Below are 72,089 nucleotides of genomic sequence, written 5' to 3' on the forward strand. Positions count from 1 at the left end.
TCAAATCCTGCCTCTCATACTTACTAGTTATGTGACTATGGCCTACCACTTAACCTCTCTAAGTCTCAGTTTCCCCATCTGTAAATTGGGGGTAAGAATATCGTTAATACTTGCCTCAGCATTAGGATGAGGCTCAAACGAGGTAAAGCAAGTAAAGTGTTTTATAAATGTTAAAGTACTATATAAATATGAATTATTATGGTTCCTAAGAGGGTATGGAGTAAAGCTAGTTACTGCCCTCCAATTTTCAACAGGCTTCCTTTCCTTTCTTTTTCCCTTCTCTAAGAATCTGCCCAAAGTCCTGAGACCTGGCATTGCCTCCAGCCACTTTACCTTGCTCCTTCCCCACCTCACCCCCACTGTCTTCACCCTTGAAAAGGAACATGGCTAGTAGTTTTAATTTTTTAATTTGAAATAAATTTTAAAGCAATTTTCAGGGTCTGGTCTCCCCTGACTTCATACCATGGACATTTAACATAAATTCTTCCAAGAGAAAGTCTTACATCCAGAAACATGGGACAGGGGAGGGAGAAAGTGAGCCTTTCCTGGGCCAGGCTCTAGGGAGCCTTGGCTTCCACCTGACAGTCAAGCCCAGCCCTTTCTGTCTTTTCAGCCAGCATTGCTGCCCGCACACTTCAGGCTGGCTGACAGGTCACTGCTGGGAAAGTTCTCCCCAAAAAAATTGCTTTCGAGGAACCTTCTCAAATGAATTGTTCTCAGCACAGCTTCTGCCTGGAGCCGAGGGGCTTCCCTCTGCGCCCTCCTCACCTCTGCATGTAGCCAAGTCCAATGAACTGCAGTGGCTCTGAAAGCTTTCCCTTCTCCTGCTTTTAGAAGCATGTGCTCCAAAGTCTGGTAGGATGTATGTGGGCACACATGTATGTCTGAGGCATGTGGATACATGTACATGTCTATGTGTCTCTGAATGTCTGTTCATATGTGTGACCAACACATATGGAGGGGTATATGGATACATGTCTGTCCAGTGTAGACACCTGGATGCCAGCTTGTCTTTTATAGGCAAATGCACCCATGTGTATAAGTCTGTATATGCAGATGTGTGCATAGATGGATGCATGCCTTCCTTTTTGAGTGTATGTGTGTATACATATGCATGTCTGTAAGTTATGTCTGCACACGCATGGTTTGTCTGAATGAGAATGGGTTTGTGAGTGAATGTCTGCCTTTTCTAGGTGGGTGATTGTTGTACATGTGTGCATATCTATGAGTTACGTCTGTATGGTATGCCTGTATGAGCATGGGTATGGCCCATGTCTGCCTTTTCTAGGTGGGTGGTGATATGTACATGTCTATGAGTTATGCCTATATGTACAAGGTATGTTTGTAGAAGTATGTGAGTACATGTCTGCCTTTTTATAGGTGTGTTTTATGAGTCCATCTCTGCATACATGTACATGCCTCATGTGCATGGATGTGTACATGTGTGTGAATATTAATTGCAGCAGTACTCCAGTTCAGTAAAACTCTCATATACATAGCAGCGTTGGCTTCTTGTTTCCAGGGCCTAAGGCCTGGAGTCATCCCTAGGCAGCAGGTGTTATGGGACCTTCAGTCCCTAGTGGAGGCTGCTGCTGCTGCTGCTGCTGCTGCTGCTGTCCCTTCCGCCTTCGAGGAGAGCCCAGGCGGGCTTCCTTGCTTTCTTTCCTGCTTAGGTTCCCATTGGCATTCTCCCGTCGGCCCTGCCCATCCTTCCGTCTCTTCTGTCCTAGAATCGGAACATCAAGAAACGTTACCCAAGAGGCCTTGCCCAGGTCTCTGGCAGGTGATGAGGCTCAGGGGCTGGGGAAGGCAGGCAGGCAGCAGGTAGGCATAGCCCTGGGCCAAGACAAGAAGAGGAGGAAGGGGGGGAGGGAGGGAAGAAAGAAAGGAGGAAGGATGGCAAGGTAGCTCAGAGAGGTAGGCAAGCAGCTGGAATGGCCCTGGACACAGACAAGAAATGGAGGAGAGAAGGAGGGAGCCATCGTGGAAGCTCAGGACAGCCCGCCAGAAAGGGCCCTGATGTGGACAGCTCTCCAAGGGTACCAAGGAGCAGCTGAGGACTGTTTAGCCAAGAAACAGAGAAAAGCGGAGGGGAAGGTGGAGAAATGGGCATTATCTCTAAGTGTCTGAAGGGCCCTTGTCCAGAATAGTCTGTAATCTAAGAGGGAGCAGAGGCAGGGCTAGAGTGGTACAAGGAATCATCTTTTAGGCTGGACTGAAAAGCTTCCACCATTAGAGAGCAGGTACTCTCATTCCTGTGAGGAGTGGCAAGTAGCTATCTGAAAATAAATGTATGTAGGACACTCTTCAAAGTGGAATCTGCATTGTTAACACTTTCCCCATGACTTTCTTAAGTCAAGACAGCCAACAAAGCAACAGATTAATCCTTGGATGTTACAGTTAGCTCCTTTCCAAGACCTAATGCTTAAGCTGAAAATTTAGCAACCAGCTGGCTAGAGCTGGGTCTAGCACCTCCAGCATGTCACTTTCAACTTCTATTTATTCAACAATCATTTATCAAGCATCTACTACATTCCAGACACTGAGATAAGTGCTCAGAAGACAAACAAAAAAGTCCTTCCCTTCAAGGAGCTTAGTATAATTCCTGGCGCATAGTGAGCACTTACTTAGACATAACCCTTACATACTAAGCATGGTGACTGACTTATGGATACATACAAGCATACACATACAAAATTATTTCAGCAGCTGCAGTAGGGAGGGAGGAGAGGGTGCTAGCACCTAGAAAGACCAAAATGGACCTTGTATAAGAAGAAAATTTGAAAGGGAACTAGTGAATCTGAAAGGTGGCGGTAAAAGAGAGAGAGCGTTCCAGGCATGGGTTCTCTCTAACTTCATTGTACATTACTCTTCTTCCTGACTCTTCAGTCCAGCCAAACTGGACTTCTTCTCTTCCTCACCCATGGCATTCCATACTGTCTCTGTGACTACATTAGTTATTCCCCATATCTAGAATGTCCTCTTCTCTTACCTGCCCCTTATATAATCTCTTTCTCTGTCTCTCTGCTTGTCTGTCTCTCTCTCTGTATAATTCATGAACTACTTTCTGCATGAAGTTTTTTGTTTGTTTGTTTTTGGTGAGGCAATTGGGGTTAAGCAACTTGCCCAGGGTCACACAGCTAGTAAGTGTCAAGTGTCTGGTCTGAGACTGAATTTGAACTCAGGTCCTCCCGACTCCAGGGCCGGTACTCTACCCACTGTGCCACCCAGCTGCCCCTTACATGAAGTTTTTACTGATTTCTCTCACTCCTGGTATCTCCTGCCTCTTCCTCGTCCCTGAGAGGGAATTAGGTGACCCAGTGGATAAAGTGCTGGACCTGGAGTTACAAAGACCCAAGTTCATAGTTGGCTTTAGATACTTACTAGCTGTGTGACCTTGGGCAATTTCTCTTAGCCTCAATTTACTCAGCTGTAAAATGGGGATAATAGTACCACCTCTCTCCCATGGCTGTTGTGAGGTTTTTTTTAGGCAATTGGGGTTAAGTGACTTGCCCAGGGTCACACAGCTAAATGTCAAGTGTTTGGTCTGAGGCTGGATTTGAACTCAGGTCCTCCTGACTTCAGGGCTGGTGCTTTATCCACTGCGCCACCTAGCTGCCCCATGTTGTGAGCTTTAAATGAGGTATTACCTGTAAAGTATTTAGCACAATGCCTGGCATATAGTAGGTGCTTAATAAATGCTTGTTTCCTTCCTGCCAAACTACATTTTTAGGCAAATTTATTCTCTTTATTTAGTGTGTACTTATATACTTCCTTGTTGTTTTCCCTGTTTAGTCAGTGTCTAAGGCCAGATTTCAACTCAGGTCTTCCTGACTCTAGGCCCAACATTGTGGTAGAAATTGTCTAGGAACACTTTGTGGGTCAGGCTGGTTTCATTCTCTGGATTTACATCTCCCTTGTGGTCAGCATAGGAGATGCAGGGCTGTGCGTAGGGAGCAGCAAGAAAGGCCAGTCTGCCTGGAATGTAGAACATGTGGAGCACAGTCATGTGCAGCCAGCCTTCTGTTCTTGGGTCCTCCAGAATAGCTCTACCATGTTGTTCAGTCATTTCAGTAGTCCAGCTTTTTGTGACCCCACTTGGAATTTCCTTGGCAGAGACACTGGAGCGGTTTGCCATTTCCTTTACAGATGAGGCAACTCAGGCAAACATGGTTAAGTGACTTGCCTGGGGTCACACAGCTAGTAAGTACTAAGGTCAGATTTGAACTTAGGTCTTCCTGACACCGGGCCCAGTGCTCTATCCACTGCCCATCTGTAACACAGGGACTCTCAAATGACTTTAGAGACTCCTTGTTCTCCCCTCTTTTCCTGTACATCCACAAACACCACCTTCTTCCTTGTTCCTTTAGCATAACATGGATTTAAACATCTTAGCAATGCTCCCTGATGGGGCAATCCGCAGTGTCCACATGCAGCGTTAGGACCTGGCAGGGAGAGTCTGCCTTGACTTGGCCAGGTGCTCCCTCTGGGCTCAGAGAATGAGAAGCAGAGGGCTCAGAGGCCAAGTGGCCCATCTGGGCTCCATAGTCACAGCCCAGGGGAAGCTGGCTTTCCAGCCAGGCAGGAGGTGGCCTACGAAGAAACATGAAGACACAAAGCATGTCTCTTCCAGGAATTATTTGGCCTCTGGCTAAGCCAGGGTCACAGAATCACAAAATCTCGGAGCTGGAAGGGACCTCAGAGGACTTCTATTCCAACTCATACTGGACGAAGAATTCTTCCTACGGCCTCTCGACAAGTGGTCATCTAGTCTCAGGCTAAAGATCTACCGAGGCAGACCACTGCACTCTGGAAAAGCTACAACTGTCAGGAATGTCGCCTTGAATTAAGCCCAAATCTGCCTCCTTGCTACTCCCACCCATGGCTCCTATTTCTGGGGCTAAGTACAAAGTCCAATCTCTCTTCTCCACCACGGCCCTTCAGATGTTTACAGGCAGTCGCCATGTTTCCCCCCTAAGTCTTCATTTCCCAATTCCTTTGATCCTCCTTAATCTTTCATTGTGTGACACAATTGTCCCATAGCTGCAGGAAAACCCAAAGAATTAACAAAATGTTTTACTTGAAGGGGACCCAGTGGTGGCCATCTAGTCCAGCCCATCCCCATAAAAGAATTCTCTGTACAACCTCCTCAATAAATAGTTGTCCAACTTTTGCTTGAATTCTTCCAGTGATGGGGAACTCGTTACCTACTGAGGCAGCTCATTCTATTTTTTGTACAATTCCAGTTGTTGGGAAGTTTTCTTACAGTGAATCAAAATCCATCTGTCTGCAGTTTCTACCACAATGTTGGGCCTAGAGTCAGGAAGACCTGAGTTCAAATCTGGCCTCAGACACTGACTAGCAATGTGATCCTGGGCAAGTCACTTAATCTGTTTGCCTCAGTTTCTTCAACTATATAACGGGGATAATAATAACACCCACCTTCCAGGGTTGTTGTGAGGCTCAAATGAGATACTATTTGTAAGGCACTTAGAACAGGCATTTAAATCCTTCCTTCCTTTCTTAAGTTTTCTAGAGCTAAAGAAAACAAGTCTAATCTCTCTTTCGATTGACAGACCTTCAGATACTTTAAGATAGCCACCATGTCTCCCCTAAGTCCTCTCTTCCCCAGGCTAAACATCTCTAGTTCCTTCAAATGATTAAACTCTTCCTCCCCACCGTCCATTCTCACCCCATCTTTCTAACCACATATTCGAACATATTCTTTTTTTAATTGTTTTTTTTTGGTGTGGCAATCAGGGTTAAGTAACTTGCCCAGAGTCACACAGCTAGTGAGCGTCAAGTGTCTGAGGCCAGATTTGAACTCCTGAGTCCAGGGCCAGTGTTCTATCCACTCTGCCATCTAACTGCTCCTTCGAACATATTCTTCTCAGGACAATGGCTTAAACTTCTAGGTGAAAGCTTCCCTTTCCCAGAAGCCTGGGTGCCTGGGTTGGGGTCACCCTTCCTCAATAATGTTGCCTTTTGAGCCCTGAATCCAACCCACACCCCCATGGACCCTCATACACAAGCCTGGGGGACCTGTTTAAAGGATTAGGGATTCTGAGAGGGGACTAGAAATAGCACTGCCCTGCTCTCATGGAGATTATGTAGGTTATGTAGGATTCTCACGCTACTTTCCTCCTCCTTAACCCTAGAGGAGATAACGTTTGTACACTATTACATGTGTAAAGCATTCTGAAAAGTATAAAGATCTATGTAAATAATAGTAATAACATGTATATAGTTCTTTAAGGCCTACAAAGCACTTTACCTATGATCCTCATTTGCTCCTTAAAACAGTACGTGCTTTTATTATCTGAATTTTACAGGTGAAGAAACTGAGGCTGAGAGTGGTTAAGTTATTTGCTCAGGGTCATACAGCTAGTAAGTGTCTTATTTGGCAGGATTTGAACTCATCTTCTTAACTCCAAGTCCAGCACTCTATGCACTGTGCCCCGTAGCTATAAATAGATACAAGTGTGGCTATTATTTTTTCACAGCCAGGTTGATATCATGGCACTCTTTTTTTGGTTTCCAGGCATTTGTACTGGCTGTCCCCATGCCTGGAATGCAATCCTTCCTCACCTTGCCTCTTAGAACTTACCTTCAAGAGACTTAGCTCAAGCACCACCTTTTCCATGATCACCTTGTATCTTTTGCATATACCTGTATGTACACGGGGCAGCTAGGTGGTACAGTGGATAGAGCACTGTGCCTGTAATCAGGAGAACCTGAGTTCAAATCCAACCTCGGACATTTACTAGCAGTGTGATCCTGGGCAAGGCACTTCACCCTGTTTGCCTCAGTTCCCTCATCTGTCAAATGAGCCGGAGAAGGAAATGGCAAACCACTCCAGTATCTTTGCCAAGAAAACCCCAGATGGGGTCAGGTCATAGAGAGTCAGACATGATTGAAATGACTGAGCCGCAACAATATATGTTCATGTTCTTTCTTCCAACGGAATACAAGCTCCTTGAAAACAAGAGCCATTTTATTTTCGTCACTGTATCCCTAGCACCTGACACATAGTAGGAGCTTAATAAATACCTGTTGATTCATTGGTTTGTTTGCACTTTTGTGGTGTATTTATTGTGTAACATTGTGTATCATTGTTATCTGTATAGGTGTCTTCTTCCCTACCGAACGGTAGGTTTCATGAGGACAGGGATCATGTCTTATCTAAACTTTATCTTTTTCCCTGTGCCTAGTATGGAGGAGGCAAAGAAGAACCAAACAGGCAGAAGGCAGACATGGGGAGGGACTATGTATCCCTTAAAGGGGGATTGTCTATAGAAATGCAGAGGTGTGAAAAGGAAGGATGAGATTGAGGCTGAGTTTATAGAGCAGGCTTGCATATGGCAGCTGGCCAGTGGCGGAACTTGGCTGCTGTCTTAAGGTGTTTGAAAAGCGCTCTGCATACAAGTAATGTGCAAACTTTAACACATAGTTAATGGATGAATGACGCACAAGGAGATTGAAGCAGTGGAGGAAGCACAGGCAATGTCTCCAGGAGTAGCTGTGATGATCGGGAGCGCACAGGAGGAATTGGCTCCCTCTGAAGAGAGGCTGAGAAGCCAAAATGGAGAACTGGGATGCACAGGGGCCAAGGATGAGAGGGGGATCTTGGGGGAGTAGCTGGAGATCTTGGGGAAATAGAGAGGGATCTTAGGAAACAGAGGGGAATTTGGGGGAATAGAAGAGATCTTGGGGAAATACAGAGGGGTCTTAAAGAACAGAGGGGGGATCTTAGGGAAATGGAGGGGGATCTTGGGGACATAGAGGGGGATCTTGGGGAGTAGAGGGGGATTGAGGCAGCTGAGTGGCACAGTAGATAGGGCAGCGGCCCTGGAATCAGGGGTCCTGAGTTCAAATCCAGCCTCAGACACCTGACACTTACTAGCTGTGTGACCCTGAGCAAGTCACTTAAGCCTGATTGCCTAGCCCTCCCCCCCAAAAAAAACCCAGGAAATAGAGGGGGATCTTGGGAAACAGAATGTGATCTTGAGGAAACAGAGGGAGATCTTCGGGAATAGAGGATCTTGGGAAATAGAAGGGGATCTTGGGGGGCAGAGGCTCACCATCAGGACATGGAATCTTCTGCACTGTACACCTCCTGGTCTCCTTAGTGCTGGGACAGACTGAACGGTCCCCAGACGGAGCCTGCAGCACAAGACGGGTCCGTTCTTCTGAACCCCTCCGGAAACCACAGAGCTTCTTCTTCTTGGAGCACGGCCCCCATGGGGACCACTCACTCATTTCACATTGTGCTAGGAACAAGGGCAGGGGCAAAATTGAGAAGAGCATTGCTCCTGGCTCCTGGTACCCTGTGACATATGGCTCTTCCTCCTTTCCCATATCCTTCCTTCCCATCTTCAGGGACCATGGGGCCAGACCTATGGTCTCTGGATCCAGGCTTCCAGATTCTGCCCCTCCCCCCCACACTTAGTACTGGAGCTCCCCAGTACCCTCACCAGGACTGCTGCATTCCATGGTACTGTTGGCTGCTGAGGAGCCCCCCGGACAGGCTGGGTAACAGCGACCCTTGTGAAGGTACAAGCCCTCCTTACATTTTGTGCAAAAATTGTGACTGAAGCAGGCCTCACAGTTCTCAATCTTGCATTCTGTGGGGAGAAACAGAGCAGAGAGCCCATCAGTCCAAGTCTCCCCATACCTTATAAATGCACACTCACCCATCATGCCTTTTAACCTCATCTGGCTCCAAACATTGCTCCAGTCAGTCAACAAGCATTTATTAAGCACTGACTATGTGCCAGGCACAGCGCCAAGTGCTGGAGATACAAAAAGGGCAAAAGGCAGTTCTTGTTCTCAAAGAGACTAATGAGGGAGAGGAAGCTCCTTCTGCCAGTGGAGATCAGGGCCTTTTCTTCATCTTACAGTCTTAGAGACTTGACTTGGCATTGAGAAGTTAAATCACTTTCTCAGGGTCCTACAGCCACTATGTGTCAGAGATGGAACCTGAACCCAGCTCCTCCTGACTCTGAGACTGGCTCTCTACTTCACCACATTGCCTTTAATTACACTAATGACTTTGTGCCTTATAATCTAATACTGCCCCCTTTCCGATCCAGAAATTGGGCATTACCATGGTCAGTGCTTAATAGATGCTTCTTGACTGAGGGGAGGAATGTCTGGAGCCAGATAAGGTAATAAAGGATGGGTGTGAGAGGGAGGGGGGCAGTTTGGATGGGGATTTCAGTCTTTAGGAAAGAGAGACTCTGGAAGGGCTTAAAGGGTCAAGGGCCCCCACTCCCATGCCCTTAAGGGGGCAGAGGGGGTGGGGACAGGCAAGCCCTCTGGATATTCCAGCTGTGCAAATTCACTTTACTTCCATGAGGAAAGGGAAGTCCTGCACCACTCACTGTTTCCCACCCCCAATCCTCACTCTGTCTCCTGGGACAGTGGACCAGAGGAGGAAAAGCGCTGTATTTGGACATTAGGAGAACTGTATAAAGTGCTGGGCCTGGAGTTAGGAAGACTCATCTTTGTGAGCTCAAATCTGGCCTCAGATACTTATTAGCTGTGTGACCCTGGGCAAGCCACTTAACCCTGTTTGTCTCAGTTTCCTCATCTGTAAAATGAGCTGGAGAAGGAGATGGCAAACCACTCCAGGATCTTTGCCAAGAAGACCCTAAATGGGGCCACGAAGAGTCGTTCACAGCTGAAATAACTGAACAACAAAGTTCAAGCAAGTCCTCATTCTGCCACTTATCAGCTGGGTAAGTCCTTTCCCCTCTGAGCCCATTTCCTCACCTGTAAAATTCAGGGGAAGGGGTCAGATGTAATGGACTCCAGGCTCCCTTCCCATGAGTCCTTTAGTAAATTGCCTTCTTTTGGCAGGGCCTAACTCTGGGGACCAGCATTAATAAGGCCCTGGTGACAAGTCTCCTCTGGGCCAGCTCTCCCTCCCTAGATTCCTAGAAACTTCAGAGTATTGTGCAGGGAGCAAGGCAGGGTTCGGCTGAGAACACAGGCAGTGACTCTTACAACCTTCTTCTTCCCAACGTGGCTAGGGGGGTGGGTCCCTCCAGTCCTGCCCTGGACTGTCAGGTTGTTTGGAATAGTCAAGGTCAAAGATCTCTAGTCCCTCCCCAATCCAATTCATGGCAGGCAGAAAGCCTAGGGTTCTACTCTCCAATGAACTGGTGGGACATCACTCAGTCTCATAGCCTTCCTACTTTGCAGCAGGTGATTCTCAATCTCAACCACTCTAACATTTGGGTTCCTTGGTAGGAGGCTAAAGGTATGGTGGGGGCAGGGGGAAGGTCAGGGATGGAGAGAAGGGAACAGGCTCATAAAGCCTTTTGGATATCTTCCTCATTCATCCCTTTTGTCTTGCCGTCACACTATCTCTACCTCTCAGCCTCTGCCCCTATCTGGATGAGTCCTGTTTCCTCACTTCCTTCCTCCCTGGCCTTGATAGCTACACACAGAAATGGTCCCTCCCATCTGGATCCCAACTTGGGCCCTGTTCTCTCCACCTCGCCATCTGGTTACAATTGCATGAGATGTTGCAGGTCTGTTCTGGTTATAGGTTAGGAAGGGATGGTGCAGGGGCATTGCCCAAGAAGCCTAACCCCATGGCTCTACACACATGCACATGCCTATACCCCCCTTCCTCCACTCACCAGTAAAGTGTGAGCTTCTTGAGGGCAGGGCTGGCTTTCATTCTGTGTTTATATCCCCAGGGCCTAGCACATAGTAGGCACTTAATAAATGTTTGGTGGATTAGATTTTATTTGTGTTTTTTTAATTTTTATTCAGAATTTAAGAAATAAAACAAGCCTTTCCATAACAACGTAGAATAGAAAAAGAGGATTGCACCTGAAAGTGCAGAACTATTATGTACAACTTGGTATTCTTTTTAAATATACAACAAAGGTATCCACGTTTTCGTGAAATGGAAATTTATTGTTTTATATTGAATTCTTGCTTATGATCTGCTGTGTCCATGGAAATATTCTTTTTTTTTAATCTTTTCTTTTGTATTTAAGTTCAAAATTGATAAAAAAAAATTTTAAATAAATAAATGCTTGTCGACTGAATGAATGATTAGCTTGGAGCCATGATGACCATAATCATAAATGGCTCTCAGTTATCCCTATGGAAGTAAAGATGAGCTATGGCCTAGAGCAGGAGTTCTTAACCTGGGGTCTACAAACTACCCAAAGGGCCTCTGGGTAGATTTCAGGGGGTCCATGAATATTTTAAAATATTTTGATAATTGTATTTCAATACAATTGGTTCCCTTAGTGACCTTATGTATTTCATTTTATGTGTTTTAAAACATTATTCTGAGAAGGGCTTCACAGGCTTGCTATACTACCAGAGAAGTCCATGACAAAAAACAAGTTAAGAACCCCAGGGTTAGAGAATTCCAAAATCACTCCTTATAATCATTCCTCTTGGAAAGCCTGAGGGCAGCAGTTACCTTCCTAATACTAAGCCTACATTTTTGGTGTTTGGAGGACTGCCTTTGCTCAGAGGCCCAGTAGAGTGCTCACACAGAGGAGGACGGAGTTAGCAAGAGATTAAATATCTGCTGCAGAGAATTCACAAGATGTGTAAGACTAAAAGTTATCTTTTCTTTTTTCTTGCACACTTAGTCCTCAGCATCTACCTCTAATGGTATAGCCACAGAAACTCTTCCAGAGAGGAAGTGAGCCTCATATTCACAGACTGTAGAGTTGAGAGGACCATGAACGTGAATGCTGGAAGAAACCTTAGAAAGCATGTCAGAACTGGGAGGAACCTTAGAACATAGAATGTCATGACTGGAAGGAACCTTAGAATAGGATGTCAGAGTTGGGAGGGGCCTTAGAACATAGAATGTCATCTGTGCTAACCCTTCATCAAATTATGACCAGCCCTAGTAAGTGGTTCTCTAGCTTTCACCTTAGAACTCGGAATGTTAGAGCTGAGAGGGACTAGAACACAGAACATAGAATACCAGAGCTGGAAGAGACCTTAGAATCTAGAATGTCAGATCTGGAAGAAGACATCTTAGAACACAGAATACAAAATGTTACAGGTGAAAGGAACCTTAGAACAAAGCATGTCTGGAAAGGACCTTAGGAATCATCTAGTTCAAACCCTAGACAGCTAGGTAGCCCAGTGGATAGAGCACTGGGTCTGAAGTCAGGAAGACTCAAGTTCAAATCTAGCCTCAGACATTTACTAGCTGTGTAACCCTGGGCAAGTCACTTAACCTCCATTTGCCTTAATCTACTAGAGAAAGAAATGGCAAATCACTCCAGTATCTTTGCCAGGAAAATTCCACAGACAGTATAATCCATAGGGTCACGAAGAGTTGGACCCAACTGAATGACTGAACAAGTTCAAATCCTGAACTTTGCAGATGGAGAAACTGAGGCCCAGAGAGTCAAGTGGCCCTAGGTAATAAGCGTAGTAAGTAGCAGAACCAGGATTCACAGCCAAGGTCCCTAACTCCAAATCCAAGGTTTCTTCTATGGTGCCATGTTGCCTTTAATCACTCACCTCAGCAAGGATGGGACTGGCCCTGTTGACTTAGCCATGGGACAGCAGGCCATGAAGCCAAGTGTCCAGGGACTGAAGCCACCCAGATCTAGCTCAGAGCCATTCCCAACCCCCCGCCTGACCTCCCCACTCACTGATACACTTGTTCATATCAGGGTTGCGGGCATCATAGTATCCAGGCGGGCAGGATGGCAGGCAGATTCCAACCTGCCGAATGTCATTCCTCTCCAGCAGGATGAAGAGCTTAGGGGAACACTTAAGGCAACCGTTGACCTCCGAGCACAGCTCACAGCCCTTGGCACAGGCCTGACTTCCCTCTGTGCTGACTGTAGGGGAAGGGGAAGAGAAGAGATAAGGGCAAAGATGGTAAACAGCACTGGAATAACCCCCTTCTCCCTGGCTAGAGAAGCACCCCCAGCTTTCCAGCCCCATACCTAAAAGGGAAACAGGTAAATCCAATCAACATTCTGCCTCCCCCGGAATGTCAGGAGTTCTCTCTGGGCCAGCAGCTATCTGCAAGCCTGCATTACAACTCAGCCCCAGTCTTATCCCTTCTCTCATCTCTGCACCTTCCTTTTCATCTCTGCTTATTGAAATCCCCTCTTCTGTTAAGGCCCAGGTCAGTTGCTACCTCCATATAGCTTTCCCTTATAAATTCCCTCCCCTCAACTAAAAATATTCTCCTCAAAGTTTTCTAGAACACTTTACCAAGATATTTCCTTTTCCTTTACCGCACTCTACCTTATATTACATTTGTAATGGGGGGAATTATAAAACCTTTAAAGGGCATTCATTCATGGAGCTGGACTGAGCTCTGCACAGGCTCTTTGGAGCCTGAGTGTGTGGTGGAAGTGGGGGCTTGGTGATTACTGCTGTTTTTATATACATATATATATATAATTATTTCTGTATATGCAACATCCCCTCTATTATATTGTAAGCTTAATGAGGGCAATAAGCAGGTTATATTTACCTTCCCACCCCCAGCCCTGGCACTTAGTAGAGAGAGCCCATAACTAACAATTTTTGTACTCAGGACCAGTGGCATGAAATACCCTCAAATACCATGGGGGAGTTGGGGGATGAGGGGGTAGGGAAGAGCTCCCCTGGGGTGCTGCTGCTAGAAGCAAATATACCATCTGGTACCTTCCTACGTTAAGTAAAGATCCTTGTTAATTAGATGCTAAACTCAATTGTTTCTAGGAGGCCAAAGGACTGGCAAATAGGGTCAGTGCTCTCTAAATTTCTCTTCCTTGGGCCAGAGCCCCAGTGACAGCTCTGATAAGCCTAATGAATGCTTGTGGGATTGAATTAAACAGAGGTGCTCTGTCTCCTATCCCCCAAAGAACAGCTATAACAGATCACAGGAAAGGTTCTCCTCACCCCATTGTTCTCCTACCCTCACCAGTCACTCAGTAAGGATCACACATTTCTCTTCTCTGCTCCATCTGCCTTCATGACCAGGCACTTGGTCACCTAAAGAAGTCTAGCTTTAGGTGGTGCAGTAGATAGAGCATTGAGTCAGGAGGACCTGAGTTCAAATCCAGCCACAAACACCTCCTAACTGTATGACCCTGGGCAAATCACTTAACCCCAATTGCCTCCAAAAAAAGGGGAAAAAAAAGAAGCCTAGCTTGACAGGTGCCTCTAGTATCTTCTTATCACCTTTTAGTCTTCCTCTTCCCTCCCCCTTCCATTCCATTAGGAGGAATGGGATCTCTTAGAAGCACTGAATCACACATCTGGAAGGGACCTCCAAGGTCCTTTAGGCTAACTCTTCACCAAATCATGATCACTCCAATATGTGGATCCCTAGCCTTGGCTTGAAAGCCACAAAGGATGGGGAACTCACTCCTTTACTGTAAAATGGGGGAAGCCTAAACAGAGTCAACCGTTTTCTATTCCTAAAGGACCTCTCCTTTACACACATTTCCCTTGTGCCATAATTTTTTTTAAAAAATCTTTTCTCCACTATAGTCCTCATCCTATTATGGACAAAGACACTATGCCACAAAATTAGGTCAAGAAACCCAACCATCCACAGACAGGCTGGCTTCATTGTATAATAGAAAATATTTTGGCTTTGTGACCAAAGGATCTGGGTTTGAGTTAGGGTTTTGCCACTTGCCACCTTTGTGACCAAATCACTTAACTTGGTCCTCAGTTTCTTCTGCTGTAAAACGAGGGGGGCAGGGTGGACTAGATGATTTATAAGGGTCTTCCCAGCCCTAAATAAACATATATTCCTTCTTTCATCGTGATAAAAAGATGGTGAAAGATGGGGTGGTAGAGAGAGAGAGAGAACCCAGGCCCTTATCAGCTGGAGTCTGAGCAGGAGACCACGGGGTAAAAATCCTTAAGAAAGTAGGAATCTCCTTTCCCAAGTTCTGAAACACCTGTCTCTCTTCCCTCTCTCCTACATCTCCTCTTTCCAAAATCTACTTGGTGCTGTTTTCAGGATCAGTCAGAGAAATGCTCTTTTCAGTGCTGAGGGGCTAAAGCCAGGCCAGATTCTTAAAGAAGGGCAAATGCCTTGGAGATAGATCGTCCTGGAATGAGGGAGGCCATAGCCAGTGCCCATCCCCTCCCTCCCATTCATTTCTCCTCTGCACTCCTAAAACCTGGTATTCAGACTTCTGCTAGGTCCAGGATTTCCAGCCTGTTTGATGTTTTCCCTGGCTTGGCCAGTCTTTTTTTTTTTTCATTTTAATCACAGAAGCCAGTGACACATGTTGGGTAATATTAGCTATAGCACTTAGAGAGGGAGATCGGCATAGAGGACAGAAGGCTGGCCTCAGAGTCAGGAAGCTCTGGGTGGAAATCCTGACCTCTGATACATCCTGGCTGTGTGACCAGGGGCAAGTTCCTCTACTTCTGAGTTATCCGAGTGTATATTTGTAGCTGGAAGGAGACTTAGAAGTTGTTGAATTCAACCTCCTCATTTTATGGATATTGAGACCTCTGGAGGTACAGAAAAGTCAAGTAGTAGGCAGCTAGATGGCACAGTGGATAGAGCACCAACCCTGAAGTCAGGAGAACCTGAATTCAAATCTGGCCTCAGACACACAAAACTCACTAGCTGTGTGACTCTGGGCAAGTCACTTAACCCCAATTGCCTCACCAAAAAAAAAAAAAGTCAGGTGTTTTGTTTAATCTATCAATCTAGAAACATTTATTTAGCACCTACTATGTGCTAGGCACTATGTTTAAGTATTGGGGATACAAAGGAGCCAAAAGGCAATCCTTGCCCTCAAGAAGCTTACAATCTAATTGTTCAGGGTCACATACCTGCCAAATATCTGAGGCAGAATTCGAACTCAGGGTTTTCCGGCACCAAGTCAGGGCTCTGTTTACTACATCAAGGCTCTTTCAAGCTTCCTACTCTGTAAAGTGAGGGGGCTGGAGTGGACAACCTCTGAAGTCCATTCCAGTTCTAAGACTGTAAATTATAGACAAGTCAACAATTTGTATCTGTGAAAGGAATTCCCACACTGGGAGTTCCCCATATTGTTATGATCACTGGTCTAGTTGCTCCTCCTCCCTCATTCTGTTAATGTGTGATATAATTATGTACATACATATTTAATCTGCCTACCTCCATGCCCCAATAAAGTGGGGACAAAGACCATTTGTCATTCATCTCAAGAGAAGCCACATGGTATATATAATAGAAAGGTTTCTGATCCCATAGTCAGAGAAGCCTGGGTTCCAATCCCACTGCTAACACTTGTTAGATGTCTGACCTGGATAAGTCACTAATGCTCCCTGAGCCTCAGTTTCTTCATCTGTAAAATGGGGTTAATGATATTTGTAATGCAGTGGAGAGAGGGCCCTATAAAGCAGACCATGGAGTCAGGAAGGCTGGATTTGATTCCTTTTCTTCACATACACTAATTGTGTAAATATAGGCAAATCTCTTGACCTCTCAGGTGCAAATATATATATATATATATATATATGTATTTTATATATAAGTATTTTTTAAAGGCAATTGGGGTTAAGTGACTTTCCTAGGGTCACACAGCTAATGTCAAGTGTTTGGTCTGAGGCTGGATTTGAACTCAGGTCCTCCTGACTTCAGGGTCAGTGCTCTATCCACTGTGCCACCTAGCTACCCCACAGAACAACTATCTTAAGACTGCACATTACAGACAAGTTGCCAAGATTAGTGGAGGGAGTTTCCACATTGGCAGTTTCTTTCCCTCTCCAGTGAAAATGACAAATCCAAATGTCATGGTTTATGATAATAAACTGCATCTAATATAGTGCTTTAAGATTTAAAAACCATTTTAAATACATTATCTCATTTGCTAGTCACAACATCCTTCTGAGGTAGGTACTATTGTTATCACCATTTTACAGATGTGGAAACTGAGGTAACATAGGTTAAGTGATATGTCCAGGGTCGCCCAGCTAGTTGCTAGGGTGGGATTCAAACACAAGTCTTCCTGATTCCAAGTTATGTGCTCAATCCTCCATACAGGAATGCTAAAGAAAGCTTTGGTGGGCATTGGAAGGAGATGTCACTAGAAAGCAACTTTTATCCACTTACCAAGCCCTTTCCTTTACATGCCTAGAAGGTCAGGGTCACTGGAGCACCAGGGTAGAAGGAAGACAAGGGTCTCTCCTACCTCCCCCTGGAGCTCCATTTCTTGCCCACAATTCTCACACGAACTTACTCTTTATCCCCATCACAAGGTTCCAACTCCTCTCAACTTTCATATCTAAGTTCCTAGGAAGCAGAGACTTCTATTGGAGACGGGGGAAAAGGAGAAAGTAGAATATCACTGACCCAGGGCTGGAGCCCATCTGGTCTTCTGGCCCGGCAAGGGTAGCAAGGCAAGCCCACTAGTTGTTATCTAGAGGTCTGGAAGTCTGAATCACAAAGGTGGAGGGAAATTCTGAAGGGACCCTCCTCTTTCCCATACAGAAGACCGAAAGTTTTGGGAAACCAGCCCACTGGGCACTGTCTAGGTATCAAACTCTGGCTGCTTTCTCTCCCAAGTCCCTTGAAAGAGCCAAAACATTGCTACCAGATGTGTTCTCCTTTTACCCCCTGAAGAAACCCACTCCCCTGTCTGGGCACCTGTCTTAATGCTTTTAAGAGCACTGGCCTGGGAGTCAGGAGGCCTGGGTTCTCATCTGAGTTCTGTCATGGACTCTTGTGACCTTCTGTCTTTCTTTCCTTTCTTTCTTTCTCTTTCTTTTTCTCTCGATTTCTTTCTTTTCCTTCCTTCCTTCCTTCCTTCCTTCCTTCCTTCCTTCCTTCCTTCCTTCCTTCCTTCCTTTTGTTATCTCCCCATTAGAATGTGAGCTCCCAAAGGTCAGGGACTGTCTTTTAACTTTCTTTGTATCCCCAACACTTAGCACAGTACCTGGCACATAGTAGGTGCTTGGTAACTGTTTCTTTGTTTGTTTTTTAGGCAATTGGGGTTAAGTGACTTGCCCAGGGTCACACAGCTAGTGTCAAGTGTTTGGTCTGAGACCAGATTTGAACTCAGGTCCTCCTGACTTCAGGGCCAGTGCTCTATCCACTGCACCACCTAGCTGCCCCTTGATAACTGTTTCTTGACTGAGCTTGAACACTTTTCTTTGAGCATCAGTTTCCACATCTGTAAATGGTCTAATGCACTAGATGGTCTCTATGGGTCCATCCAAATCTTTTCTGGTTTCTGTATTCTAAGGTCCCTCATACTTCTATATTCTATGTTCTATGCTAGTAGTAATAACAACTTACATTTATATGGCATTTTAAGGTTTGCAAAACCACTTTATATACAGTATTTCCTTTGAAGCTCATGATACCCCTTTAGTCAGATGCTATGATTGTTATTCCCATTTTACAGGTGAGGAAATTGAGGCAGAGAGAGGTTAAGTGACTTGCCCAAGGCAATATAGCTATTAAGTATCTGAAGTGAAATTCAAACTCAGGTCCCACTAACTCTAAGTTCAGCACTCTTTCCATTATACCACTCTGTCCCTTAGATTCCTTTCATTTGTGATTCTCTATTTTAAGGTCCCTTCCCTCTCTGCCACTTTATGTCCTGCATTCTCTCCTAACTTCAATATTCTTTGTGCTAAAATCCCTCCCAGCTCTGACCTTCTCTGTTCTAATGTCCTCCCCAGCTCTGATAATCTATGAATCCACAAGATAGGGATGCTAATAATCCTTGCTTTGCCCTGCCCTGCCTTCTCTCACAGGGTCACTGTGAGAACCCATGAGAGAATGGGAGTGAAAACATTTCTTAATCTGTAAATCACCATATATATAAACAAATGGAAGGCATGCTTATGTCTTACGGTCTTTGGGCTAAAGTAAATTACCAAGGCCAGGTGAATGAGACCACACAGCAGGTTCAATGTTATTCAGCGGCAATGCCCTGGCTGGAGCTGACCCCCTCCTTCCTTGCTTCCCTTCTCTCCCTTAGCTGTTGCAAAAAGCATCAGATGACAAACAAGGCATCTCCAGCAACGTGCATAATTTGAAAAGTAAGTCTCATAAGTATTTCTCTTAAATTTGGAATTTCACCATAGTCTTCTTTTCTGCTAACAGATGGAATTCCCTAATGATGCTTTACTTCAGCTGATATTAAAAGCAACATGCATGTCCCAAGTACTCTGTTGACAACTAGTTGGGAAGAACTCCCCAAGGGACTAGGCAATGGAGGGAAGCTGGCCCAGCACTGGATTGTTGCCACAGACAATCTATCAAACAGAAAATAATAAGTTTCCATTTCGATAGCACTTTACAATTCACAGAACACGTTCTTCACAATAACCCTGGGAGATAGGCAGGGGAAGTGTTATTAATCCCATTTTACAGATTGTAGAAACTGAGGATCAGACAAGCCACAAAGCATAGTGTTCAGGTTTGGCTACTCCACCTCATTCTGCTTGACAACAGAGGGGTGAACTAGGACCACATGGAGAATAACAATAGCAGCATCTAGCATTTAGGTAGCACTTTGAGGTTTGCAAAGGGCTTTGCACATAGCAATTCATGAGATTCTCACAACACTATAAGGGAGGTGCTATTATTGTCTCCATTTTACAGATGAGGAAACAGGGTCAGAGAAGTTAAGTGGCTTGGCCAGGGTAAAAAACTAATGAGTAGCAGAGGTAGGATTTGGACCCAGGTCTTTTTGGATTCCAAATACAGCTCTATCCTCTAAGCTATGCTTCCTTGACAGGAGGGATTCTAAACCTAGGGTTTGTGAACATTTTGTGTGTATGTGTGTGTGTGTGTGTGTGTTTGTTAGGCAACTGGGGGTAAGTGACTTGCCCAGGGTCACACAGCTAGTATGTATCAAGTGTTTGGTCTGAGGCCGGATTTGAACTCAGGTCCTCCCGACTTCAGGGCCGGTGCTCTATCCACTGTGCCACCTAGCTGCCCCTGAACATTTTTTTAACATGCATTTCAATGTAATTGATTTCCTTTGTAATTCTGTGTGTTTTATTTTATGCCTTTAAAACTACAATTCTGAAAAGGGTCCACAGGTTTCACAAAGGTTAAAATATAAAGAGAAAAGAGAAACCCTACCTATAGGAAGTTTACAGGGGAAAAGACTTTAGCTCAACATCAGAAAGAACTTCTTATTAATCAGAACTGTCAAACAACTCAATGGGCTGCCTCGGGAAGTAGTGAGCTTCCCATCATTGGAGGTGTTCAAATAGAGGCTAGAGGACCATTTTCTGGGGATAACACAGAGGAGATTCCTACATCAGGGACCTCTGAGGTTCCTATGAATCTAAGATTCTAAGTTATGATAAAAATGACATCCCTGGTGTCCTTCTCTCCTCCCCTACCCCAAGCCACCTCAGACCTGGCCCTTTACGTACTCCGCCTCTGCCTCTTCCCCTTCAACCCTCGGCTGCTGCCAGCAAGATGCATCCAGCTTAGAGTGAGGACCACCACCAAGAGTCCAAGCCGCATAGTCACTTTCCAGCTCCTGGCCCCCTGGAAGGCAGCGTGATTTGGGGGCACCTGGCTCCAGCTAGTGGCTGCAGAGCTGGGTCAGCGAGGTGGGTCCCAGGGCTGGACCATAGCTCACAGCTACCATAATCTCAGCTGGTGATGGAAATGGGCAGGGGAGGCCCAGCTCTGCTGTCAGCCCCATAGCGGATTCAGAAGTCTCTTCCCCACCTCAGAGGCTGGGGGCAGAGGTGGGAAGAGGGGCACCGTCACATCCGGGGACAGCTGCTTTATAACTTCTGCTGGGACATTAAGGCACAGTCACACCAAACTGAAACCTGAAGGGGAAAGGGGAGAAGGAGGCATTTAATCAATCAATCAATTAATCAAGCAAGCATTATGAAGCCCCCCCCCAAATCCCCTTGTCTCAGCTTTGTCCTTTCCCTGCACCGAAATCTTGGTATTTTCTTAGGAACACATGGCATATTACGGACATGGGGAACCAAAGCTGCTAATATCCACAAAAGTAAGTGCTTAGCGGGTGCTGTACACACCACCTCCTTAATCCTTCAGAGCAGCTCAGCCCCTCCTCTACCCCAGAGCATTGTCCACTCTGAGGCATAAGGGAGTTCTGAGAGAGTCATGGCTCCGCTGGTGTGGTGTGACTACCTGCAGCATCCCTGTCATTTCTCAGAGCCCATTTTAGGAAAGATATTGACAACTTGAAGCAATTCAGATCCAGAAAAGACGAGACTGGAAAGAATGCCATGCAAGGATCGATCAAAAGAACTGCTGGTGTTTAGCTTAGAGAACAGTATTAGCAAGCATTTATCAATCATTTACTTAGCGTCAGTCACCTAGTTAAGTGCTGGGTATATTAAAAAAAAAAAAAGGAAAAACAGTTCCTGATCTCAGGGAGATTACATTCTAATGGGGGAGACAAGATGTATATAAGTAGTCATGTATAACATACATATAGAGGAGAGAGAAGATAAACTGAGAGGGGAAAGCACTAGTATCTAAGGGGCCTAGGAAATCAATCATTCATATGCCAGGCACTGGGGATATAAATACAGAGAATGAAAAAATTCCACACATGTATACGTATGTGCATGTATATATGTGTGTCTAGTATAAATCAAAATGTGAGTCAATATAAATATATCCAAAGTATATACAATACAGTAGAGGCGGCTAGGTGGCCAAATGAATAGAGCACTGGGCCTGGAGTCAGGAAGACATCCTCCTGAGTTCAAATCCGGCCTCAGACACTAGTAGTAGTGTGACCCTGAGCACGTCACTTAACCCTGTTTGCTCCAGTTTCCCCATCTGTCAAATGAGCGGGAGAAGGAAATAGCAAACCACTTCAGTATCTTTGCCAAGAAAACCCCAAACGAGGTCACAAAGAGTCACACAAAACTAAAACAACCAAACAATAACAAAGTTAAACACAATAGTTTGAGAGGAAGGGCACTAGCAGTTGGAGGCATCAGAAAAGTCTTCACGTACAAGGTGGTGTTTGAGTTTCATCTTGAAGGAAGAAAAGGTCTCTGAGGTGGAAATAAGAAGGAAATACATTTAAGGTATGTGGGATAGCCAGTGCAAATACATGGAGATAGGAGATGGGAGTGTCCATGTATGAGGAACAGACATAAGGACAGTTTGGTTGGATTGAAGTGTGGAAGGGAAAGTAATGTCTAGTGATGCTGGAAAGATAGGTTGGAGCCAGGCTGTGTTGGGTTTTTAAAGTTAAACAGAGAAATATATAGTTTATTCTAGAGGTAATAGGAAGCCAGTAGAGTTGATTGAGGTGGGGGGAGGGTCACGTGGTTAGATCAGCCCTTAAAAGGGAAGTTTGGAAGAAGGGAGGTTTCAAGGGGAAAGATGATGAATTCGGTTTTGGACATGTTAAGTTTGAGATGTCTCTGGGAACCCCGTTTGCAATATCCAGCAGACAGTTAATGATGAACAACTGAAGCCCAAGGGAGAGAATGGGGCTAAATATATAGATCTAGGAGTCATCTGCATAGTTGTTATTATTGAGTCATTCCAGTTGCATCTGATGCTCTCTGATCCTATTTTGGGGTTTTCTTGGCAAAGATACTGGAGTGGTTTGCAATTTACTTTTCCAGCTCATTGTGAGGAAACTGAGGCAGACAGGGTTAAGTGACTTGCCCAAGGTCACACAGCTAAGTAAATGTCAGACTAGATTTGAATTTATGAAGATAAGTCTTCCTAATGCCAAGCCCAGGGCTCTATCATTGTGCTACCTAGCAGCCCCTATCTGCATAAAGATGACAGTTAAACTTATTGGAGCTGTTGAGGTTACTAAGAGATTGTTGAGAGATGTGAGAGAAGGCATAGGATAGAACGCTGGGGAACTTACACAGTTAGAGGATATGATGAGGTTGATGAGAAAATAAAGGAGACTAGAAGGAACAGGAAGACAGGCGGGGAGAGAACCAGGTGAAAGTAGTGTCACAAAAACCCAGAGAAGACAGAGTATCCAGAAAGAAATGGTGGTCAGCAATAGCAAAAGCAACACATAGGTCAAGAAGGATGAGGACTGAGACAAGACCATTAGATCTGACAATTAAGAGATCATTGGTAACTTTAAAGAGAGCAATTTCAGTTGAGAGATGAGGTTGGAAGGCAGATTACAAAGGATTAAGAAATGAGTGAGGACAGGAAGTGGAGGCAACAGGTACAGACAGATTTTTCAAGGAGTTTGGCTAAGAGAGGAAGGAGAGACATATAGGACCATAGTTGGAGAGGATTGTAGGATCTAATGAAGGTGTTTAAAGAATAGGGGGAAAAAATAAAGAGTAGGGGAGATACGGTTACTTGAAGATGCTCGAGAAGGTGCCATTTGAACTGAGGAAGCTAGGGATTCTAAAATGCAGAGGAGAGGAGGGAGAGCATTCTAGGTAGGAAGTCCTAAGCAGGAACTTTCTAACAATCAGAGCTGAGCTTCAGTGAAATGGACTGACCCATAAAAACGTCAATTAACATTCTGATAGTACTTTAAGGTTTGCATAGCACTTCATATGCATTGGCTCATTTTCATCTCACAACCTCTATGGGGAAGTGTAATTATTATAATCGCCTTCCCCCATTTTACAGAGGAGGAAACTGAGGCTCAAAGAGATTAAGAGATTAAGGACTTGCCCAGGGTCACACAAGCTAGTAAGTATGTGAATTGGGATTGGAATCCATTGGAAAGCTTAAGTCCCATTCCATATCCACTATGTCATGCTACTTCTTTTCATTTGATCCTTATGACTCTAGGAGGTAGGTGCTATTATTAAGCCCTGGTTTACAGGTGAGGAAACCAAGGCTCAGAAATATCAGGGGATTTGTCCTAAGTTACAATGCTAGTATTACCTGAAATTTGAACTCAAGCCATTCTGATTCCAAGTCCACAGTTCTTTCTACTCTACGGTGATGCATTTCAAAAAGAGTGAGCTCCCTGTCCCTGAGGATGTTCAAGCTAGATGACCTCCAAACCCCCATCCCCCTCCCCCCTTTCCCCAAGTCAGAGCTACTTGACAATCCTTTGGCTATCAGAAGAGGGTGAACCTGTTTTCTCCAAACCTTCAATCTCTAAGGCTTCACCCTTCCTTGGGGTCCACTTTCTCCAGCTCTGTGGGTATTGGTTGGATTCTGTCCCTCTCTCTGGCCTGGACAGGTCGGAGAGAAGTGAGACTTCCTGGGGGCATAGAAACTTCTGACACAGCAGGGCCGGCGGCCACTGCCATTGTGCGGGAATAAAAGAGGCAGCAGGCGCCACTCAGGCCAACGACACAGAAAATTAGGCTAATCCCCCCTGGCAGCTTTGCTGGCCAGAGTGACCCAGACAGCCCCGAGTCCATCCCCTTCCTCTCTTCTCTCCCTATCAACCCCCTCCTCCCACCATCCCACCCAGCACAGCCAAGGGATGAGAGTCATGGGGATCCACAGAGCAGAGGCTATGTCCCGGAAGTTTGATTATGTAGCCTCTGAGCCCATCCTGGGAACATAACCCTTTCCACACACATTCATTCACACTCACCCTTTCATACTTAATCACACTCCCTTCTGCCCATTCTTCCCCTAAAGTCCTCTGATGCCTCATTGTGGCACTGAGATGACGGTGGCTTCTCGAAGAGTCAAAACCAAAACAAAACAGGACAACAAAACAACCTTTTTTAAGGGTAAAGGCTCCCAGCTAGTAAGCATGAGAGGTGGGACCCAGGTCCCTCTGACTTTAGAATCAGTGCAGTTCCCACTGAACCAACCGCCTCCTCAATCAACTGAGATAATGCAGGGAAAGTGCTAGCAAAACTTAGAGTGCTGTATGCTTGGCAGCTGTGGTGGTGGTGGTTAGAATCCACCTCCAGCCTGCTCCCCTAAAAGGGAAACCAGAAGAGGGAGACTTTTCATCTCTGTCTCCATCTTTGCATATGGCTAGAATGTGCTCCTTTCTCACCTCTGCCTTTCCAAATCCCTAGCTCCCCTGAGTCTTTACACATCTGTAATAGCACAGTTCGGGGCACTCACAAAATCGAATCCCACGATGCCACTGCTGAAAGGCAGTGTGGTGTAGTAGGAGAGAGAGAGAGCCAACCTTGGAAACAGGAGGACCCAGGTTCACACCGTCCCCCTGCCACAAGTCCCTTCCTCCTCTCCATGCCCCAGGCTAGCATCAGTCCAAGTGGTGGTGGGAGTCACTTCACTAGTAAGATCCAGAAATTTAGTACATTCATACTTGAACCCTTGTCTCCCTCAGGGAACACATTTATGCATATTTAAAGTATATAGCATTTGTATACTTTAAAGTTGCAAAGCAATATATATACACACATACATATAAATGCGTGCACACACACACACACACATATATATATATATACATATATATATATATACATATATATATATACATATATATAGATATATACATATCTATCTATCTATCTATCTATATATATATATCTCAAATCTTGTTTGATTCTCACACCAGTCCTGTGAGGTAGGTGTCATTATTGTTCTTTTTTTGCAGATGAGGAAAGAGGCTGAAAGAGGTTAAGTGGCTTGCCCAGGGTCACATAGCTAATGGGTGTCTGAGGCAGGATTGAACCCAAGCCTTTCTGATTCTAAGTCCAGCACTCAGGGTAACTGTCTCCTTAGTCCCTAGACCCTGAATCCTCTAGATTGGAATGGACTGGATGGGGTCCTGATGAGTCCAGGGAGCCTGGCTTTTCTGACACCTCTGTCAGAAGAGTCTGTCCCTCCCTGAGATGGGCCTCTCCTTCCTCAAACTCTCCTCGAAGAAGCCCAAAAAGATAAAAATGTCCATCGGGAAGATCAGGGAACCTCCCCGGCCCCTACTCCTTCTCTTCCTAAACTCCTGTATCATCCCCTCACTGCCTGCCCTGAGACACCCAGATTTCCCATCCCCCAACCCCTTGACAATCAGCTCTCCTATCCCAGAGTTTCTCCAAGCCCACCAGGGGAGGAGATAAATCATTATCTAGCTGGAAGTTCAGGACCTCCCTCCCTTCCTCACCCAAGACCCTCCACCCCACCCCCACCCAAGCTTTGAAGGCTAGACTAAGCTCAAGTGGTTAAGCTGCCTGGGAAGAGTGTTTACTCGAGGCTGAGGGATCTCGTCTGGCGTTTCAGTAGAAGCCTGCAGGGAATCCTCAGTCACCCCCAAACACCTCCCTCGCCTTATAAGTCTCCTCTGAACTACTCCTCCAGTGACAACCCAGGTACCTACCAATGATCCACTCAACCTCCCTGCCTCTTTTCTCTCCACCTCGCCCCTCCAACTTTTCCCAGTCATCCTGTCTGCTGCCCTTGCCACTTACTTTTCTTTCCAAAGATCCTCAGTCTATTCCTAGCAATTACAGTATTACAGAATGTTAAAATTGGAAGGGGCCATAGGCATGCCAAGTTCCCACACTGATGGTCAGAAGAATGAGTGAGTTGGGGTGGGGGCACAATCTGCTGGGATCATCATCATAGAGATGAAGGTGAAAGCTCCGGAGTACATAGGAGGGGATTGAAAGAGGCATGCACCCTTGGTGGGGGGTGGGGTGGGATGGGATGTGAAGCCTTTGTTTCATAGAATTATCGCTAGAAGGGACCTTCTAGCAACCATCCAGACCAACCTTTTCATTTTACAACTGAGGAGGACCAGAGGGGCTAAGATGTCCACACAGAAAGTTAGGCACAACAGTCAGTAGAGCTGGTGCCCAGGACTCCAGATTTCTTTTTCCGTAACTGTAAGACATCTGGCAGAAAGACTTCAAAATATCCAACATCCTCAAAGATGCCTGAAACCTGGTATATTAAGAATGACAGTCCCATTGAACACATACTCAGAAGGGAGGAAGGACTGAGCTGACTGACTTTCTTGTAAGCTACCTGAGTTCTTTTAGGTCTCCGGCTGATGGCTATCACTCACTCAGTCAATATGTATTTATTAAGCACTTTACTATGTGCAAGGCACTGTGCTAAGCACTGGGGATTCAAAGAAAGGTAATAACTGGGAAACTGGCAGAGAAATCAGTGACCTAAAAGTCTGGGCTCTATACTGAGAGGAGGTTGGGAGTGGGAACTGGCTGGGGGCCTGTACATATGGATTGGGGCATGCTGGGCAGGTGAGTGAGTCCAGACAGAAGGGCAGTTTCTAAAGGACTTGTCTCTGAATGGCATGTGGGCAGAAGGATTAAAAGGAGGGAAAGGGGGCAGGGAATTGAGTGCGAAGTTGGGGGACAGGGCTGGTCCCTTCTCACCAATATTCAGTTATCAGAGAAGATGGGATGGGGGAGAAGGTTCATGAATATAAGGGAATAAATAGACGTTGCGCTCCAAGGCCACCAAGTTGGAGGGGCCCCCAAACTTAATTTTACATGACACTACACTGTAAATATGATCTCTCATTGGAGGGCTCCTGGTGACTGTGCTGCCAAAGGGCCCCACCTGTTCTTAATCTTCCTGGGGTGGGAGAGTCCCAGCTTCCCTCCTCCTTTCCTTTTCCCCTGTGAAATGCCATCTTCAGAAGAATGAGGAGGCACTAGAACAGGGGTTCCATTTATGTTTCATCCCAAAATACAAGGAGGGGGTGTTAGCTAGAGATTGTTACCCACAATATGGGAGTGGGGTTGATGGATGGCAAAGAGGGAGATCCAGCTGAGGGCCATGACAAGGGAGAGAGGGACACAGCTGTAGGGTTGTGACTTGGGTGAAAAGGGACACAGCTGGGGGCACTGTGGTCAGGGAGAAAGTAGCTAGGGTTGGAGTGGGGAAGAGAGGGGAGGGGGAGGGACACAGCTGGGGAAGGGGCATGACTGAAATAACTTTCACTCTCTTGTTTGCAAATTCAATCAGGATAAATTGGTGCTTGGGAGCCTGATACAAACAAAAAATGTAAACCATCCCCATCCTCTCCTCCCTCCCCTTTACTCTTTGGGGGATGGGGGCTGTGCACTGGGGAGAGGTTTGGAGCCTAATCCCATCACTGGCCCAGCCTGAGCTGATGTATTACACCTCCGCAGACTGGCAGGGGGTGGGGGAAAGGGGCTGCAGGGGGCAGCCCTAATGTAAACCTGACCTGTGGGAGATTTGTGTCTCCCTCAGATAGAGCTGAGCCAGATGCTAAGGGACCCAGAAGGTGAGGAGAGGCCCCTCCCATGGGGGGGGAGGGAGGAAGTGGAGTAGAGAGCAAATAAAATTTTTCCTTCTCTCATGGGCCTTCCCCAACCCCAGAGTCAACCCAGGTCACACTCTCTACCCAAGAGATTCAAGTGAAGCCCTCTCCCCCCCTTCAGCCAGGGGCCAGGAGAAGCACTCCCTTGGGATCCAAGTGTCCACAACGCAGCAAAAGATAAACCCAGGAGACTTCTTCCAGTCCCTGCTTAAGTGTGATCTCCACCCAGTTCCCCTACCAGGCTTCATCTCATTTCAATCTACATCTCTGTCCCCAGTAAGTATGGGGCAGGGGGGGTTGAGGGGGGCAAGGGGTAGGTCGGGGAGTGGGGGGGAGGAGAACAGTGATGGGAGGAGGCAAAAAGAGTAGTAAATTACCCTCTCACTCCCTGACTCCAGTTCTTTCTATCCCTTAGCTGGCCACACAGCGCTCCCCCTCTGAACAGTACCAGGACAGAGGCCTGAAGAAAGTTAGGGATGGGGAAGGGGGGGTGGCAATGGATAGGGAGCATTGGAATAGAGAATTTGGCGGGGAAGGGGGGCTGAGGCAATGTGACTCTGGAATGGGGGGATAGAGGCCTCCGGGATAGGGAATTCCTTCATCTGGGTCCCTTGGCTATCCTTACCACTGCTTCAGGCCCATAAGGCAGGTGCTGGAGACAAACGGGGTTCTTGTCCCACGTGCCCCCTCCCCCTATTACTCCCCTTACCCAAAGGAAGAGGCGGATCTGTCCAGTCCTGGGCTCCCAAGCTGCCCAGTCCACTAGAACAGAGGCTCTTTTGGTGGGAGGAGATGCCGAGCTCTGGTCACTCCATCCACCCCTACCCAATTTCAGGTAGAATCAGGATCTCTGCTCTCAGTCCCAGATAGGACCGAGATGTGGGCGTCCTTACCTCGGCTGGTTTCGCGATCCCCCAAATCCTACTAGGCTTGGGCCCCAGCTGTCCTGTTCCGTCTGATGCAGTCCTGAAGGCAGGGACAGGGGCCCGGGCAGGGGCCGGGAGGGGGCGAGGGGCGCTGCCGGCCAGCCCCCGTGCGCCCAGCCTCCCGCGCCCCCTCTCCTCCGCTTTGCTAGGCTCAGCTCCTCCCGCTCCCAAATTGCTCAATCTGCTAGCAAGGGAGCAGAGCCCGAGGCTCACCCTCTCCAGGGCTGGTGCCCCACCCCTCCCTTCTGTCCCTCGGCACCTCCCCTAACGCCCGCCCGGCCCCGCCCCGCCCCGCCCCGCCCCGGGCTCTGTTTGGATCGTTCACTACCCTTCGCAAGCTGATGTCTCTGAGAGAGAGATCGTGCCTTTATCTCTCGTCTTTTTACTCCTCTCTGTGTATCTCTGGCAGCGTGCGTCTGACTTTCTGTCTCCTCTGCCCAATTGGTTTCTTTCTATCTTTCTCAATCTCTTTCTCCCCTCCCTCGCAACTTCCAGTGAAAGTGTGTCTGTTGCATTATCTCAGTCTGTCCCCCGGAGCTTCAGACTCAATGAGGGGTTAATTCTCTCTGTTCCCACAAGGCGGGGAATCCCCAACCCCCCCTTTCCCTTTCCAGTCCTGTTCTCCATTCTTTCTCCTCATCCCCCAGATTCTCAGCCAAAACTGGATTGGAGCAGGCCCTTGAGAGTTCCTCAGCCCCTTCCCCAACCTGAGGAAGGGAGGGTCCTGTGAAGAAGGGCCAGAGAGCTTGTGGTAGTGGTGGTGGTCCTGGGAGGGAGACTTGTGTCAGAGTAGATATACTCAGGAGGGCTTGTACATAGTGAGATCTCGATAAATATTTGTTTAGTGGAGGTGCTATGCTGTGAGGAGAACACTAGCCTGGGACACAGAAGACCTACTTGGACCTGCGTTTGCTACTTAGTACCTGTGTGACTTTGGACAAATCCCTTCTTCCAGGGCCTCAGTTTCCCCATCTGTAAAATGAGGGGGCTGGACTAGAGGAGTTCTAAGTGCCCTGTCAGCTCTGACATTTTGTATTCTATGATTCATGTCTCGTTTGAACACAAAGACACTCTTAAATGTACTTGCTTAAGTCTTCACCCTCCAGGTCACACCCAGTGGAATAACGACCCAACTTGAGAAGCCCTGGGCTGAGAATCAGAACACTGAGCTCCTCTGTGATCCTTTGTTCCTTCTGGAGAGGACCTTGGAGATCCTCTGTTCTGATGCCCGTATTTGACAGGGAGAGAATCTGAGTCCCCCCAAAGAGGGAAGACTTTCCCAAGGACACCTAAGGAGTTGGCATCAGAGCTAGGTATCTAACCTAAGTGCAGAAAAGGGCCCTCAGAAGCCAGTATACTTTCTACAAGCTCTCTGGAGAACCCACATCAAGTCTTGGATTGGGGAAAATGAAGAGATCACAGAGGAGTTTTGCCTGGGGTCTGGGGAGCCTCATGTCTCTTCATTAATGGAATTACTCCCAAGGATGTAGGAATGGTGTCTCCAATGGATCCACCCAGTCAATAAGAAGGATGTTGTAGGAGGCCAGCTGTCTTTCATGTGCACACATACACCCTCACATACGTACATAGCATGGCACAATGGGAAAAGCTCTACCTCTGAAGTCACATACTAGCAGGGCAATTTATTGCTATGTGACTTTGGGGAAATCACTTAACTTCTCTGGGACTTAATTTGCTCACCTAGAAAATTCAGGGATTGGATGAGATAACCTCTAAGGTCCCTTCCAGCTTTAAATATATGATCTGGCATCCAGATCTAGGTGTAGGAAGCTGTATGCCTCATGGCCCCCAGAAGAACACCTGAGTGTCAATATTGGCTCCACTCCTTACTACTAGTAAGTAGTACTGTTTTGGGAAAATTCAATTCAATTAAATGATCAATTAGCAAAGGTCTAATATGTCCAATCCCTTAATCTCCAGGCCCATTTCTTCATCTGTAAAATGAAGGGGGGGGATTTCTGAGATTGCTTCCAAGTCTGAATCTTGTGTTATGAGGACAAGGACTATGGACTGGCACAGTAGGCATGGGGATAGCATGATCAATCTATCTCTGCTGAGGACTGAACAAAGAAAGATGGGCTGAAATTCTAGCCAGGAGGATCCTAGACCTAGTGCTGGAAAGGACCTTAGAGGTCATCTAGTCCAACCCCTTCATTTTATAGATGAGGATTTGAAGAGGTTAAATGACTTGCCCAAAGTCACACAGACAACGACTGAGCCAGCATTCAAACTCAGTTCCTATGACTCCAAATTCAGCAATCTTTCTATTTACTGCACCAGAATTTGTTGCTGTCTGTCCTTTGCTCTCAAAGAGGCTCTTGTCATCAGCAAGGTGATGTCATGACATGCAAGTGAATTGATTTAAGTAAAGCAAAGCTGTGCAAAGTCACCAGCCTCACTCTCTCCTCCTTCCTATCAGAATTTAGGTTAGATGTGAAGAAGGACTTCCTGACTTGCAGGGGTGGGGTGGCCCCCAGAAACAGCTAGCAGACGGAGGCTGCAGAATCTATCCCTGGTTAACAAGAGAGAAAGAAAGAAGCCTGTCCTTGTAGGTGGCAGTGGGATTCTGGGTAGAGTAAAGTTTTTTGCCCTCTCTGGGTGTCAGTTTATCCATCAGTAAAATCAGGTGGTCAGAGAAAATGATCTCTAAGATTTCTTTCTAACTCTAAATGTTCTAAGCTTATGATGCTGCTGGGATTCAGAAGGATTGCTAGAATGACCTCTGGAGGATCATAATGATGTCCAGGAGGTAGCTGGGATGGAGAACTATGGAGAGAATGTCCTTGCTGTGAGATGGACAGCTGAGAACAAAATGTCCCACAGTGTGGGCTCTGTCCAGCAGAAGGGCAATAAGAGGAGGGAGAAGAGGAGCAGCCTTCTCTATGGGAGGAGGAAGCCCCGCTCTGGCTCCCTCTCTTTTCTCCCCCTTCCCACCCAACCACTGCTTTGCCCTCCAGGGCTCTCCTTGCGTCTCCTTGGCTTCTGCATCTCTCTGGCCGCTGGCCCCATCCCTGTGCTAATCAAATAGCCCCAAATGCTGAAAACTCAAATGTTTATTTTATTTTTTTTTTACACACTTGCATAACTCACCCAATAAGCCAAGCCAGGCGCTGGGGGTTTGGATTTGTTTTATTTTGTCGCATTTTTTAAAAAAGGAAGAAGAAAGAAAGGCAGGCCAAACACCCAACCCTTAAAGCTGTCCCAGGCCAGGCTCTGGGCTCCAGACTCTGGTTTCTCAGTTGAATGGGAGGTTTACAGCAGGACTCAGCCTGGGCCTGGGCTTTACATACCCCCTACCATGAGTGGCTACTGGTTGTGGGAATGATCAGGAAGGGAAAAGGGCCAGGTGGAGGTCCCCATGGGAAGTAAAGCCACCAGCTAGTCTAGCCCCTGGCTCCTGGGTCACAGGAAGTCAATAGATAGGAATTTTCTCTTTCAGAGGCAAAGCCCTGCCTCCTTATGGTGTTTTTTTTTTGAGGGGGGAAGGGTTTGAGGGGGGGTGTTGAGTGAGAGGCAGGCAGTATTTTGGACCTTACCTTCTGGGCTCTTTCTTGGGCATGAAACCGAGATCCTAGAAACTTTCTGAGAACTTACCTCTCAAGGACTATCTTCAGGTCAGAGGCTAGAGTACTGGCCTTGGAAAGAAGAAGGAAGGAAAAAGATCTGAATTCAAATTCTCTCTCAGATACATTTTTTAGCCATGTGAACCCGGCAAATTACTTAAGTTCTCTGGCTCCTTATCTCTAAAATGGAGATGATTGTAGTACCCGATTTGTAGGGATGTCAAAATCAAGAGAGATTGCAAGCTAAGTGCACTGCAATCCTTAGTTTTCTATAAATGCTGGTTATTATTGTTGTTGTTATTGTCATTATTATTATTCCCCAGTCCTACTCACGCCAAACACCAGATTGCTGACAGTCCTCCCTGTCCAGTTGTTAAGTTGTCATAGGGCTGGTCAGCCAGCAGAGGGCTATGGAAGATGCTGCTGGATATAGACACTTCCTCCTCTCCTTGCCTCCTCCCGGCTCACAATCCTTGGCCCCCTCCCCCACTCACCAAGGCCAATCCCATCGAAATATGGAACTCTCTAAGAGGTAAGAGCATGTTACAATGGGAAAAACCTTGCCTCTGGAGTCACCAAGAATCATAATATCTTTAAAGTTTGCAAAGCGCTTGACAAATATCGACTCATTTCATTCTCGCAACAAACCCAGGAGGTAGGTGCTATTATTCCCATTTTACAGATGAGAGAACTAAGGTTGAGGGAGATTAAGTGACTTATCAGTTTCCTCATCTGTAAAATGAGGGTGCTAATCTCAATGGCTTTTGAGCCCTCTTCTGCTTGGCACTGTGGAGAACACTGGTCTTGGAAGACTTGTGTTCAAATCTGGTCTCAGACACTTGTCAGCTTCATGACTCTGGGCAAGTTACTTAACAGAGACACCTCCCCCCAGGCGCCTTTCTCTTTAGTATCTCTAACGCTGATTAACCATCTCTAGGTTGCAGGGTCTTCCTCCCTTTGAGAAAGGATAGACTGGGGGCTCTTCCTCCCCGTTCCCCAGCTTCCTGTGTCACTATTGCCCAGGAAAAAGGTATGTCCCCCCTCCCCTCCAGTGATCATGCATCCCCCAACCTCTTCAAGACCAAAACTGAGTAGTCACCAATAGTCTGAGAGATATCTACTATATTTAGTGGAAACATCACTGGTTTGGGAATTTTATCCAACATTTATTAAATTCCTATAATATGCAAGACATTATGGCCTAGCCACCATCCCAGCGGATAGAGAGCTGGCCTTGGAATCAGTAAAACCTGAGTTTTACACATGTGATTGTGTCATCCGAGCCAAGTCATGATGTCTCAGGAACCCAGGCAACTCTCTAAGATGCTATAACCTACAGACTTCCGTTGAAAGAGGCAGCTACTCACCAAGAGTGACCTGTTGTTTTCCACTAAACCTGTTCTTTTTCAAGCGCACAAGGCGCTCCAATAAAGTGATCAATTCTGGGTCTATAAAGATAAGAACAAAATAGTCCCTGCCCTCAGAGAGCTTCCAGTCTACTGAAATCAGAAGACCTAGGCTTTGTCACAGTTCAAAAACACTCTGAGTGACCTTGGGCAAGTCCTACTCCCTCTCTGAGTCTCAAGTGCCCTATCTAGAAAACCAGGTCGGGGTAGATGGTCTCCATCATCCCTTCCATCTCTAAATACTATAATCCTAAATCCTAAATCAACCTCTTTCAGGTTCCTGTTTCCCATTTCTCATTTCAGGTCAGGAGGATTTGGATTCTTCCCACCTCCACCCCAAGCAGTTCGGCCCTCCTTCCATAGTAAGGCCACTTAACTCTCCCTATTCTCACAACTGTGCACCCCAAGAGTCTGTCCTGTTTGGGAGGTAGGAGAAAGAAGGGAGCATCAGGGTCCAGTGGCCTAATTCTCTAAGAAGGGGTTGGCTAGGTTTAGGGTAGAGCACCCTATCTTACTCTCTAAGGAGAGGAGGCAGTGATTGTTTGAGAGCACACATTTAAATGCCAAATTGAAGCTGTGGGGCTGAGAGAGGGTCATCTGGGAGAGGGAAGGAGGACTGGCCTTTTGAAAAAGCCGATCCTTCTGTCAGTCAGTTGTGATAGACAGACCTAGCACATGTTTCCAATGAAGGTCCCACACCTGCATTCCCAGACTGCCCTAATGGAGTTAGCCTTGTGGCCTCCCTCATTAACAAAGCCTTGGCCTAGCTCAGGTTTCTGGGTCCCAGTTCCTGGATGTAACCTGTGGGCTATCATTGAGGAGGGGAGGGATGGAGGGCCTGAGTTGAGTAGGAGGAGGTTAGAGAGGGCAGGGTTATTCAGGAAACCTAACAGCTGTTAGGAACCTGACTTGAAAGAGTAACTTGTTCAGTCCCTGATCTCTAAGTTCTGCTAGCTGAGACAGCATTACAGCAGCAGCAGCAGCAGGAGCTGACATACATAACTCTGAAAGTTTGGAAAAGTTCTACTCCATTCCTCACAATGGCCCTAGGAAGTAAGTGCTGCAGTTATTATTGTTGTTATCCTCCCCATTTTATCTTTTTTTTTTAACTTTTAGGCAATTGGGATTAAGTGACTTGCCTAGGGTCACACAGCTAGTAAGTGTCAAGTGTTTGGTCTGAGGCCAGATTTGAACTCGGGTCCTCCTGACTTCAGGGCCAGTGCTCTATCCACTGCGCCACCTAGCTGCCCCTATCCTCCCCATTTCACAGATGATTAAACTGAGGCTGGGAGAGCTCATTTGATCTACCTGTCTAGGATCAAATAGCTATTAAGCATTTGAGATGGGAGTCCAACCCAGGTCTCCCTGACTCTGAGTCCAGCATTCTATCCACTGGATCACAGGGACACAGTAGGAGGGACTCTTTCGTAAGTGTGGGTTGGATTCTTTCCTGCATGACTGTGTTTGATCTCTGAGATTCTGTCCATTGCTGAGTTTCAGCATTTCTACCAAGATGCCCTAAGAATGCTAGCGATGCGCCCTCAAACTTCCTAGATTGCTTCATTCAAATCTCAGCAAGAGTTTCCACATGGTAATTTTTAGGCTTGTTCTAAGAACCACTGCAACACTGTATGGATACTTCCTTATATCGTTATTTGGCCATTTCTTGACAGAACCATAACTAGGGATTATTGTACCTGAGTCACCTTCATTTGGGTTCAGGGAGGGTGGACCATGGTGGCGCAAAGGACAGTTCAACTCTAGCAACTCCTTGCCTTCAGAGTAAATACAAACTTTTCTGGTGGATTTTTTCTAAAAAAAAAATTTATCTTTTCCAATTTCATGTAAATAATTTTTTAAAAATTTGAGTTCCAAATTCTCTCCCTCCCTGCCACCCATTGAGAAAGCAAGCAATTTGATATAGGTTATGCATGTGTAGTTATGTAAAACATGTTTGCATATCAGTCATGTTGTGAAAGAAAAGAGGGACCAAAAAAAAAACCAAAATAAAATCAAGAGAAATAAAGTAAAAAACAGTTTGATTCCATCTGCATTCAGACTCCATCAGTTCTTTCTCTGGATATGGATAGCATTTCCCATCATAAGTCCTTCAGAATTGCCTTGGATCTTTGTACTACTGAGAATAGCTAAATCATTCACAACTGATCATTGTACAGTATTGCTGTTACTGTGTTCACTCTTTTCTTGCTTCTTCTCACTTCACTTTGCATCACTTAGTATAGGTCTTTCTAGGTTTTTCTGAAATCTGCCTGCTTGTCATTTCTTATAGCACAGTAGCTTATGTATGTATGTGTATATAAACATACACACAACTTCTTATAGCATATGACAATCACATATCACAACTTGTTCAGCTATTCCTCAGTTGATAGGCATCCCCTCAATTTCCAATTCTTTGCCATCACAAAAAGAGCTGCTATAAATATTTTTGTACAGATAGGTCCTACTGCCTCTTTTAAAAAATGTCTTTGTAATACAGACCTAGTAGTGGTATTGCTGGGTCAAAGGGTATGCACAGTTTTATAGCCCTTTGGGCATAGTTCTAAATTGCTCTCCAGAATGGTTGGATCAGTTTACAACTCCATTGACAATGCTTTAGTGTCCCAATTTTTCCACATCCCCTCTAACATATGTCATATTCCCTTTCTGCCAGATTAGCCAGTCTGATATGTGGGAGATGGTACCTCAGAGAGGTTTTAATGTGTCTTTTTCTAATCAATTATGATTTAGAGCATTTTTTATATGACTATAAATAGATTTGATTTCTTCATCTGAAAGCTACCTGTTTATATCCTGTGATCATTTGTCAATTGGGGAATGGATTATATGCTCATAAATTTAACTCAATTCTCTATATATTTGAGAAAGGAGTCCTTTATCAAAGAAACTTGCTGTAAAATTTTTTTCCGCAATTATGATTACCAGCTGGGTATAGGGGTAGTTAGGTGGCAAAATGAATAGAGTGCCAGACCTGGAGTCAGAAAGACTCATCTTCCTAAGTTCAAATCTGGCCTCAGACACTTACTAGCCATGTGACCCTGGGCAAGTCAGTTCACCCTGTTTGCCTCAGTTTCCTCAGCTATAAAATGAAGTGGAGAAGGAGATGGCAAACCACTCTGGTATCTTTGCCAAGAAAATCCCAAATGGGGTCATGGAGAGTAGGACACAACTGAAAAATGGCTGAACAGCAACTGTGTATTTCTCTTCATCCTATTTTTTTCCTCCTGTTTATCCCTCTCCCTCTCTCTCCTTTCACCTTGTCCTTCCTCAAAAGTGTTTTACTTCTGACCACCTCCCCCCCAATCCATCCTCCCTTCTATCAGCCCCCACCCCTCCTTTTATCTCCTTCTCTTTCTACTTCTCTGTAGAGTAAGATAGATTTCTAAAATCAACTGAGTATGTATATTATTACCTCTTTGAGCCAATTCCAATGAGAGTGAGGTTCCAGAATTGTCCACCATCCCTCCCCGCACATCCTCCCCCTCCACTGTAAAAGCTCTTTCATGCCTCTTTTATGTGAGATAATTTACCCCATTCTACCTTTTCCTTCTCCCTTCTCCCAGTGGATCCCTCTTTCTCACCCCTTAATTGTATCTTTTTAGGTATCATTATATCATAGTCAACTCATACCTGTGTTCCTCCTGACTGCCCTGATAATGATAAAGTTCTTAGTAGTTTCAAGCATCATCTTCCAGTGTAGGAATATAAATAGTTTAACCTTATTAAATCCCCCATGATTTCTCTTTTCTATTTACCTTTTTGTGCTTCTCTTGAGTCCTGTATTTGAAAGTCAGATTTTCCATTCAGCTGTGCTCTTTTCATCCTAAATGCTTGAAAGGCTTGTATTTCACTGAATATCCCTTTTTTTCCCCTGATGGATCATACTCAGTTTGGCTGGGTAGATGATTCTTGGTTGTGATCCTAGTTCCTTTGCCCTCTGACATATAATTCCAAGCCCTCTGATACTTTAATGTAAAAGATACTAATCTTATATTATCCTGACGATGACTGCATTATATTTGAATTTTTTATTTCTGGCTGCTTGCAATATTTCCTACTTGATATGGAAACTCTAGAATTTGGCTATTATTATTACTGGGAGTTTTCATTTGGGGATCTATTTCAGGAGATGATCAGTGGATTCTTTCAATTTCTGTTTTAGGCTCAGGTTCTAGGATATCAAGACAGTTTTCCTTAATAATTTCTTGAAATATGATGTCTAGGTTCTTTCTTTGATTATGGCTTTCAAGCAATCCCACAATTCTGAAATTACCTCTCCTCAATCTATTTCCAGGTCAGTTGTTTTTCTATTGAGATATTTCACATTCTCTTCTTTTTATTCTTTTGACTTTATTTTATTGTTTCTTGATGTCTCATGGAGTCATTAGTTTTCAACTGCTCAATTCTAATTTTTAAGGAATTATTTTCTTCAGTGAGTTTTTGTACCTCCTTTTCCATTTGGCCAATTCTACTTTTTAAGGAGTTCTTCTGTTCAGTGTATTTTTGTGCCTCTTTTACCATTTGGTACATTTTTTAAGGTATTATTTTCAGTATTTTTTGTGCCTCTTTTACCAAGCTGTTGACTTTTTCATGACTTTCTTACATCACTTTCATTTATTTTCCCAATTTTCCCTCTATCAGTCTTATTTCAGTTTAAAAATCCTTCTTGAGTACTTTCAGAAATTCTTTTTGGACCTGAGACCAATTCACATTTTTCTTTGAGGCTTTGTATGCAGCTGTTTTAACTTTGTGTCTTCTGAGTTTACGTTTTGCTGTTCCCTGACACCACAGTACCTTTCTGTGGTCAGGTTCTTTTTTATGTTGTTGTTTGCTCATTTTCCCAGCCTATTTCTTAACTTTTAACTTTATGTTAAAGTTGGGCTCTGCTTGTTGGGTGGAGGGGGCACTGTTCCAAGCTTTTTCATGCTGTTGTTTTCAGCACTAGTTCTAAGGGTTTGTAAATTTTCAGTTTTTTCAAGGTGGTATGATCTAAGGAGAGGTGTGGCCACTGCTCTCCTGGCCTGTGATCTGGTCTATGAGCAGCCACAAGCACTCTTTTTTGCCCTAGAAGTGTGGTCCCCTCTCTAGTATGCTAATGCTCCTCTTCCTTGCCCTGGGACTGTGACCCAGAACCATGTATGGGCAATGCAACAGCGTCCCGCACTCAGTGCCAATAAAAAGCCCTCTTTAATCTCCTTCTGGCCAGTTGTCCAACTCCTCTGCAGTCTAAGAGCTCTGGAAGCTGCAGCTGCCAATTCAGTCACCCCGAAGGCTTGTGGCTGGCTTGCTCTGGCTGCCTGCACTAGACTGTGTTCCCTTCTCATCCCAGTGAGACAAATCTTTCCTACTGACCTTCTAAGTTGTCTTGGGCTGGAAAATTGTTTTGCCCCCTCCTTTCATTGCTTTTGCCACTCCAGAATTCATTTTGAGGTATTATTTTAAAGTTGTTTGGAGGGGAATTTTGGAGACCTCAGGTGAATCTGGGCCTTTACTCTGCCATCTTGGCTCTGCCCCCTTCCTCTGATTGACTTTTAAAGCCCTTTGCATTCCAGCTCCAGGCTTCTTGTACATTATCTTCTTACACATACTTGACGTACTGGAAGGCTCACTAACTCTATTATAGGACATTCTGTTTCCTATCTGTATGCCTGGAATGCCCTTCCTTTTAATCCACACATGATGGAATCCCAAGCCTATCTTGAGCTTTCTGGCCTCTAATTCCATTCAATCCCTGAAATTATCTTCTATTTATCACATATACACATATATGTATATATAAAATTTATCTACAGATTATATATTATACATACATTACGATATATGTAATAGAAATATGTACACACATTGTATTTTTATACTATTAGGTACCAGGGATACAATGATATTTATTGTGTCAGTTATAAACTGGGTGCAATGTTAGGAGAGGGGGGAAAGCAAGGACAAACATGAAACTCTTTCTGACCTCAAGGAACTCAGTAAGAATTGAGTTTAAATTTGACCTCAGATACTTAACCAGCTGTGTGGCTCCCGGCAAATCATTCAACTAATGTCTGTCTCAGTTTTCTCATCTGTAAAGTGGGGATAATAACAGCACCTACCTCCCAGGGCTGTTGTGAGGATAAAATAAAATAATATTTCTAAAGCACTTCACAAACCTTAAAATGCTCTATAAATGCTAGCTATTCTTGGGGAGAATCAATATGAGTCAACAAGATTTATTATATGTGTGTATATAAAAATATATACACATATGTATATGTGTTTACACACACACGCATATACACACATGATTCTTATATGCACACATGCTGTATTCTCTGATAGAATAGAAACTCCTCAAAGGTAGGGAATGTTTCATTTCTGTTATTGTGTCCCCGGTGCCTAGCACAGTGCCTTGCAGGTGCTTAAGAAAGAGATGCTTGTCGATCGAACTGTATCCAGTTCACAACTGACACTTGATAAAAGTTATTGTATCCTTGGTACCTAACACTGTACCTAGTACACAGTTCAAAATAAATGCCTGTTGAATGAATGGACTGCCTATATAATCATTTAAGGAGCACGGCAGCTTATTGCACAGACAGTCTAGCCTTCGCTCCCACAAAGCGGAAAGCACTGGGGCTAAAGAGGCAAAAGAGAGTCCCTGCCCTCAAGGAACCTACAATCTAATGGGGGAGACATATCTATCTATCTATCTATCTATCTATCTATCTATCTATCTATCTATCTATGTATAATATATATATACATATATATATTATATATAATACACACACACATACACACATATATATATAAAGCATAAATACGAAATAATTAACAGTGAGCAGTCACTTAAGAGGGGTTGGGAAAGACCTCCGGTAAAAGATGAAATTTTAGTTGGGACTTGAAGCCAGGGAAGCCAAAAGGCAGAGTTGAGGAGGAAGAGCATTCCAGGGATAAGGGACAGCCAGAACAAATGCCTGGAACTGAGATGGAATATTTTGTTTGTGGAAGAGGTAGCAGGCCAGGGTGAGTAGATCAAAGAGTTTGTGTTGGGCAAGTAGACCCTGAGAGAGGAGGGCCATGGTGATGCTGCAGTGTGGCATGGGCTGGGGAGCAACTATAAGTTGCTGCATTGGGGCTGCAAGAACTATGTGGTAGGTAGATCAGGGCAATGTGGTAGGCATGATTTACCTAGATTTGATTTGCCTGGGTCTGGAAATGTAGGGACCACTCACAGGGCCCCAATCCCACCATTGATGGGGACAAAAGCTTTGACCTGCTCAATTTTTGACTTGGGCCAGTTTGCCTTTCCTTAGGCATCCTGGTACTGCCCCCACTTCTAGGGACTCACCATATTGGTGCTGGACTTATACTAAAAGGTCCAAAATAGAACTCATCATCTTCCCCTATAAACCCTCTCTTCCCCTTCCTACCTTCCCCATTACTATAAAGGGCAACGCCATCCTCTTAGTCCCTCAGGCTCACAACTTAGGAGTCATCCTGGCTTCTTTATTCTCCCTCACCACCACACTCTCAGTCCTATTCAATCTTTTGTCAAGGCCTGTCAATTTCACCTTCGCAACATCTCTGAATATATATCCTTCTTCCTTCCTCTGACATTGCCACCACCTTGGTGTACACCCTCATCACCTCACCACCAGACTTTTTTGTTTTTGTTTTCTTTTTGTTTTGTCTAGGCAATGGGGTTAAGTGACTTGCCCAGGATCACTCAGCTAGTAAGTGTTATGTGTCTGAAGCTGAATTTGGACTCAGGTCCTCCTGACTTAAGGGCCGGTGCTCTATCCACTGCACCACCTAGCTGCCCCCTCACTACTGGACTTTTGCAATAGCCTATTGGTGGGTCTACCTGCCTCAAGTCTCTATCTACTCCAATCCATTCTCCATTCAACTGCTAAAGTAAGCCTAAAGCCCAGGTCCGACTATGTCATCGCCTGCCCTCAAACTCAACACATTATATCGGTTTTCTATTGCCTCCAGGATCAAATACAAAATGCTCTATTTAACGTTCAAAGCCTTCATAACCTAGTCCCTTCCTACCTTTCCAATCTTCTTCCACCCTAGTCCCCACCAGGTACTTTTCGATCCAGTCACCCTGGCCTCCTGCCTGTTCCACAAACAAAATATTCCATCTCAGCTCCAGGTACTTTCACTGGTTGTGCCCTATGCCTGGAATGCTCTTCCTCCTCAACTCTGCCTTTTGGCTTCTCTGGCTTCCTTTAAGTCCCGACTAAAATTTCATCTTTTACAGGAGGTCTTTCCCAACCCCTCTTAAGTTCCCATCCCCTAGCAATTGTTTCCTATTTATCCTATACATAGCTTGCTTTGTATATATTTGTTTGCATGTTCTGTCTCCCATTAGATTGTAGGTTCCTTGAGGGCTAGGACTGTCTTTTGCCTCTTTAGCATTTTGCCTGGCACACAGTAGGTGCTTAATAACTTTTATTGATTGATTGCCTCTGAGTGGACAGCTGAGTATCTTTTTACCCATCGTAAATCAGAACTCTTTAACTCAGTTGATGCCCCAGTCTCAGCTTCCCATGGCAGCAGGGATTATAGGCATGTACCATCATTCCTGATAGTTTACCCAAATTTTAGTAAAGCATTTGATAAAGTACTTAAAGCTATTCTTATGGAAAAGATGGAGAGACAGGGACTAGAAAACATCACCGTTAGTGAGTTTCCAAGCTGGTCAAGTCCTTGGACTGAGTAGTATTAATGGTTTGATTCAAGGCTTTAGGATCTCCCCTCCCCCTTATTAGAAGAATTCAAGCCTGTCAGGTGTGTCCTAAGAAGGATACTTGTCCAGGTATTGGTTGGACTAGTTGGTCTTTCCATTTCACCTTGAGATTCTGTGATGTTGAAATGTGCCTTTAGCAGAAAGCCTCCATTGGAGTGGTCTAGGGATCTGTATGTGGTTCTGTGTTGCTTAACAGCCTGTTCAGCACCAGGGCTAGAGATTTCATTTGGCCCGGTCATTCAAAATTATCATGGAGGGCTATCATAGACATAGATCAGTAAGTTTTGAGCAGTGCTAATTGATTCTCATAGTTTGCATATGGCCAGGTATTGTTCAATGCTGTTCTCCATGGCAGAGTCGTTTCCTCAATAGTAATTCATTTGGGGTAGCTGGTGGATTCCCTGAGATCCCTACTATACCCCCAATGGATGATATCATTGCTTATAGATGCTAAGCTTTCTACCATGGTCAATCTGGGGATAGAGGCCAATTTCAATAATGCGCCCTAGAAAGCTTCTCCAGGTTTCAGACATACTTTGGGTTATCATCTATGCAACATCACAGCTCGCAAGCCTCCATCAAGGTTTCTCTCTCTTTTTTTTTTTTTGGTTTATTTTTGCTAGGCAATGGGAATAAGTGGCTTGCCCAGGGTCACACAGCTAGTAAGTGTCAAGTGTCTAGTCTGAAACCAGATTTGAACTCAGGTCCTCCTGACTCCAAGGCCGGTGCTATATCCACTTCACCACTTGGCTGCCCCAAGGTTTCTCTTTTTACCAGATCAAAACCAAAGAACACATTGATTCAAAGCAAAAGGCAATTAATTAATCAGGATATCAAGGCAAATAACAAAGAAAATCCTACTCCCTTCTCCCCGTACCCACAGGGTACCCATATATTGCCACATTACTGGTGGGCAAAGGAACACATGTAGGGAACACAAGGTACAAGGGCCTAAGAGAAGCCTGTGTTCCCAAGGCTGTGTCCCAGCTGGAATCCTTCTCTGCCTCCAAAACTACCACCACTGATGTCATTTGTTAGCCTGGTGATTTTGTCTGCTGGGACTGCCAAACTCAAGTCATTATAATTTCATCATACTCAGTATTGATTTTGTTGTTGCTATGCTTTCCATTTATAGTGACATAGTCACTGTGTAAGCTGTTTTCCTGGTTCTTATTACTTCATTTTACATCAGTGGCATGTTTTCTCATGTTTCTCTGCATTTTTCATGTTCATAATTTTTCACAGTCCAATTATATTCATGTACCAGAATTTGGCCACTGCCCAGTTAATGGACATCAGCTTTGTTTCTAGTTCTTTGCTGCTACAAAAGGTGCAGCTATAAACATGTTAGCGTGCCATGAGTACCTTAGTTCAGGTTCTCTCACCTGTCAACTAGATTAACACGATAGCTTCCTAATTGGTCTCCCTGCCTTAAGTATCTCCCCTCTCCAGTTCATCCTATACACTGATGACAAAGTGATTTTCTTAATCTTGGATCTGAGGACATTATTCTTTCAGTATACTCCAGTAACTGCCTATTGCCTCTTGGATAAAAATATAAACTTTTCTACTTATCTCTTAAAACCCTACAGAACCTGGCTGTGATCTATCTTTTCAGCCTCAGTGGATATTATTGCCCACCTCTTTGCCCCCCACCACACTCTATGATTCAGCCCAGCTTGCTTCCTCTCTGTTACACACACACACACACACACACACACACACACACACACACACACACACAACACTAATTCCTGCCTCTGTGCTTTTGCACTAGCCTTTCCTCATGCTTAGAAAGTACTTTGTACTCTGCCTTCTAAAACCTCTTTCTTCCTTCAAGATGAAGCTAAAATGCCACCTTCTCCATGGAGCCTTTCCTAATCCCCCCAATTGTTAGTTTTCTCCATCCCAAATTGTTTTGTATTTATTATTTATACTTATTCTGTATATCCTCATATATGTGCTTGTTTTCTCCTCTATTAGAATGTAAGTTCCTTGAGAGTGAGGATTGTTTCATTCTTTGTATTTCTATACCTAGCAAAGTGTCTGGCACATAGAGGTGTGCAGGTGTTCATGGAAGACTAGTACCTCTGGTATGAGGGCTATTGAGCCCTTTTTAGGGCTGCTGTCTGCCTTTGGTGGCCAACCAGTCATCCAACTCTCACCTATGGCTCCAAGAAGCTGTAGCATTCACAGCAGCCGTCCCCAGTAACTGTTTCAACAGATGGGCTAAACCAGGTTGAGGGGAACTGGTAGGCTTCAAACCTTTCAGTGAGTTTGGAGATGTCTATCCCAAGCAGGTAAAGACTTCCCCTAGAGGAATGGACAAATGAGAACAATGTTCCAATGGCCATGAAGGCTATTGGCCAATTGTCTTGACTTTTGTCTGGCCCCTGGACTTCAGTGACTCTGGGAGAGAGAGTGAGACTGATGACTTTGTACAATTCTGCCTCACTGAAGTCCAATTTATGTGGGAGTCAAAAGTCATCACTCATGCCATTTTACTGTTTTTAACTTAAATGTTCATAGGGACTATTTGTGTCCAACCTGCATTACAGCCTTCCAAGGTCACATTGGTCTGATCAGCTAGTTGGACATACAGTACCTTAACCTCAACAAAGTGATATCATTTTGGTTTTCTTTGAGCACGAAGGACAATAGCCAAGGCACATAGTAGGCACTTAAAACTTTCTCATTGATTGCTTTCTATCAATAGCACCATCACCTTCCTAGTCACCTGGGCTCAAAACCCTGGAGTTATCTTTGACTCTTCCATCTCTCTGAACATCCTGCCAGATTCTACCTCTGTAGTCTCTCTTACATGTGTCCTCTTAAAGAGAATTCCACTGCACAACTTGAAACCTTTATCCCCTTTCAACTGAACTATTAAAATAGCTTCTTTACTGGTCTGGGTGTCTTCGTAGAACATAAGATCAACGTAAGCTGGTATTGTGTAATATAATAGCCAAGAAGGTAATGTAACCTTAGGCTCTAGAGGACTTTGTTCAGTCCTGGGTAGCGTATTTTAGGAAGGATATTGACAAAATGGAGAGAAGAGAAAGCAAGATGGTGAATGGCCTTAAGATCTGGCCATATGAAGACCATTTGAAGGAACTGTGGATGTTTAGCTTGAAGAAGGAAAGATTCAGCTGGGGAACATGATAGAATGTAAGCTGTTCCATTAGAGAGTAAACTCATTGAGGACAAGGATTTGCATTGGTGTCCTTGTATCTCCAGTGCCTAGTATAGAGCTTGGCACATAGTAGGTACATAATAAAGGCTAGTTGATTGATTTAAGAATTTCAAGGGCTGTCACTTTGAAGAAGGACTTGATTTGTTTTACTGGCCCTGTAAGACAGAACTAGCAGCAATGAATGAACATTGAAAAAAAGGGGGCGTGTGTATGTGTACAAATTTAGGCTTGATATGAGGAAACACTTTCCGTGATAGCTGTCTGACAATCTATGGGCTGCCTTGGGAGGTCATGAGTTCCTTCTCACTGGAGGACTTTGAGTAAAGACTGAATGGACACTTATATGTTACGTAGTTTTAGCAAGGAGTCTTGCTTAAGTATGAGGTGGACTGGATGGCTGTTGGAATTACTTGCAACCATGAGATACAGTGAAATGTTTCCCTAGAAGAGTTGGGGTGGGGTAAGGTAAGAACCTGGATAGCTGGATTCATCCTGGGCTGGGGAAGGCTCAAGCAGAACCATCATTTTTCAGAGCTGGGGCACCCAGAAGGAGCCTGACCTTGCCTTTACTTTAGTTTAATGTGGTGCTTAAACCTGACTTCAGGGTATAAGGGTTAATGCAGTGTGTTGGAAAGATCACTAGAAACCTAGACTCCAATACACACACACACACACACACACACACACACACACACACACACACACATACACACACGAGAGAGAGAGAGAGAGAGAGAGAGAGAGAGAGAGAGAGAGAACAATGTAACTTTGGGCAAATTTATTCTTTCTAGATCTCAGTCTCTCATCTATAAAGTGTTGACAATAATTCCTGCCCTGCCATTCTCACAGTACCTAAAAAATGGATGAAAAGCATTTTTGTAAGGGGCAGCTAGATCGCGCAGTGACCTGAGTTCAAATCCAACCTTAGACACTTGACACTTACTAGCTGTGTGACCCTGGGCAAGTCACTTAACCCCGATTGCTTCACCAAGTTAAAAAAAAATACATTTTTGTGACAGGAAGCCATTGCATAAAAGAGAAGGTTATTACTTTGATACATTTTCCACAAGTCTAAGGAGACAGCTGGCACCATCCTTGCATTCTCCCCACCCTAACTCAATATCTACCCTGATTTGTGAGTTACTCTCTCCTTGTAGACAAGAACCTCAGGCTTCGCTTCTGCCTATCATCAAGGGCAAAGGAATACCAGTCATTTCATCTCTGAAGCATCATTCTTCCCAATGTTGCCCCTGTCCAAGACGTATCTACTGGCCCTCCCCAGCCACAGCCCAGCTCACTAAAGACAGACAGGTGTTCCCCAGAGCCGGCCCCCAGCTAGACTAACTGGCCCTGTCCGGAATAGGTTTTCTCTCTGGGAGGAGAGCTCGGTGAGAGCAGAGGATCATAGAATGTACCTCAAAGGGACCATAGAGGCCAACTACTCCAACCCTTTTATTTTACAGAGAACCCAGAAGCCCAAGTTGTCCGGTTGGCTTGCTTAAGGTCCCCCAATTTAAGAAGAGAAGGGGGAAAAAGAGAGAAGGGAATTACAGCGAAGAGGGGAAGGAGAGCTGGGGAGAGGAGAGAAGAACGGCTTCAGTGAGGACCTTGTGTTCCCACAAGATGAGGGTGAGTGTGGCCTGGAGCTGGGGGGCGGGGGTCTGAGTCAGCTGTGTTCGTGACAGCCTCTTGCGCTCCCAATCCTCCTCTGGACAACAGTTACACACACCAGGCTGGTCCCATAATTAGGTACAGGTGCCCCTCCCCACTGGGCTCAGGTCCGGTCAGCGGCCTCACTAGGATGGACTCAGCCAAGTTGAAGGCAGACTCTGAGCTGAACAAGGAGGGAGAGAGGGAGAGAAAATAATAGCTCCTGGCTCCTCTCTCTATTCCCTCCCTAGTCTCAATGTCTCCCTAAAGCCAGAGTCTTTCTCCCTTGCCAGGCTGCCCATTCCTAGTTCCATTGAAAATACGATCTCTCTCAATATCCATACTTCCTTGGGGGTTCGTCTCCTAACCTCAAATACCCTACCCAGTCCCTGAGCTCCCCTGATCCCTCTTGTAGTCCTTCCTTAGCTCCCTTTAGCTCTCCCTGAGCCCCTCTGAGATTTCCTGCAGCTCTGACTCATCCCTGAGTTCCTTTGGGCAGCCCTGAGATTTCCCCCAGCTCCCTAGCTCTGCCTCTTTCTTTTCTGAGCTCCGCTGAGGCCTCCCTTAGCTCTCCCTGAGCTCTTTTGATCCCCCTTCTAAGCTTTCCCTGAACTCTCTTAAGCCCTCCCTCGAGTCCTCCCTGAGCTGTCCCTCTCTAGATAATCTCTGCCCAAAGGGAGGCATAGATAATGGATCCTGCTCTATCAGGCACAGTGTCAGGAAGCTCAAACCGCCAGTTATCCCTTCCCTCTTTCTCTGGAGCCTCCTAGCACTCCCCATGCCCTTGCCTCTGAAATTATGTCCCATATACTCTGAACATTTCTTTTATGTAACCAGCTGTTTACGTGTGGTCTTCCGCATTTGTAAGCTCCCTGAGGGCAGGGAATGTTTTTGCCTTTACTTTGTATTCCCAGTGCTGGTTATTGTTTTGTAGTTGTTCATTAGCCCTTCGTTTTCAAAGAGGACCAGTGACATCATGGGTGATGTCTAGACTTGTGCGTGAATTGGATTGCAGTGAGGCAGCATTGCACGGTCGTCAGCCTCACTCTCTCTTCCAGTGCTTGGCATGTAGTAAGCACTATAAAAAGAAATGCTTGTTCACTTGGCCAAAGGGACCTATAATCCATCCCCACTCCCTCTGCATCTTCAGGGGCAAAGAAAGGCAAGTCTTTGCTATGGGGAGGGGGGTACTTGACTTCCTACCAGATTGTGATTCTATGTGAGGGTGTGTGTGTGTGTGTGTGTGTGTGTGTGTGTGTGTGTGTGTGTATCTCTGTATGTCTGCATGGGTCTCTCTGTGTCTTTATGAGTGTCTAAATCTGAGCCTCCAAGACTCTCAGGCCTCCCACAGCACATGGGGCTCATTACTGCCTCTCCCCCTCCCTCCCCAGGGCTTTGCTAACCACAAGCCCCAGCATTAACCTCCCTCTCGGGGGTCACTGTGACAGCCCACAAACATACTCTGTACTTGGACTGGGTTTAAAGCTGGGCTTTTCTTGCTCCTTTTCCCTTTGGGTTTTTCAGGGGCTTCCTTTGGCTGTGAAGGAGGGAGGCCTGGGAACCAGGCGGAGTCAAGCAGAGTAGACTGCTTCTCTCTCCAGGGCTAGCCCAGAAAGGCAGCTCAGGCCTGGCCCAGGACCCTGTCCTCACCTGCTGTCCCCTCTCCTCCTCCAGTGGCTTGTCATGGAGGTCAGAGCACATGTAAGTGCTGAAGCCCTCACTCATGGATAAGTTCACAGACAGAGGTACACATGTGCTAGAATGAATGTATACATGTGCTTGGACGTTGGCCTTCGCACGTGGGCCCTAATGATAATAATAGCTATCATGTATGTAACATTTTAAGGTTTGAAAAGCACTTTACATATATTATATCATTTGATCCTCACAGCAACCCTGCAAGGTAGGTGCTATTATTCTCTCCATTTTACTGATGAGGAAATTGAGGCTGACAGAGGCAAAGTGACTTTCTCAGGGTCACACAGCTAGTAACTCAGGTCTTCCTGACTCCAAGTGCATCACTCTATTTAATACACAGCCTAGTTGCCAATATCCACTCTCATGGACATCCAAATGGGAACATATGTCCTAGACATAGGCCAAATAGAAATACAGACCGAGAAAAACTCAGTAACTCTCAGTGCCTGCCTGTATAATGTGAATAGTCCATGCAAACCTTGACATCCAGGTACTGATATAAATGACTTATGCTCACAGTCCATAAAGCACAACTGTCTCACTTTACAGGTGAGGAAACTGAGGACCACAGGGGTTAAGTGACTTGCCCAGGGTCACACAGACAGTAAGAGAGCAGATCAGGGATTTAAAACTAGTTTTTCTGCTCCTTCGAGGTGCCCTGAAAAGAACATGGGATTAACAACCAGAGATGACAGAATCACAGGCTTTCACAGCTGGCAAAGACTTTAGTAGTCAACTCAGCCAACCCAGACCTGAAAATCAGTCCTTGGGCTTGAATCCCAGCTCTGTTACTAACTACCTGAAGGACCTTGGACAGGCTCCCTCCCCTAGCTGGGCCTCAGCTTTGCCTTATTTGGGGATCTTACCAGCTCCCACAGATTTAATTATCATCTCTAAGCAGATGATTGGAAGATCTGCTTATCTATTCTTAACCTCTCTCCAGATCTCTTATATTCAACTGCTTATTGGGTATCTTGAACAAGATAACCTGTAGACTTCTTAAACTCAATCAGTCCAGAGCTGAATACCTTATCTCTATCCCCAAACCCTCCCCTCTTCCTTTTCCTGTTGATGGCAACTCCACCCTCCCAGTTGTTTAGGCTAGCAACCTAGGTGTCAAGCCTGACTTTTCACTCTTTCAAATCCTATACCCCACATCTCTTGTATTTGCCCCTTCTCTTCTCTGACACTCACTACTCTAGAACAGGACCTCATCATCTCACACCCTGACTTCTGGTTGTCCTCCCTTCCTCAAGTCTCTCCCCATTCCAGTCCATCTTCCACTGGGGTGTGGGGGATGTTCAGAAGGACCAGTACCTCTAGTGAGAGGGCTTATTGAGCTTTTCCACCTTCGGTGTCCACCTTTCACCCAACTCTCACCAGTGGCTCTAAGAAGCTGTAGCATGTGCAGCAGCCATACCCTGGCAAAACCACCCCAGCAGTTGGGCTATACCAGGTTGAGAATAACTGATAGGCCTCAGACTCATCAATGAGTTAGGTAGGTGTCTACTCCAAGCATGGGAAGATATCCCCCAGCAAAATGGGTGGATGAAAACAATTTGTTCCACTATGCCCAAAGGGCTACAAAAATGTGCATACCCTTTGATCCAGCAATAGCACTTCTAGGGCTATATCCCAAAGAGATCAAACAAATGGGAAAAGGACCCACACGTACAAAAATATTCATAGCAGCTCTTTTTGTGGTGGCAAAGAATTGAAAATTGAGAGGATGCCCATTAATTGGGGAATGGCTGAGCAAGCTGTGGTATATGAATGTAATGGAATACTATTGTGCTATAAGAAATGATGAACAGGCTGACTTCAGAAAAACCTGGGAAGACTTGTATGGACTGATGCTGAGTGAAATGAGCAGAACCAAGAGAACGTTGTACACAATAACAGCCACGTTATGTGGTGACTAATATTGTTAAACTGAACCCTTCTCAGCATTGCAAGGATCTAAGACATCTCCAGAGGCCTCAGGATGAAAGATGCTGTCCACATCCGAAGAAAGAACTATGGAAGTCGAATCGCTCTCACTTATTTTTACCTTCTGTTGAGTTTTGTTTCATCTTTCTGATGGTTCCTCCTATTGGTTTTAATTTTTACTTACAGCTTCACTAATGTGAAAATATGTTTAATAGGAATGCAAATGTAAAGCCTATATCAGATTGTGTGCGGTCTTGGGGAGGGTGGGGGGGAGGAAGAGGGAGAAAAATTTTCAACGCAAAAGCATATGGAAGTGATTGTTGATAAATCAAAATAAATAAATTTTAAAAAATTAAAAAAATAAAAGTTTGATAGAATTCTGTGAAATCCTAAAAAAGAAAAAAAAGGAAAAAAAGAAAACAATTTGTTCCAGTGCCCATGAAGGCAGCTGGAGCAGGCCCTGTGGGTCACTTAAAGCTTGGTCAGACATTGAAGATGCCAAGGTCATCCACTGCGTTCAGGGACACCACCGGTTCTGAGTTTGGTCTTGCTCTTTGACTTTGATGACTCTGGAAGAGAGAGTGAGGCTGATGACTTTGTGTGACTCTGCCTCACTTAAATCCAATTTGTGTGCAAGTCAAGACATTACCCCGTGATGTCATCGGTCTTCTTCAAACATAAAGAAGGAAGATGGTGCAGTGGATAGAGCACTGGCCCTGGATTCAGGAAGACCTGAGTTCAAATCCAGCCTCAGACACTGGACACTCACTAGCTGTGTGACCCTGGGCAAGTCACTTAACCCCATTGCCTAGCCCCCCCTAAAAAAAAATGAAGGAACCATCAACCATCTGCCACTCATATTGAGCAATTAAATTAATCTTCCTTAAGTGCAGATCTCACCACATTACCCTATCCCCTCTACAATAAACTCTAATGGCTCCCAATTACTTCCAGAATCAAATAGAAACTCCTATTGGACTTTTCAAGTCTCTCATGGCCTGGCCTCTTCCTACCAGTCTTCTTATACCTTGCCCTCCACAATGATCCACTTAAAACTGGCCTCCTTGTTGTTCCTTGAACAAAACACTCCATCTCTCATCGGTGGCCATTTTCCACTAGCTGTCTCTCATGCCAGCAATTCTTCCCCTCCTTTCTATCTCCCAGCATCCTTAAATTTCAGCTAAAATCCCACCATCTGTAAGAAGCCTTTCCCATTCCCCTCCGTGGTAATTCATTTCATCTATGATCATCTCCAATTTATCCAATTTATTTGGTACAGAATTGTTTGTGTATTGTCTCATCTATATGTGAGTTGTTTGAGGGCAGGGACCATCTTTTTGCCTTTCTTTGTATTCCCAGTGTTTAGCACAATGCCTTGCACATAGTAGGTATTTTGTAAGTGCTTGTTGATTTGACTTGCAAAGTCAAAAAAAGGTTGGTGTGGGTGACCTCTAAAGTCCTTTCTAGCTCTGACACTCTATGATTCTATGACTCCAAATGCTGTCCTCTTTCCAGTAGCCTGACCCACCATGCCATATGTGTGCATAGACATTATCCAATGAGCTATTACCTGTAAACATGTTACAGATGTTAGAACCCTACTATTATTACTTCTGTTTTCAGGTGAGTACATATATGCACATGCAGTACCTGTATTTGATAATAATACTTCACATGTATATAGTGCTTTGTGTGCATATACATGTACGTGTACATACAAATAAGAATATGCATGTGTATTTCATTTGTGCACATATGATATTGACAAAGTATGGAGCTAGGAACATATATACATATGAATCACCATATGGACGATTGTGTGTGTGCCCACCTGAAGGCACATCCACCCATGTATACATGTGAATCTCCACACAAGTGTACCTGTGAATGTGTGTATTTGTGTATGTGCAGCTATGAATCCATGGGTATTTCCCTGTGTATAAACCAGCTCAGAGGTAGAACAAATAAATGCACAATAAAACTAAGTTCCAAGGTTGGAAGGGGGAGGCAACCTATTTAGGAACCATCCTTCTTTGTCCACAGATCAGCTGCACGCATCTGTGTCACTCCCCTTACCTTCTGTTGCAAGAAGGAAATTCAGAAGGAACATCTGGCTAGTAGCCAGGTTTTGGGTAAAGTTCCTACTTCTCCCCGGCATCTTCCACTCATCCACCTATCTTTGTTTTTTTGAGTGGAAGGAGATGAGACCTGACCTCCACCCTCTCCCCACCCCCAACCTTGACTTTATATCTGTGTCCTGTCCTCTACCCCCCTCTACACTCCTTAATGACTAAGCTGGGAATCAATTGTAAATGGATCTAACTTGGAGAGGTGGGGAGAGTGAGGGATAAGAATAGCCCTAGATGTGCAATAATGAAAAGCAACAACAGCAGGAGATGTACTTGGTTGGGGGCAGGGGAAGACAATGCTTGGGGGTGGGGGAGTAAGGTCCTCTAGACATTTATATTCTTATGAGCACCTTGGGTAATTATTGGAGGAGGAAAGATGGGGGGGGAAGCATGTTTTTCACGTACTTTTTCATAAATCTTTTTCATGAATCTCTATTCTCTCTGGCCCCTGGTTCCCTCATCATCTTAGATGCTCTAGAATTATACCAGCTAGAAAGGATCATTAGAATACAGAGTATTGACCCTGGAAGAGACCTTGGAATGTAGAACATGTCAGAGCTAGAAGGGTCCTTAGAACATAGAACATAAAATATCATTCTTGGAAGGGGAAAGTCTTTGCTAGTGTGAAGGGGATATATCTGAGGTTCTGACTTCTGTCCTACCCTCTCTGTACCCAGATGCATACATAGAAATTTTTACACTAGAGGAAAGCAGCAAAACAAAAACAAAACAAATAAACAACAACAACAACAAAACCCCCCAAACACACACACCCTTAGTTGGGATGGGGAGGAAGAATATCTGAACCACGTCCTGTGGGGGGGAAGTAAGAGATCCAGGGCACACTGTAAGGCTGCTATTGGGGAGTTTGCCCATCCCAATCCCAGAGACAGGGGACATCAAGAAACTTCCTACTTAAATCATTCTTCATGGATAGCAGATGGCATTGTTCTGATTTCATTAAGTCTCAGAGTATTATAGTACTTCCTAAACGGTACTCATGATCCCTCAGATGAGTTTAACTTAACTACCCACACAACACGAACCAAGTGGATAAAGAATATCTGTTGTCTCAACTATGGACATACATTTGGATGAACAACTATAACAAGGTCATCCATCAGTATATATGGAATGTCCCAAAAGTCTTAGGGTGGTTTTAATCTTTAATAGATTAAAACCATTAATAGATTAAAACCACCTAAGACTTTTGGAACTCACTCTCTCTCTCTCTCTCTCTCTCTCTCTCTCTCTCTCTCTCTCTCTCTCTCTCCTCTCTCTCTATCTCTCTCTCCCTCTCCCTCTCCCTTCCTTCTCTCTCCTTCTCTCCCTCCTGTCCTCCTCCTTCTCCTCTGTATGTATACACACACACATACACACATTTATAACATAAACCATATCACAAATACATAACCCCTGTCTCAAAGCCCGTTGATATGGGATTCTTTCCTTATTGATGGAGATGAACTCCCTGCCTTCATAAGAAGTAGTGGAGTTGGCAAAAGATTAGAGAGTTCCAGCCTTTGTCAGTTCTCTTTTGGAAATCTTCAAAACACCACTCTTCTGTGACTATGGGACTCATCAAGCTTCGAGTTGAGCTACTTTGGGTGCTCCTGGTTATCAGCTTTAAGACAGAAGATGGAGGCAGCTAGGTGGTGCAGTGGATAGAGCACCAGCCCTGAAGTCAGGAGGACCTGAGTTCCAATCTGGCCTCAGACAAAACACTTGACACTTACTAGCTGTGTGACCCTGGGCAAGTCACTTAACCCCAACTGCCTGAAAAAGAGAGAGAGAGAAAGAGAGAGAGAGAGAGAGAGAGAGAGAGAGAGAGAGAGAGAGAGAGAGAGAGAGAGAGAGAGAGAAGATGGAAGAGGCCAATCCCTTTCAGGTTGCTGAAGTAAAAAGATCCTGGTTAGACATGACAAGAGTAGGAAGTCTTTTTCATGTCTCTATCCCCAGCTTCCTGCCCTACAGACTAGGGAGTTTCCCCTTGGGTGAGATCCTGGACTCTCTTTGTTGAGCTGAGTTATCTCACTTCTAGTGGGAGAGCTCCTTCATTCTGCATTGTATTATATGTATTCTTTCATGAGTACCTTCTCTGATTTCTGTTTTGCTATTCATTATGTGTGTTCATTGTGGAACTGCTATTTGGTGGAGAAAGGAGTCAAGCTTTGGATAGAGATGTGAAGTTCCTCCTTTCCCTTTCAAAATGACAAGGTGATCAGAAGTTAGCTCACACCTGATTATATCCTGGTCTAGATGAACAATATTTAAGGGAACAGAAGATATAATTCTAGCCTGGTGTTCCCTTTCTCTGAGGAAAGCAGAGTGATCTCTTGCCCCAATCTTTTGCTTCTCCTTTAGGCAGGAGTGAAAGTCTCCCTTGGGGAAAGGTGGGGTAAGAAGAAGTTCAATGTGTCTGTTCTGTTTCCCTTCGAGCCCCACAACAGCCCTCTCCTTACATGTGGAGTCCTCATTACACATGTGGGGCCCACTTCTGTTACATATGTGTACAAGTTTACCTTACTTACCTACTTACATATATATTAGATCCTGAAAATGGACAATGAGTTATTTATGTGCATAGAACCTGAACAGTGGGCTGGATTGTCTTTGAGAAATTGCATTTTATTGATAACCTCAAGTTTCTTCCTATAAAAAAAGATCTTTCTCTCTATCTCCCTCTCTCTCCCCACTCTCTCTCCCCCACTCTCTCTTTCTCCCCTAATATTCTTGCCTTGATGTCCTATGCCTGAGTCACAGAACACTGCCATCTCGCAAGAATTTAAGTTGAGGTTTCCTCCAAGGGCAGTAGAAAGGTGCGTAGCAGGTGTAAGCAGACTACAACCCATCACAAATGAGGAATTATGCTAGAGAATCAGGATTAAGGATGTTGTCAAAGAAATGTATGATTGGGAAAAAATGATGGGTCAGCCATCTAGTAAGAGTGAGGGATGGATGTCTGATATAAACAAGAGTCACCATGGTTGGTACTGAAGGGACTTCTCCAGTGGTCTGCACTGGGCCTCTGGCCCCCTCTTTATGCTAGGCTAAAGTTGGAGTCCTGCCAGCTCTACTTTTGCCCTCTCTCCCCACACCTTCCAGGAGCCCCTTCTCTCTCTCAGAGGAGTCTGCTCTTGCTCCCATTCTCACCATACTATCCTTGGCTTCAAGGGGCCATAGTTCTTCCCTTCCCTACCTCCAGACTCTGTATGCCCCACTCTTCTTCAGCCAGCAACCCTGAACACTTCCCATCTTGGTACAAATGTCCTGGAACTAAGCCCCATTTGGCTTGCTCTAGTATACCTCTGTCTCCTACCAACACACATGGGATCCATAAGTTGGGGCCGTGAAGGGTTAGGGAGGGAAGAAACTATGTGTAGTTATTTTAGTCTTCTTTCCTTCACACTTTGTGGTTGTCAGGAGAGGGATTATCATTCCCATTTTACAGATGAGGAAGCTAAGGCTGAAAGAAAGGAAAGGATTTGCTCAAGGTCATAAGATTAGTAAATGTTCAAATCCAGTTCTCCTGACTTCCAGTCTCAGTGTTCTTTCCACACTGAGCTCTTCATGTGAGATAAAGGCAAAGAATGCAAGGAGAGAGAAGAAAAGGAAAAGAGAGGAGAGGAGGTTAAGACAATGCCTTGATATAATTTCTCCCCTCTATTTTCCTTTCATATTACTCCTTCCTCTACAGTGTCCCACAAGACCTGTTTTTACCCTCCTCTCCTTCCAGGGCAGGAAGGAGATGTGGGGGACAGCTTCAGGGAAGTGGGTTGGGACAGGCCTCAGGCTACTGGACTAGGCTGGTCAGTGATGATGAAAGCCAGCTACAGTGGAGTTGGTATAGAGAGGAAGAGGAGGAGGTTAAGGCCCTAAGGGAAGGGAGAGCCCCTAATCAAGGGAGAGGTGTGGTTCTCCCCAGGAGTCTACTTTTTGTTTTGTCTCTGATAGAAGGAGGAAGGATGAGGTCCAAAGCCAATATATATTTGCATCTCAGATACTGGGAGGGGGATAGATATTCAGTGGGGGCTCAGGCTTTCCCCCCTTCCTTCTTAGAACTCTAGTGACTGGAAGGGAAGACAAAAGGACAGGGGAGAAAGGACAACAATACCCCTGGGGAAGGGAGCCATGATCCTTTCTCAGCCATAGTCTATGTCATGGAAGCCCACCTACTTCTACTGGCCCCTCTCCCCAGAGTCCTGTACCATGCACTTTAGCTGCTCAATTTCTACTCCTGGGTATGACTCTGCAAAGAGCTTGCATGATTCATTAATCTATTAACATAACAACTCATATTTATACAGAATTTTAAGATTTCACCAACCAAAGAGTTCCCATCCTGTCTTTTCCCCAAACCAGTCCTACTCCTCATGCAGATGTCTCCCCTGGCCCTGGCCCTCCCCACCTAGACAGGTCCCAGGTGAATGTCACTGTTTACAGGAAGCCTTTCCCATTCCCTCTTCCCTCTATTGATTCTTTCCTGTATATCCTATATATAGCTTGTCTGTCCATAGTCGTTTGCTTGCTGTCTCCTGCATTGGACTGTGAGCTTCTTGAGGTCAGGGACTGTCTTTTGTCTGTATTTGTTTTCCCAGAGAGTGGCTCAGTGTCTGACACACAGCGGACACTTAATAAATGTTTGGTGATTGACCAGCTGCTGTTGAACCATATTGCTAAAGAGCAGGGGGCTAGATAAGACAGTCTCTAAGGTCATTTTCAGTTCCTAATATTCTGTCTTCTAAGGTTATATTCCCAGCTCTGAATTTCTATGTTCTAAAGTCCTTTCCAGTTCTGATATTCTATGTTCTAAGGTCCTTCTTTGCTTGAACTTTATATTTTCTATGTCCTTTCCAGCTCTACCATTCTGTAGTCTTCATAGACCTTTGCAATGGTCCAGATGCAAAGATGATCTTGGCATGTTTGATGTCTGACCAAGCTCTAAGCACTCCACAGCACCTGCTTCAGCCATCTTCATGGCCATTGGAACAAATTACTCTCATCCACCCATTCTGCCAGGGGAAGACTTCACATGCTTGGGGAAGACACCCCTTCTAATTTCCCAATGGGTCTGAGGCCTGTCAGTTGCCCTCAACCATCTGCCAAGAAGGTTTTACCAGGGTGTGGCCGCTGTGCATGTTACAGCTTCTTGGAGCCGTAGGTCAGAGTTGGGTGAAAGGTGAACAACAAAGGCAGATGAGCAGCCCTGAAAAGGGCTCAGAAACCCTTTACATCACAGATGCTAGTCCTCCTGAATGATATACTAAGACTGGGATGGTACAGAGGAGATTATCAACACACTGGAAGATTAGAGTATTCATATTACCACTCTACTGAAAGTGGTTTGTCCAAGATTACCAACAATCTCCATTGTGCTAAAGCCAATGGTTTGTTCTCGGTGCTTACATTCTTTGACCATTCTGAAGGTTTTCACATGATAGACAGCTCCCTCCTCATAGATACTCTCTCTCCCTTCCAAGACAACATTCTCTCTTGACTGTAGCAACTTCTCTGTCTCCTCTGCTGAATCATCCATCATCTATCTTGTGCTCACTAAGAATGGCTATTACCTAAGGTTCTGTACTGCCCCCCTCTCCTTTCTCTCCACAGTCTCATTTGTTGACAACTCCTATGAGTTCAATTATCATCTCTACACAGATCAACTCCCAAATCTATATACAAAGTATCCCAAAAGTCTTGGTGCACTTTTATTTTAAGCTTTAATAGCTCAAAACTGCTCTAAGATTTTTGAGACACGCTGTATTCAGCCCTGGTGTCTGCCTCGAGCTTCAGTCTCACATCACACACTGCCTATACTCTACCTGGGTGTTACACAGGCATCTCAAATTCAAAATGTTCAAAATTAAATTCATTTTCTTCCCTCTAAACCATTCTCCAAACTTCTCTCTTTCTATTGAGGGCACCACCATCTTCTGAGTCATCCAGGTTCATAACCTAGGAGTCATTCTTGACTTTTTTCTCTACCATATTCAATCATTTGCCAAATACTATTGGTTTTCTGTCCACACTATCTCTCTCATAGAGGCAACTTGGTGGCTCCAAGGAGCAGTTAGGTGGCACAGTGGATAGACTGCTGGACCTGGAGTTTGGAAGACCTGAGTTCAAATACAGCCTCAGACATTTACTACTTATGTGATCCTGGACAAGTCATTTAACCTCTATCTGCCTAAGTTTTCTCAGTTTTAAAATGGTGATGTTAATAATAACTTCTATCTGTCAGGCTATTGAGAGTATCAAATGAGACAATATTTGCAGAGGGCTCTGCAAACTTTAAAGTGCTAACAATTTAAATTTATATGTACCTTTAAAATGCTAGTTTGTTATTATTTTCAATCCTTTCCTAGTTCTGGTCTTTATTACCTCTCTCCTGGACTATTGTAATAGCCTCATACCTGTTCTCCCTGTCTCCAGTCTTTCAGTTGTCAAAATGACTTTCCTAAGGCAGGGTAATATAGTGGTTAGGGATTAGAGCTGACCTCAGGGTCAGGAAGACTTGAATTCAGGTTTTGACCCATACTGGTACGTGTGTCCCTGAGCAAGCATTTAAGCTCTCAGTGACCAAGACTGTAAATTGCAGAATAGTTGTTGACTTGTTTTGGTGAAGGGACCCTCTTTACACCAATGAAATCATAGGTCTAGCCGAAAAAAAAATTTTTTTTTAAAGCATAGCTGTGACCATAGCAACCCCCTCCTCAAAGCCCTTTGATGGCTTTCTATTGCCTCTAGGACAAATTAAAATTCAGTCTAGCTTTCTGGCAGCAAACTACCTTTCTGACCCCACATACTGCAGTTAAACTGGATTTCTGATGGCTCCCTGCAGTAGATATTGTATTTCCCATTTATGTGCTTTCTCACATCATCCTCATACTCCCATGAATGAATGAATGAATGAATGAATGAATGAATGAATGAATGGATGGATAGATAGATGGATGATCATAACAGCTAGCATTTATAGAGAGCTTGAAAGTTTGTAAAGAACTTTACATGTACTGCTGCTTCATCCCTTTTAGCATCCTTAGCTTTTTCCAAGGCTCAGCTCAACTCTTACCTCCTCCTTGAAGCCTCTCCTGATTCTTCCCTCCTCAGTTCTTGATGGTGTCTCCCTCCTCAAATTTCTTTGTACTTACTGAGCTGGATACTTGCTGTTTTTTACCCAAGTCTGAAGCTCCTCATGAGATGGGGCTCCCCAAAGTGACCCCCACAAAGCACAAGTCCTGGCAGGTAGGCTTTAGGTTTGGTCTACATGCCCATTGTCATTTAAGGAAAACCCTTAAATTCCCAGAAGCTCATGTCCATGTTGGCTGCAGGGCAGTAGATTTTTTTTTGGCCACCATGACTTTCTAAGACCATCTACATCTACTAAGTTGGAGAAGGGCTGCAATCTGAGTAGGTGGTTGGAGTACCCTCACCAAATGGTTTAAATATAATTGAATGTCCTTTCCAGCTGTGACAGGTAATATACTGAGTTCTAAGGTCTTTTTCATTTGTTATATTTCCATTTTTTTTCAATTCACAAAAATCAATTTTCTCTCTCTACCATCTCTCTCTCTCTCTCTCTCTCTCTCTCTCACACACACACACACACACACACACACACACACACACACAGAAAAAACAAAAACAAAATGCTTATGACAAATGTTCGTAGTAAAACAAAACAAATTCCCACATTGGCTATGTTCAAAAAATATATGTCTAATTTTGCACTGAGTCCACCTCCTTTCTGTCAGAAGGTGCTTCATCAGTGGCCCTTTAGAACCATGCATGGTTGGTCATGGTGTTGATCTTTCAAAGCTGTTTTTCCTTACAGTCTTTTTATTATGGTATAAATGTTCCCTGGTTCTTCTCACTTCACTCTGCATCAGTTTAAACAGGTCTTCTCAGGTTTCTCTGCTCTTTTCATGATTTCTAATAGCACAATAGCCTTTCGTTACTTTCATATACCATCATTTGTTCAGCCATTTCCTACTTGGTGGGCATCCCTATCAGTGATATTATATAGGGTATTCCAAAAGTCTTAGTGCAATTTTAAGCTTAAGACAAACTGCATTAAGATGAACACCCCATTCATATTTCAAGTTCCAAGTTTCCTCTCAGCTCTGACATTCAAGGGACCATGTTCTGATTTTCTGTTCTAAGGCCTCATACAGCAGTGGCATTCATGTTCTGTGATCTAAGGTTTCTCCCAGTTACCTTCTCCAGTGGTCCCCTTCTCTCTCTTTTGTGTTCTAGTCTCAGCATAATTGGCAGGAGGATAAGAATGTGAGGACTTGTACGTACACCCCTACCGATCAAATCCAAACTTTGGTGTACCTGGGGCCAGGTCTGAACATGATGTGTGCCCAGAGGAGGCTTTGAGCCAATATTGTAGCACGCAGAGCTTGACTTATCACAGATACAAACCTACAGACCATGGAAAGCAGGATTTTCTGGCTTTAAAAATACATGTTGGTTGTTTTTTTTTTAAATCACACTAAAAAGCGTTCCTCTTTGTATCTTGTATATGTAGTCCTAGGCAGCTATCTGCTGTGTCTCCTCTTCCCCTCCATCCCCCCCACCCCGCCAGACTGGCTTCTGGTGTATGTGTGTATGGGGGTGTGTGCACCTCTGTGTGTGCATGTGAGGGGATGTGACTGTGTGTGCATGTGTGTGAGGGAGTGTGAATGCCTCCAAGTTAAGTTTTCCTTTTTTCTTTCCCTTCCCTGCCTTCAACCCAGAACAGATGTCTGAGCTGCTGATGAATTGGAAACATCTGAAACAACTTTCTGTGCTGAAGTATAATAAATAGGGCTTTCATCACATTCCCTGGAAGGGGCTTGCTGGGGACAGGGCTTACTGAAGTGTTTAATGTGGCCAGGGGTGAGGAGCAGTCCCGGAGGACAAGGAACAGACGAATGGATGGATAGATGAACAGACAGTTGGGCCTTGCTTCTGCTCCCCTCCTCCCTTGTGCTGGGCCCTTTCTTCTATCACCATTTCTTTCCCCTTCCCCCTATTTCTCCTGGAGAGCAGGGGAGACTTCCAGAGAAGGGAGAGGAAAGGGACAGAGAACATGGAGATTTGGACCCCCAACCCCTCCTTCATTGATCTTGGAGAAAGGATCTGGCATGAATGAATTTCACCACACTTGGTCTTGGCTTTTTTATCTGTGAACTAGGTACAGTTCCCATCCTGACAGCCCTACAGAGGTAGCATTGAGATTTTAACTTGAAAATAACTGGGAGCACACAGGTTTATAGTAATCATTGTTATTATTGTTATTAATTATAATAAAGATGCCAGAAGACATTTATACGGCATTTTAAAGTGTATAAAGCACTTTACATAAGCTATCTCATTTGATCCTTAAAAGAATCCTGTAAAATAGGCGATAGTTATTATTCCCATTTTGCAAAGAAGAAACTGAGGCTCAGAGAGATTATATTCTTTATTCACAGCTACCCAGCTAGAAAGTATCAGAGATAGAAAAAAAAAAAGAATCAGAGATAGAGCTCAAACCCAGGTCTTTTGTGACTCCAATTATCCAAGACCAACTTACCTCATAAGGAGATAGAAACAGAAAGCGAATTGTTTGCAAACACACCTTTGGCCTTCCTAACTCTATCCCCAGTGAGATAGGCAGCCCCTTCATCTCTCACTCCCAAAGAAGAGGGAGAAAGGGCTGGTCTACATCCCAGGCCCCTCCAGCTCAGCCTCAGCCTCAGCCCCCAGGGTTCCCCCTGACTTAAAGTTTCCAATGGGAGCTTTTTGTCATTCCTACCCCCAGATGTGTTGGTTAGGAGGATGTGGTAGGAAAATTACTGAAGGGTGGGGGTGGGGGCATGAAGCCAAGAGAGGGGAACATGAGGTTGTGGTGGGGGAGGACACAAAGCGCTCCTTGGCCCTCCTCCCAGCCCATCACTTGTCTGTGGCCCCATCCCAGCTGAGCCATCTGTGTGGTTTCAGATACATGCTCCCTGCTGGAAAGGGACTGTCATTGCTCAAGAAGGGAGACGGAAAGATGGAGTCTCGAGCAAAGACTTTAACCAAAGGTTAGTGGGCTGCTTACTGGGTATGTTACAGAGAGGTTTCTTGTCTGTGTGTAGGTTGGACAAGATGACCCCTGAAGCGCCCTCCCCACTCTTGACTTAAACCGGATACAACTTATAGGAACCTGGAGAGTGATGGTGGAGACGGTCAAGAGCAGGGCTCTGATGTTCCCTAGAACCCTTAATCTGAGAGTCAGATACCTGGCATCGCAAGATTTAGAACTGGAAGTGACCTTAGAGACCACTCAGTCCAAACTCCATCATTTGTCAGATAAAAGATCTTCAAATAAGAGAGGCCGAGCGACTTGACAAAATTCACACATTTAAGTAAGCCACAGAATTAGCATTGGAGCCCAGATCTTCTGACTCTTAGTCAGTGCTCTTTCCACGAGGCTAGGATGTCCCTATTCCTGGTCTTTAGTACTACCTGGAAGTCTATTTCTCTCCCGCCTTACCCTCGACCCCATTCCCCAAACGAGCCATGGGGTCCATGTCTGATCCAGTCATCCTTTCCCAAGGGAAAAGTAACAAGCATTCTACCCTTCTCCCTGACCCAATCCCCACCCTCTCCAAACCCTTAGTGCAGTGAATTTCATTGTTTCCAGCAGGAGAGACAGGGCTCTAACAAGCCCCATGCCTGGAACATGTTCCCTCTCATCTCTGGCTATTGAAATCCCCTTTTCAAGATCCATTTTAGGTGGGTAGGGAGATAGTAAGGTTTCTCACTGGCCATAATTCAGCACCCAGATCAGGAGATTTTCCTGCTGAAAGATATATGTATATAATAAAGTCAGAAATGCAGGTCTTCTTTCCTTAGCTTTTGTTGTGGCTCAAATTCATTTGCATGCCAGTTTGGGAAGGAACTTGGATGTGTAGTGGGCTCATAACATAGCTACTGAGGGGTTTCTTTGACAGAATTTCCTGGAATGAGTTTGAGAGTATTTAAGATCCCATAATGAGTTAAATGGAAAGTACAAGGAATTTCCAGCTTTAAGTCAGATAGTTGTCTGGGACAGTGAACCATATTCAGCCCTAGGCATAGGGAGCTAAATGGAAAAAAAAAAAAGCAACATTAATTAATCTTGGCCTGGAGGCACTCAGCCAGGTTTTTTCAAAAGCTCCCTTAGCTACATGAACTAAAAAGCTGTCAGCCAGTCATCAGGCTCTCTTATCACTGTACCTTATTAGGCAAGACCGGAGATAACCAATAGGCAGCCCTGAAGAGATCAAATCCAGAAACTGACTACATGGAGCAGCTCAGAAAACAAAGCCCAGTGGCAGCCACTAGACCAGCAAAGCAATATACCTATCAGAGAATGCTACGGAGTAATAGAAAGCAGCATGATGACCTCACCAGAGGCTGATGTCAGCAGCCCTGAGATTTTGGAATTGTGAGCTGCCACACCACATGCATTCTTTATGTGCATTGCATATATTAGAATGTCATCTAATGTTATCATGGGGGTTTTTTTTTGCACTTATACCCAGCGTAGTACTTGTTACAAAATAGGTGCCTAAGAAATGTTAGCTAATTGATGTATCTTTCATCCATGATACGTGATCACATGTACTTTTGTCTACGCATGTACTCTAATCACATGTGTTCTGTGTGTGTGTGCGTGTGTGTGTGTGTGTGTGTGTGTGTGTGTATGTGTGCCCTCTCCACTGATGGTAGGGTTATCTGTAGGAGAGTATACCCCATGTCTGCACTGGGGAGAATCTGTGCTTGTCATTTTATTCACTAGGCTGTTTCATTTAAAGTCCTTTGTTTGAATTAATGTATATCTTGTTGGCTGTTAAAGCATGAACATCAGTGGAGGAGTACAAGCTAGGGTTCTGACTGGGGCCTGACCCACAGAGTACACTGAGCTTAGGATAACTTTTCTGGCAAACCCACAGGAGAGAAGGTGTGTCCCAGGAGCTACACCCTCCATGAAGGAATAAGTCATCCTCTCAGTCAGAACTGACCCCTTAAGTCCCCAATTTTTTCCTGGAATTATAAGATCAAGGGAAAGAACTCAAAGAAACTTTAGAAACCATTCCTTCCAATCATGCTTGTTGGCAGTTGTAATGGGGATTGATTAGGGATGCCCTGAGTAATCTAACTGATTATTTTTTTTCCTAACTTTTAACAAAGACCTTTACTCAAATGGCATAAAATCATGGTACATTCTCTTTTTGAGAGGCAGCTAGGTAGCTCAATGGATAGAATGCTGGGCCTGGAGTCAACAAGACATAAGTTCAAATACAGCCTCAGATACTCACTAGCTGTGTGACCACGAGCAAACCACTTAACTTCTGTCTGCTTTTGTTTCCCCAACTGGAAAATGGGGCTAATAATAGCCCCTATCTCCTGTGGTTGCTATGAGGTTGAAATGAGATACTATTTGTAAAGTGCTTAACACAGCACCTGGCACGTAGCAGGTGCTTAAAAAATACTAGTTTCTTTACTCTCTCCTTCCTTTCTTCCTTCCTGTCAATACATACAGAATCTATGGGGTAGCATAGGGTCCAAACTTAAAACCTGTGACAATGAAAACCAGAGACCATCCAGAGGAGGGCAACCAGGATAGTGAAAGGCCTCGAGAGCAAATCATAGGAGGACTCACTGAAGGAACTAGGGAGGCTTAGCCCAGAGAAAAGAAATGTTGGTCTTTTCTTTCACAGGAGCTACTGCCTGATCATGTTTCTGTCTCTGATACCTGTGAAGTTGACTTTGTATACCCAAGCATAGAACTTTGTAGTTTAATTGTATTCAATTTCATCTTATTAGATTCAGTCCCTAATTCTTAGCTTGGTGATCTTTTGGGATCTTCACTCTGAAGCCCAATATATCAACTACCCAGTTTCTTGTTATCTATAAATTTGACAGACATACCCACTATGGCTTAAATCAAGTCATTGTTTTTTAAAAAAATGCTATCAAGAAAAGGTCCAAAGATAGATTCCTGGGATATTCCTCTAGGTACTTCTCTCTAAGGTCAACTCAATCTAACTAACTAACAATCTAACAATCTAACCTTTATCTCTCTATCTTGTTCATTATCTTGTCTTGTTTGACAAACCCTTAACTAAAATCTAAATATATTAGCCCTACAATATTCCTATGATCTATCAGTCTAGTAACTCTCTCAAAAAAGGAAATGTGGTTAGTCTGGCATGACCTGTAATTGATGATAGGTTTTAGTGATCATTGTTTCCCTTTCTAAATGATCATGAACCAGCCTTTAATAATGTGTTATAGAATTTTTGCCAGGAATAGAAGTCAATTGGCCCATAGTTTTCAGACTCCACTCTCTTACTTAGGTTCAAATTCCAGCTCTATATGAGCTTGGGCAGGTCATTGTACATCTCTCTGCCTCAGTTTTCTCCCTTAAAAAAAATACTTACATTACCTGTAGGATGGTACCAGATTATAGAGGGCTTTGAATGCCAGACAAAATAATATGATCTTTACTTAATGGGCAATAAGGAGCCAATGAAGATTTCTGAGTAGAGGAGGGACACATTCAGATATATGCACACCTACACCTATACACACACAAACACAAACACACACACTTAGTCTCTATGGCAGGATAACAGGTAGGCTACAACACTGGGCCAAATCAAATTAGATAGAATTGAATGGGAATGAATGTAATGTCTCGAGGGGCTTGGCAATCTTTTGGGAACCTGATTCTGAGATCCAATATGTTAACCATACTTCCTAGTTTCTCATCACGTAAAAATTTGACAAGCATCTACAAATATACATACATACAGATATATCTATATATCTGACTGTGTCTCCCTCCACTTTCTCTCTATGTCCCTTCTCTACCATATGTGTGCCTGTGTGGTGTAGTATATTGATCAGACTGATATCCAACTGATCTATGTAATATACACATATATATTAATAAAACTGATTGAGTCCCCCTCTGCATTCTCTCTTTCTGTGTATATATCTATACACACACACATATGTATATATACATATATATGTATATGTATATCTATCTATCTATCTATCTATCTAACTATCTATCTATCTATCTATCTATCACTCTGTTACTAGGTAGATAGATAGATGGATAGATAGATAACCAGAAGGCTGGATATAGAAGAGGAGGGGCATATAGAGAGGGAGTAGAGGAAGGACACCATCTGATATACAGATATATGCATATATATATATATATATATGTAAAATCAGTCTGACATTAGAAGGAATGATGCATTACAGCATGGAGACCATAAAGTGGGGAAGGACTTTTCAGGGGCTCCTATAGTCTGGGCAGGTGACAGGGGTACAGAGAGGAAAGGATGAAAAAGATGTTGATGAGATAGAACTGAAAGGACTTGGTAATTGACTAGGTATAAGAAGTAAGAGAAAAATGATAGTCAAAGATAATCCTGAGGTTCTGAACCTGGGAGACTGTGTAAAGGTTGGTGCCAGCAACAGACAGTGAAACAGAAGAAACTAGAAGATAATAAACTTGGTTTGGGGGATGTTGTTTAAGGTGCTGGTGTGACATCCAGGTGGAGATGCCCTATAGACAGAGATATGGGTCTAGAGCTTGAGAGAGAGGTCAGAGCTGGATACACACATATATATGTGTTATACACATAAGTCATATATATGTACATATATGCATACAACTAGGTCCTGATTACTGTGAATAATGAATCCCATTAAATGGTCACATTATTTAAATTTACGCTGCATATTTCCATTACCCTGGAACCAATGACCATATTTTACATAATTATAACTTTGAATGTGAATTTGAATACATGCAACCACTTCATGGGATCCATTATTTACACTAATTAGTACCTGGTTATATGTGTGTACACATATAAATATATTTCTATAGATAGATAGGCACACATATGTCATATATGCACACACATATGTATATGTGTATATACATACATATATATGGAGAGAGAAAGAGAGAGAGAATCTAGGAATTTGGGAGTCACATATATTAAGGTGATAATTGAAGCCGTGGGAGTGAATGAAATTGTTAAGAGAGAGAGTGTGGCATCCAGAGGAAGAACTATGGAGTCTGAATGCAGATTGAAGCATACTATTTTCACTTTTTTTGTTTTTTGTTTCTCGTGGTTTTCCCTTTTGTACTGATTCTTCTTTCACAACATGACTAATGTGGAAATACGTTTAACATGATTGTACATGTATAACCTGTGTCAGATGGCTTGCTGTCTTGGGGAGGGGAGGAGGGAAGGGAGAAGAAAAATTTGGACAAAAATTTTATAAAATTTTTACAAAAGTGAATGTTGAAAACTATCTTTACCTGTAATTGGGGGGAAAATAAAGTACTGTTAAAGAACCCCCCCCCAAAAAAGAGTGTGTGTTTGTGTGAAATGGGAAAGGGAGAAAGCTAGAAAGCTAATCCAGACCCCTGGGGTCTGGGGAGCATCCTGAAATTGGACAGAACCCCACCCCCCAACACTTACCAGTGTCTTGAGATTTGACCCACGATGACATCACAAATGGGGTGAAAGGGTAAACCTATGCTTTCATTGATAAAGGAAACTGACAAGGAGAAAATTCCATCTACCAAAGAAGACTGATACCTATTTCGTAATTTATAGTCTTAAAAAAGTTGTGTGGGGCATTGAGAATTTAAGTGACTTGTCCAAGGTCACACAGCCGGGACATGTCTCAGGGGCAGGTCTTTCTGATTAAGATGTTGGCTTCTTTTCCACAATGCTAGCCTGCTTCTCATAAGCTATTAGTAACTAGGAATCAACTTGGTGGAAGTGAGTGAGACAATTTTTCCTCCTTTGGGAAATATGGAGTGTGTGTGTGTGTGTGTGTGTGTGTGTGTGTGTGTGTGTAGGGGGTAGTGATGAGAGATATAATTTTTAGCTAGGCTGGCAAGCTAAATGTGAAACTAAGCTAGCCCTTCTGGCTCTTAAAGGGGTATCCAGTATTTTTGCTCAGTTGATTTTCTTTGTCCTAATGGTGGGAGAGGTGGTCTTTGAAATGATTGATGTGAAGACAAAAGACATCAATAGAGCATGCATCTGGTGTTACTGATCCTATATTTAAAAGAGTCCTTGCCAGGAGAAGGAAAACATTGAGAATGTTATTTTCAGTTTTAGAAATACATTTTACTAAGGACATTTGGTGGAGGAAGGAGAAGATAGGAGAGAGCCTGGACACCATGGCATGGGAGGATTGATGGAAGGAACCTGAAAAAAAAAGACTGGACTGTGGGGGTGGGGTTGGGGAGGGGACATGGCAGCTGAAGGCGAAGAGGGATTCGGCTTGTTCTGCCTGGTTCTGGGTAGGACAAAAGTAGAAACAGTGGGTGAATGTTGTAAAAAAAAAAACTAGATCAATTTGGGTTTGACAGAAGGAAAATCTTCCCAACAGTTAGTGGGTCCAAAAGTCAATTGAGAGAGGTAGCCGAGGTTAAGAAAAGGCTGCCCACGCAGTAAGGGATATCGAGATTCAAACCCTGCCTCTGATTCGTCCACGCTGTGTGTTCATGAACAAGTATCTTACTATCTGGTTGACTTTGGACAAATCACTTCACCTTTCTGGGCCTCAGTTTCCTCTTCTGTAAAATGAAGAAATTGGATTAGACAGCCTTTAGTCTCTAAATGTTCCCTCTCAGCTCTAAATTGATCAGGGGCAGGGGAAGAGAACACAAATTTATGAAGTGCCAACTATGTGCCAGGTACTATGTTAAATACCTTATGAATAACGTCTCATTTGATCCTCACAAAGATCTTGTGAGACAGATACTGTTATTATCCTAATTTGATAGCTGACAAAACTGAGATGCATCTCTAAAAATGAGAGAGATTAACTGACTCGTCTGAGGTCATAGGGCTGTCCAAGGCAGCATGTGAACTCAGGTGTTCCTGATTCTGGGCCCAGAGCTCTGTCCACTTCACCATAATAGGGAGTGGAAACAGAGTTTCCCACCGTAATAGGGAGTTTCCACAGCAGGATGAAATCACAGGCCCCTTTAAGGTAGACCAATCTTCTGCAAGGTGGGTTTTTCTCCTTGAGAATCTTTGAGTGATTCCTGGATGCCCAATAGTCAGAGATGCTTTAGGAAGGATTATTGCTTAGGTATAATAAGATTGGACCAGCTAAGTTCCAAAGTCCCTTCAGTGATTTTATGATTCTGGATTATTGACAGAAAAGCACTTTGAAAATATAGAATTAGGGAAATGTGAATGTCTTATGAGATGATCTCTCAAAAGGTCCTGTCTTGCCTTGGGATTCAAGGATTCTCTGCTTCAGGGATGGGGGTGGGGAATCCTAGGAAATTCAGATCTTTAAGATCTTCCCTGGCTGAGGTCCTAAACTTTGAGCTTGGCTCAAATTCTTCAAGGGAATTACAGACCTTCGAAGAAGCCTTAGGTGCTCATCCCAGGCCCCCAGACAGTCCAGGCTGGGTGGGGGTAGAAACTCTATCCTTGCAATGACCCCCCTCTATTCTAACTCAGTTACATGGTGATTACACGGCTTCTCCTCTTCAAAGTTAGGCAGGGAAAGGGGAGCCAATTTACCTCCTGTCACTCACTGGAGGGGCCTCCCCCTTCCCCTTTGCCTTTGTCTGGAGGCCAAACTATATGCACCTCTCTAATGTGGTGAGATAGCTGGGCTGGGGTGCTAGGGAGGAAACAAGCAAGCAGAGGAGATCCCCAGGAGCCCCAGGGCTGAGGGTCCTCTCCACTTGGGGATCTTTCCCCTCCCCCTGAGGAGATTCTGCTCCTGTTCTTGGGGAGCTTCTGATCTGCAAGGGGAGGCCGCGGTCAAAGCTTCCTGGGCTTGTCTGGAGAAAACCAGGCCACAGGACAGGGGCTAAACCCAAGGAATGGGCCCCTGACTCCTCCACCACTTTCCTCCTCCTCCTCCTCTCTCCCCTAGGAGTGATTTCCCAGCCATACACCTCAGAATCGTCTATGAGAGGTCAGTTATCCCCCCACCCCCACCCCTCCACCTCCCCGGCATAGCAGTCTGGCTAGAGGTGGGGGTACAGCCGTCTCCAGATGTGCTGGGCGTTAACCGGGGAAATGAGCCCTGATTGATCTGCCGCTCACACGAGATGCGCTGCCTGCCTGCGTTACTCACACCCCTCCCCAAACCTTCTCAATTAGACATGTGGTTTGCTAAGCCAAACACCAGCTCCTAATGGGAAGCACATTGTCCCTGGAAGGGAACACAGGAGAAAGGGAAGCTCAGACTTGCCCAGCAGTGCCTGGAATCCCCCCTCTTACAGGAAGCCTTCCCCAACAAGTAGGGAAAATCCTTCCCAGGTTGAACCCTGGCCTTATGCCCCCCAGTGACCTCCACTAAGGGACTTGCCCCTATATTTATGCAAACTGTCCCTCCTTGGGCCTCTTCCCTACCATACTGCAGGATTTGGACTCTTCTTCCTATTGGGTCATTTGTGAACCAGATGTGAGTCCCACAGCTTGGATGCAAGGAGGGCGTTGGGGCAGCTGACCAGTCCAGCCTGGGAGGCAGTGGATGGGGGAAAGCACCACAACCAGGAGGGCAAGGGAAAAGGGGTGACAAAGAAAGGCAGGATGGTGCAGAGGTCTGAGTACAGCCTGACCTGCATCTTAAGCCTGGCTCTGTCAATAACTCAACTG

The 72,089-nt window shown here is 44.7% G+C and overlaps 1 protein-coding gene across 1 annotated transcript; it reads right to left on the reverse strand.

Annotated features, from left to right (window-relative positions):
* Positions 1 to 391: 391 nt before the first annotated feature.
* On the reverse strand, positions 392 to 29,274 carry RSPO1 (R-spondin 1). The gene is made up of 6 exons (XM_020983628.2): positions 29,021 to 29,274; positions 20,359 to 20,769; positions 12,654 to 12,845; positions 8,475 to 8,624; positions 8,082 to 8,270; positions 392 to 1,726 (listed from the first exon to the last, which is right to left on the reverse strand). The coding sequence occupies exons 2-6, from the start codon at positions 20,450 to 20,452 to the stop codon at positions 1,545 to 1,547; spliced, it is 807 nt and encodes a 268-aa protein (XP_020839287.1). The 5' UTR covers positions 20,453 to 20,769; positions 29,021 to 29,274; the 3' UTR covers positions 392 to 1,544.
* Between the last annotated feature and the right edge of the window lie 42,815 nt (positions 29,275 to 72,089).

The sequence above is a fragment of the Phascolarctos cinereus genome, unplaced genomic scaffold (genome assembly GCF_003287225.1).
Source record: "Phascolarctos cinereus isolate Bilbo 61053 unplaced genomic scaffold, phaCin_HiC Scaffold_726;HRSCAF=1367, whole genome shotgun sequence".
NCBI lineage: Eukaryota > Metazoa > Chordata > Mammalia > Diprotodontia > Phascolarctidae > Phascolarctos > Phascolarctos cinereus.

Coding starts and splice junctions, on each gene's coding strand:
- RSPO1 (XM_020983628.2), bottom strand. CDS start 20,452: ATGCGGCTTGGACTCTTGGTGGTGGTCCTCACTCTAAGCTGGATGCAT. Junction 12,846..20,358: donor GGGGAAGAGGCAGAGGCGGA/GTACGTAAAGGG, acceptor CTTCCCCTACAG/TCAGCACAGAGGGAAGTCAG. Junction 1,727..8,081: donor GAAGATTCCATGTCCTGATG/GTGAGCCTCTGC, acceptor TTCCGATTCTAG/GACAGAAGAGACGGAAGGAT.